The sequence below is a fragment of the Mus caroli genome, unplaced genomic scaffold (assembly GCF_978045245.1).
Source record: "Mus caroli unplaced genomic scaffold, Mus_caroli_1 scaffold_4, whole genome shotgun sequence".
NCBI lineage: Eukaryota > Metazoa > Chordata > Mammalia > Rodentia > Muridae > Mus > Mus caroli.
Genome location: NW_028227259.1, coordinates 89805151 through 89877239, shown reverse-complemented (window position 1 = coordinate 89877239; position 72089 = coordinate 89805151). Strand labels below are relative to the sequence as shown.

Here is a 72089-nt window from a genome sequence, read left to right as displayed (position 1 = left end):
AGAAGAGTTTTTGCTATTCTAGGTTTTTTGTTATTCCAGATGAATGTGTAGATTGCACTTTCTAATTCGTTGAAGAATTGAGTTGGAATTTTGATGGGGATTGCACTGAATCTGTAGATTGCTTTTGGCAAGATAGCCATTTTTACAATGTTGATCCTGCCAATCCATGAGCATGGGAGATCTTTCAATCTTCTGAGATCTTCTATAATTTCTTTCTTCAGAGACTTGAAGTTTTTACCATACAGATCTTTCACTTCCTAAGTTAGAGTCACGCCAAGATATTTTATATTATTTGTGACTATTGAGAGGGGTATTGTTTCCCTAATTTCTTTCTCAGCCTGTTTATTCTTTGTGTAGATAAAGGCCATTGACTTGTTTCAGTTAATTTTATATACAGCTACTTCATTGAAGCTGTTTATCAGGTTTAGGAGTTCTCTGGTGGAATTTTTAGGGTCACATATATACTATCCTATCATCTGCAAAAGTGATATTTTGACTTCATCTTTTCCAATTTGTATCTCTTTGATCTCCTTTTGTTGTTGAATTGCTCTGGCTAGGACTTCAAGTACAATGTTGAATAGGTATGGAGAGAGTGGACAGCTTGTTTAGTCCCTGATTTTAGTGGGATTGCTTCAAGCTTCTCACCATTTACTTTGATGTTGGCTACTGGTTTGCTGTAGATTGCTTTTATCATGTTTAGGTATGGGCCTTGAATTCCTGATCTTTCCAAGACTTTTATCATGAATGGGTGTTGGATCTTGTCAAATGCTTTTTCAGCATCTAACAAGATGACCATGTGGTTTTTGTCTTTGAGTTTGTTTATATACTGGATTACGTTGATGGATTTCCATATATTGAACCATCCCTGCATCCCTGGGATGAAACCTACTTGGTCAGGATGGATGATTGTTTTGATGTGTTCTTGGATTCGGTTAGCAAGAACTTTATTGAGGATTTTTGCATCAATATTCATAAGGGATATTGGTTGGAAGTTTTCTATCTTTGTTGGGTCTTTTTGTGGTTTAGGTATCAGAGTAATTGTGGCTTCATAGAATGAGTTGGGTAGAGTACCTTCTGTTTCTATTTTGTGGAATAGTTTGTGAAGAACTGGGATTAGCTCTTCTTTGAAGGTCTGATAGAACTCTGCACTAAACCCATCTTGTCCTGGGCTTTTTCTGGTTGGGAAAGTATTAATGACTGCTTCTATTTCTTTGGGGGATATAGGGCTGTTTAGATCATTAACCTGATCTTGATTCAACTTTGGTACCTGGTATCTGTCTAGAAACTTCTCCATTTCATCCAGGTTCTCCAGTTTTGTTGAGTATAGCCTTTTGTAGAAGGATCTGATGGTGTTTTGGATTTCTTCAGGATCTGTTGTTATGTCTCCTTTTTCATTTTTGATTTTGTTAATTAGAATGCTTTCCCTGTGCCCTCTAGTGATTATGGCTAAGGGTTTATCTATCTTGTTGATTTTCTCAAAGAACCAGTTCCTTGATTGGTTGATTCTTTGAATAGTTCTTCTTGTTTCCACTTGGTTGATTTCACCCCTGAATTTGATTATTTCCTGCCATCTACTCCTCTTGGGTGAATTTGCTTCCTTTTGTTCTAGAGCTTTTAGGTGTGTTGTCAAGCTGCTAATGTGTGCTCTCTCTAGTTTCTTTTTGGAGGCACTCAGCGCTATGAGTTTTCCTCTTAAAAATGCTTTCATTGCGTCCCATAAGTTTGGGTATGTTGTGGCTTTATTTTCATTGAACTCTAAAAAGTCCTTAATTTCTTTCTTTATTCCTTCCTTGACCAAGGTATCATTGAGGAGCTTGTTGTTCAGTTTCCACGTGAATGTTGGCTTTCTATTATTTATTTTATTATTGAAGATCAGCCTTAGTCCATGGTGATCTAATAGGATGCATGGGACAATTTCAATATTTTTGTATTTGTTGAGGCCTGTTTTGTGACCAATTATGTAGTCAATTTTGGAGAAGGTACCATGAGGTGCTGAGAAGAAGGTATATCCTTTTGTTTTAAGATAGAATGTTCTGTAGATATCTGCCAGATCCATTTGATTCATAACTTCTGTTAGTTTCACTGTGTCCCTGTTTAGTTTCTGTTTCCATGATCTGTCCATTGGTGAAAGTGGTGTGTTGAAGTCTCCCACTATTATTGTATGAGGTGCAATGTGTGCTTTGAGCTTTACTAAAGTTTCTTTAATGAATGTGGCTGCCTTTGTATTTGGAGCATAGATATTCAGAATTGATAGTTCCTCTTGGAGGATTTTACCTTTGATGAGTATGAAGTGCCCTTCCCTATCTTATCTGATGACTTTGGGTTGGAAGTCAATCTTATCAGATATTAGAATGGCTACTCCAGCTTGTTTCTTCATACCATTTGCTTGGAAAATTGTTTTCCAGCCTTTCATTCTGAGGTAGTGTCTATCTTTTTCTCTGAGATGAGTTTCCTGTAAGCAGCAAAATGTTGGGTCTTTTTTGTGTAGCCAGTTTGTTAGTCTATGTCTTTTTATTGGGGAGTTGAGTCCATTGATATTAAGAGATATTAAGGAAAAGTAATTGTTGTTTCCTGTTATTTTTGTTGTTTAAGGTTGGCATTCTGTTCTGTGGCTGTCTTCTTTTAGGTTTGTTGAGGGATTACCTTCTTGTTTTTTCTAGGGCGTGGTTCCCGTCCTTGTATTGGTTTTTTTCTGTTATTATCCTTTGAAGGTCTGGATTCGTGGAAAGATAATGTGTGAATTTGGTTTTGTCGTGGAATACTTTGGTTTCTCCATCTATGTTAATTGAGAGTTTGGTTGGGTATAGTAGCCTGGGCTGGAATTTGTGTTCTTTTAGTGTCTGTATAACATCTGTCCAGGATCTTCTGGCTTTCATAGTCTCTGGTGAAAAATCTGGTGTAATTCTGATAGGCTTGCCTTTATATGTTACTTGGCCTTTTTCTCTTACTGCTTTTAGTATTCTATCTTTATTTAGTGCATATGTTGTTCTGATTATTATGTGTCGGGAGGTATTTCTTTTCTGGTCCCGTCTATTTGGAGTTCTGTAGGCTTCTTGTATGTTCATGGGCATCTCTTTCTTTAGATTTGGGAAGTTTTCTTCTATAATTTTGTTGAACATGTTTGCTGGCCCTTTGAGTTGAAAATCTTCATTCTCATCCACTCCTATTATCCGGAGGTTTGGTCTTCTCATTGTGTCCTGGATTTCCTGGATGTTTTGAGTTAGGATCTTTTTGCATTTTCCATTTTCTTTGATTGTTGTGCGATGTTCTCTATGGAATCTTCTGCACCTGAGATTCTCTCTTCCATCTCTTGTATTCTGTTGCTGATGCTTGCATCTATGGTTCCAGATTTCTTTCTTAGGGTTTCTATCTCCAGTGTTGCCTCATTTTGGGTTTTCTTTATTGTGTCTACTTCCCTTTTTAGGTCTAGTATGGTTTTGTTCATTTCCATCACCCGTTTGGATGTGTTTTCCTGTTTTTCTTTAAGGACTTCTACCTGTTTGGTTGTCTTTTCCTGTTTTTCTTTAAGGAATTCTACCTGTTTGATTGTGTTATCCTGTTTTTCTTTAAGGACTTGTAACTCTTTAGCAATGTTCTCCTGTAATTCTTTAAGTGAGTTATAAAAGTCCTTCTTGATGTCCTTTACTATCATCATGAGATATGCTTTTCAATCCAGGTTTAGTTTTTCGGGTGTGTTGAGGTGCTCTGGACTGGGTGAAGTGGGAGTGCTGGGTTCTGATGATGGTGAGTGGTCTTGATTTCTGTTAGTAAGATTCTTACGTTTACCTTTCACCATCTGGTAATCTCTGGAGTTAGTTGTTATAGTTGTCTCTGTTTAGAGATTGTTCTTCTGGTGATTCTGATTACTGTCTATCAGTAGATCTGGGAGACATGCTCTCTCCTCTGAGTTTCAGTGGTTAGAGCACTCTCTGCTGGCAAGCTGTCCTCTTACAGGGAAGGTGCACAGATATCTGGTGTTTGGACCTCCTCCTGGCCGAAGAAGAAGGCCCAAAACAGGACCTTTCCCAGATGCTGTGTTGCTTTGGCAGGTCCCAGAAGCTGTCAGCTTCTGTGGTGCACACTCTCACCTGTGCAGACTAAGTTCCTAAATTCAGTGGAGTCCCGGAACCAAGATGGCGCTCCCTGCTCCTGAGGCAGAGGGCTCCTGTGCTGGGCGAACTCCTGTCCTCCCTGGCTGGGAGGGTGGCCGGATGTCTGTGGCAAGAAAAGTGTGTTGCCTCAGCGGCTCTGCGGCTCCTGCCTGTCCCAGAAGCTGTCTGCTTCTTTGGTGCACACTCTCACCTGTGCAGACTAAGTTCCTAAGTTCGGCGGAGTCCTGGAACCAAGATGGTGCTCCCTGCTCCTGAGGCAGAGGGCTCCTGTGCTGGGCAGACTCCTGTCCTCCCTGGCTGGGCCATAATTTTTCTTATTTTGGTCCATAACCTCATTTGCCCCAGGATGTTGGCTAGGTTGCAGTTATCAGGCATGCTTCTTCTGCTGCCTAAGAAGCCTTAATTCTAATTTGGGACATGTTGGTCTGCTTAGTTCACCTTTACATAGATACAATGACACCTTGGTTTGTTATGGATCATAGGTGTTACAGGACAGCTCTTGGATCTGTAGTCCAAGGAACATTATGGAAAGGGGATGAAAAGTTTCTAAGACATAGAATACCAGACTGTCTGATACTCACCTAGACTTGTCTACAAAAAAAGAGCAGAAAAATAACAATTCAATTTCACAGGGTCCTATTCCTAGACAAAGAATAACAGACAGTTGCCTGTAGTTCCAGCATAATACCTAACTACATTCAACATGTTTACCTTTATAAATCACAAAAAAGTCTTAGCAACATGACTGCCTAAGCATGAGCAGCCAAAGACAATACACTTAATAACATGGACGGAAAATTATGCAATGTAATTTATAACTTATACAGTTTTGTCTTTAACTTTTATGATTTATTCTAAGGACAAACTCATATTTTGTCATACTAACTATAGAATCTCATATTTACATCCATACCTATCTCATGGATATTTTTATCATTGTCTTAAAGAAGAATTGATTCCAAATAACAGCAGGGCACATCTAACAAATTAAGATTGCCTGAGGACATACACTTAGCTACTAAATATTTTCCTTTTGCAAACACCAAGCAAACATTCTCTCTGCTTGGACATTTATACTTCCCCACTCCTATTTCCTCTCCCACCTTGTGGTTTCCCAAAACCAGAGTTAAAACAAAGTTTGCAATTTAGCAAGTATCTGTGCACATTACCAAAATAGGCTTGGCATGAGTGAATGCTCACTGAAAACAATGAAAGGCAGAAAATCAAGCAAGTACAGAGACAGAAATCTTCGCACTAACTCTATAATTGAAGTTCTCTATGAAAAATAATTTCACTAAAGCATTTAATCCCCATCAAGCTCATAAAAGAGACCATTTTTTTTTCTTGTACTTTTAAGACAAGGCCTTTTGTTTTGGATATCCTCTCTCCCTACATTTATAACATTTTCTCTGATTTATCTCTCTGGATACTCTCACCTGTCTTGTTCTGTTTAAATTTTCTTTTTGAGGGTTAGACCTTGAATTCCTGTCCTTTCACCCCCCAGAAATCTGATATGTGTTTGCCAATATTATTTTGGTCCTTTGCTTTTGATTTCTTATAGTGACTTATTGTGAAACTCTCAATAAATCTTTTAATGTTCTGTCTTTCCATTCTTTTGGAGTTTTTTGTTTTAGTCTTATGGAGAATTTTATCATTAACATGTTCTGTAAGGAGTTTTTATGCCCTATCTTTATTTACTGTTTCTTCTTTATCTTTTCTTTTTTAATTACATATTTTATTTATTTACATTTCAAATGCTATCCCGAAAGTTCCTTATACCCTCCCCCAGCCCTGCTCCCCTACCCACTCACTCCCAGTACTTGGCCCTGGAGTTCCCCTGTACTGGGGCATCAAAAGTTTTCAGGACATTGGGGCCTCTCTTCATAATGATGACCGACTAGACCATCTTCTGCCATGTATGCAGCTAGATACACAAGCTCTGGGGTTACTGGTTGGTTCATATTGTTGTTCCACCTATAGGGTTGCAGACCCCTTCAGCTCCTTGGGTACTTTCTCTACCTCCTCGATTGGGGGCCCTGTGTTCCATACAATATATGACTGTGAGCATCCACTTCTATATTTGTCTGGCACTGGCATAGCCTCATAGGAGACAGCTATATCAGGGTACTTTCAGCAAAATCTTGCTGGTATATGCAACAGTGTCTGCATTTGGTGGCTGATTATGGGATGGATCCCAGTGTGGGGCAGTCTCTGGATGGTCCATCCTTTTGTCTTAGCTACAAAATTTGTCTCTGTTATTTCTTTCATGGGCATTTTGTGCCCTATTCCTAGGAGGAATGTAGTATCCACACATTGGTCTTTCTTCTTGATTTTCTTGAGTTTTACAAATTGTATCATGGGTATTCTAAGTTTTGTTTATGAGTGAATGCATATCAAGTGAGTTCTTTTGTCATTTGATTACCTCACTCAGGATGATATCCTCTAGATACATGCATTTGCCCAAGAATTTCATAAATATATTGTTTTTAATAGCTGAGTAGTACTCAATTGTGTAAATATACCACAATTTCTGAATCCAATCCTCTGTTGAGGGACATCTGGGTTCTTTCCAGCTTCTGGCTATTATAAATAAGGCTGCTATGAACATAGTGGACCATGTGTCCTTATTACCAGTTGGAACATCTGGGTATATGCCCAGGAGAGGTAACGCTGGATCTTCAGGTAGTACTATGTCCAATTTTCTAAGGAACCGCCAGGCTGACTTCCAGAGTGGTTGTACAAGCTTGCAAGCTGACCAGCAATGAAAGAATGTTCCTCTCTCTCCACATCCTTCCTAGCATCTGCTGTCACCTGAAATTTTGATCTTAGTCATTCTGACTGGTGTGAGGTAGATTCTCAAGTTTGTTTTGATTTGCATTTCCCTGATGATTACAGATGTTGAACAGTTTTTCAGGTGCTTCTCAGACCTTTAGTATTCCTCAGTTGAGAATTCTTTGTTTAGCTCTGTGCCCCATATTTTAATGGTGTTACTTGAATTTCTGGAGTCCAGCTTCTTGTGCTCTTTGTCTATATTGTATATTAGTCCCCTATCAGATTCAGGATTGGTAAAAATCCTTTTCCAATCTTCTGGTGGCTTTTTTGTCTTACTGACATTGTTTTTTGCCTTACAGAAACTTTGCAATTTTATGAGGTCCCATTTGTCAATTCTTTTTTGTTTGTTTGTTTTTTGTTTTTGTTTTTTGAGACAAGGTTTCTCTGAATAGCCCTGGCTGACTTGGAACTCACTCTGTAGACCAGGCTGGCCTCGAACACAGAAATCTGTCTGCCTCTGCTTCCCAAGTGCTGGGATTAAAGGTGTGCGCCACCACAGCCTGGTGGCACCATTTGTCAATTCTTGATGTTACAGCACAAGCCATTGCTGTTCTGTTTAGGAATTTTTCCCCTGTGCCCATATCTGCCAGGCTTTCCCCTACTTTCTCCTCTATAAATTTTAGTGTCTTTGGTTTTATGTGGATGGCTTTGATCCACTTAGTCTTGAGTTTTGTACAAGGAGATAAGAATGGATCAATTCGATCTTCCTTCTGAGCCCAGTGGAGGCAGCTAAGGGCTCCAGAGTACTCTCCACTCCACAGGACCTCATGATCACCTCGGGATCATGGGTGAGTGGAACACAACATCAGCTCCAAAGAATTGCAGAGGGTCTTGTTCCTGCAGGAAAAGGGACAAAGGAACCCAGCCCGACAAGAAGCTGGGATCTCTTCTGGTCTGGGCCACCCTTCTATCTTTCTTCTGAGCCCAGCAGAAGCCATTAAGGGCTCCAGAGTGCTCTCCACTCGGAAGGACCTAGGGATCACCTTGGGATCACCTCAGGATCATGGGTGAGTGGAAAGCAACATCAGCTCCAAAGAATTGCAGAGGGTCTTGTGCCTGCAGGAATGGGGACAAAGGAACCCTGCCTGAACAGAGGCTGGGATGCATTCAGGTCAGTGCCAGCCATCTTCTGCTTGAACCCGGCTGTCTTAGTTAGGGTTTTACTGCTGTGAACAGATACCAGGAACAAGGCAACTCTTATAAAAACAAACAAACAAACAAACAAACAAACAAAAAACAACATTTAATTGGGGCTAGCTTACAGGTTCAGAGGTTTAGTCCATTATCATCAAGGTGGGAGCATGGCAGCATCCAGACTGTCATGGCGCAGTCAGAGCTGAGGAGAGTTCTATGTCTTCATCCAAAGGCTGCTAGTGGAAGACTGACTCCCAGGCAACTAGGGTGAGGATATTAAGCCCACACCGACAGTGACACACCACTCCAACCAGGTCACACCTCCAAATGGTGCCACTGCCTGGTCCAAGAAAATACAAACCATGACACAAGCCAAGGGCATCTAGGACACAAGAGGACTCTGCACGCCACAGGACCCCTAGCACACCCAGGACCTCCTAATTACCTGAGAGCACATGGGCGAAAGAGAAACAAAGCTTCTTGGTAAGGGTCATGTTGGGACTTCATCCTTAGCCAGGAGGCTGAGCTGAGACCCAGATCCCTGGGCACATTCCTTAAGAGAGGGGAGTCGGCCTACAGGGAGAGTTCTGACCCCAGAACTCAGGAGGTGGATCAGAGCTACAGACCAATGGACACCTGCCCTGAAAGAGGAGAGCTTGCCTACAGAGAGTGCTCTGACCACTGGAAATCAGGTGAGAGTTGGACTCTCAGGAGTGCTGATAGAGGGTAACACAATTACAGGAGGATCAAGCTCCAACCAGAGACAGCTTCAACATTAACACCAGAGATTTCCAGATGGTGAAAGGAAAAGGTAAGAATCTTACTAACAGAAAGCAAGAACACTAGGCATCGTCAGAACACAGTACGCCCACCACAACTAGTCCTGGATAACCCAACACACCCAAAAAGCAGGACACAGATTTAAAATCATATCTCATGATGGTGGTAGAAGATTTTAAGAAGGGCATCAATAACTCACTTAAATAAATACAGGAGAACACTACTAAACAGGTAGTTTAGAAGTGTTTAAGAAGCCCTTAAAGAGGAAACACTATAATCCCTCAAGGAATTACAGGAGAACACTGCTAAACAGGTAGAAGTCCTTAAAGAACTACAGGCAAACACTGTTAAACAGGTAGAAGAAACACAAAAGTCCCTTAAAGAATTACAGGAGAACAAAACCAAACAGGCAATGCAGTTGAACAAAACCATCCAAAATCTAAAAATGGAAGTAGAAACAATAAAGAAAACCCAAAGGGAGACAACTCTGGAGATAGAAACCCTAGGAAATAAATCATGCACCATAGACGTGAGCATCAGCAACAGAATACAAGAGATGGAAGAGAGAATCTCAGGTGCAGAAGATCCCATAAGGAACAGTGACACAACAATCAAAGAAAAAGAAATTGCAAAAAGATCCTAACTCAAAACATCCAGAAATTCCAGGGCACAATGAGAAGTCCAAACCTACAAATAATAGGAGTAAATGAGAATGAAGATTTTCAATTAAAAGGCCAGCAAATATCTTCAACAAAATAATAGACGAAAACCTCCCATACATAAGGAAAGAGATGCCCATGAACATACAAGAAGCCTATAGAACTACAAATAGAAAGGACCAGAAAATAAATTCCTCCAGACACATGATAATTAGAACAACAAATGCCCTAAATAAAGACAGAATATTGAAAGCAGTAAGGCAAAAAGGTCAAGTAACATTTAAAGGCACGCCTATTAGAATTACACCATACTTCTCACAAGAGACTATGAAAGCCACAATATCCTGGACAGATGATATACCGACACTAAGAGAACACAAATGCCAGCCCAGGCTACTATACCCAACAAAACTCTCATTTACCATAGATGGACAAACCAAAGTATTCCATGACAAAAATCAAACTCATAGAATATCTGTCCCGGAATGCAGCCCTTCAAAGGATAATAAAGGGAAAACACCAACACAAGGACAGAAATTACACCCTAGAAAAAGCAAGAAAGCAATCCTTTAACAAAACAAAAAGAAGACAGGCACAAGAACAGAATCTCAACTTTAACAATAAGAATGACAGGAAGCAACAATTACTTTTCTTTGATTTCTCTTAGCATGAATGGACTCAATTCCCCAATAAAAAGATATAGACTAACAAACTGGGTACACAAAAAGGACCCAACATTTTGCTGCTTACTGGAAAACCACCTCATGGATGCAGACAGACACTATCTCATAGTTAAACGCTGGAAACTATTTTCCAAGTAAATGGTCTGAAGAAAGAAGCTGGAGTATACATTCTAATATCAAAAAAAAAAAAATGACTTTCAACACAGAGTTACCAAAAAAGACAAGGAAGTGGCACTTCATACTCATCAAAGGTAAAGTCTACCAAGATGAACTCTCAATTCTAAATATCTATGCTCCAAATGCAAGGGCAGAAACATGCATTAAAAAAACTCTAGTAAAGCAAAAAGCACACATTACACCTCACACAATAAATGTGGGAGACTTCAACACACCACTCTCATCAGTGGAAAGATCCTGGAAACAAACTAAACACAGACACATGGACACTAACAAAAGTTAAGAAACAAATAGACCTAACAGATATCTACAGAAATTTTATCTTAAAACAAAAGGATATACCTTCTTCTCAGCACCTCATGGTACTTCTTCCACAATTGACCGTATAATTGGTTACAAAACAGGCTTCAACAGATATAAAAATATTTAAATCATCCCAAGCATCCTATCAGATTAAGGCTGATCTTGAATAGTTTCATAAATAGTAGAAATAGAATATTCACGTGGAAACTGAACAACACTTTACTCAATTATACCTTGGTCAAGGAAGAAAGAAAGAAAGAAATTAAAGACTTTTTACAGTTTAATGAAAATGAAGCCACAGCATACCCAAACTTATGGGACACAATGAAAGCAGTCCTAAGAGGAAAACTCAAACCCCTGAGTGAATCCAAAAAGAAACTAGAGAGAACATATACTAGCAGGCTGACAGTACACCTAGAAGCTCAAGGATGAAAGGAAGCAAATTCACCCAAGAGGAGTAGATGGAAGGAAATAATCAAACTTAGGGCTGAAATCAACCAAGTGGAAACAAAAAGAACTATTCAAAGAATCAACCAAACCAGGAGCTGGTTCTTTGAGAAAATCAACAAGATAGATAAACCCTTAGCCAAACTAACTAGAGGGCACAGAGACAGTATACTAATTAACAAAATCAAAAATGAAAAAGGAAACATAACAACAGATCTTGAGGAAATCCAAAACATCGTCAGATCATACTACAAAAGGCTTTACGAAACAAAACTGGAAAACCTGGATGAAATGAACAGCTTCCTAGACAGATACCAGGTACCAAAGTTAAATCAGGATCAGATTAATGATCTTAACAGTCCCCGTTCCCCTAAAGAAATAGAAGTCATTAATAGTCTCTGAACTAAAAAAAAAAGCCCATGACCAGAAGGGTTTAGTGCAGAGTTTTATCAGATCTTCAAAGAAGACCTAATTCCAACTCTAATAATTATTCCAAAAAGTATAAATAGAATGTACTGTACCCAATTCATTTTATGAAGCCACACTTACTCTGATACCTAAACGACACAAAGATCCAACAAAGAAAGAGAACTTCAGACCAATTTCCCTTATGAATATTGATGCAAAAATACTCAATAAAATTCTCATATACTGAATCCAAGAACACATCAAAATGATCATCCATCATGACCAAGTAGGCTGCATCCCAGGGATGCAGAGATGGTTTAATATACTGAAATATATCTACGTAATCCACTATATAAACAAACTCAAAGACAAAAATCACATGATCATCTTGTTAGAAGCTGAGAAAGCATTTGACAAAATCCAACACCCCTTCATGATAAAAGTCATGGAAAGATCAGTAATTCAAGGCCCATACCTAAACATAATAAAAGCAATATACAGCAAACCAGTAGCCAACATCAAAGTAATTGGTGAGAAGCTGGAAGCAATCCCACTAAAATCAGGAACTAGACAAGGCTGCCAACGTTTTCCCTACCTATTCAATATAGTACTTGAAGTCCTAGCCAGAGTAATACGAAAACAAAAGGAGATCAAGGGGATACAAATGGAAAAGGAAGAAGTCAAATTATCACTGTTTGCAGATGATATGATAGTATATATAAGTGACCCTAAAAATTCCACCAGAGAACTCCTAAACCTGATAAACAGCTTCAGCACAGTAGCTGTATATAAAATTATCTCAAACAATATCAGTGTCATTTCTCTACACAAAGGATAAACAGTATGAGAAAGAAATTAGGGAAACAACACCCTTTACAATACTCACAAATAATATAAAATACCTCGGTGTGACTCTAACTAAGGAAGTGAAAGATCTGTATGAAAAGAACTTCAAGTCTCTGAAGAAAGAAATTGAAGCTCTCAGAAGATGGAAAGATCTCCCATGCTCATTGATTGGCAGGATTAATATATTCAAAATAGATATTGCCAAAAGCAATCTACAGATTCAATGCAATCCCCATCAAATTCCAACTCAATGCTTCACAGAGTTAGAAAGGGCAATTTGCAAATTCATCTGGAATAACAAAAAAAAAAAAACCTAGGATAGCAAAAACTACTCTCAACAATAAAAGAACCTTTAGGGGAATCACCATACCTGACCTCAAGCTGTCCTATAGAGCAATTGTGATAAAAGCTGCATGGTACTGGTAAAGAGACTGACAGGCAGGTCAATGGAATACAATTGAATACCCCAAAATTAAACCACACAACTATGGTCACTTGATCTTTGACAAGGGAGCTAAAACCATCCAGTGCAAAAAAAAAGACAGGATTATTTTAATTAGGTATTTTCCTCATTTACATTTCCAATGCTATCCCAAAAGTCCCCCATACCCTCCCCCCACTCCTCTACCCACCCACAAAAGACAGCATTTTTAACAAATGGTTCTGGCACAACTGGTGGTTATCATGTAAAAGAATGAGAACTGATTCATTCTTATCACCTTCTATACAACTCAAGTCTAAGTGGATCAAAGAACTCCACATAAAACCAGAGACACTGAAATTTATAGAGGAGTAAGTGGGTCAAACCCTCGAAGATATGGGCACAAGGGAAAAATTCCTAAACCGAACAGCAATGGCCTATGCTGGAAGGTGAAGAATTGACAAATGGGACCTCATAAAATTGCAAAGCTTCTTTAGGGCAAAAGATACTGTCAATAGACAAAAAGGCCAACAACAGCTTGGGAAATAATTTTCACCAATCTTAAATCTGATAGGGAACTAATATCCAATATATACTAAGAGCTCAAGAAGCTGGACTCCAGAAATTCAAATAACCCTATTAAAATTGGGAGAAAGAGGAACACTCCTCCATTGTTGGTGGGATTGCAAGCTTGTACAACCACTCTGGAAATCAGTCTGGCGGTTCCTCAGAAAATTGGACATACTACTATTGGAGGATCAAGCAATACCTCTCCTGGGCATATATCTAGAATATGTTCCAACCAGTAAGAAGGACACATGCTCCACTATGTTCATAGCAGCCTTGTTTATAATAGCCAGAAGCTGGAAAGAACCCAGATGTCCCTCAACAGAGGAATGGATACAGAAAATGTGGTACATTTACACAATGGAGTACTACTCAGCTATTAAAAAGAATGAATTTATGAAATTCCTAGGCAAATGGATGGATCTGGAGGGCATCATCCTGAGTGAGGTAACCCATCACAAAGGAACTCACACAATATGTACTCACTGATAAGTGGATATTAGCCCAGAAACTTAGAATACCCAAGATACAAGATGCAATTTGCTAAATGCATGAAACTCAAGAAGAACAAAGGCTAAAGTGTGGACACTTTGCCCCTTCTTAGAACTGGGAACAAAACACCCATGGAAGGAGTTACAGAGACAAAGTTTGGAGCTGAGATGAATGGATGGACCATCTAGAGACTGCCATATCCGGGGATCCATCCCATAATCAGCTTCCAAATGCTGACACAATTGCATACACTAGCAAGATTTTTGCTAAAAGGACCCAGATATAGCTGTTTCTTGTGAGACTATGCCGGTGCCTAGCAAACACAGAAGTGGATGCTCATAGTCAGCTATTGGATGGATCACAGGTCCCCCAATGGAGGAGCTAGAGAGAGTACCCAAGGAGCTAATGGGATCTGCAATCCTATAGTTGGAACAACAATATGAACTAACCAGTACTCCCCCCCCCCCCCACCTTGTGTCTCTAGCTGCATATGAATCAGAAGATGGTCTAGTTGGCCATCACTGGAATCTGCCTCAGTACAGGGAACGCCAGGGCCAAAAAGTGGGGGTGGGTGGGTGGGGGAGTATGTGAGGGAGAGTGTGGGGGACTTTTGGGATAGCATTGGAAATGTAAATGAAATAATTACGCAATAAAAAATAAAATAAACAAAAAAATGGGGTATAGAGCTAAACAAAGAATTCTCAACTGTGAATTCAGAAGGGCTGGGAAGCACTTGAAAAAATGTTCAACATCCTTAATCATCAGGTGTAACCTCCCCTCCCCAGCTGAAACCTGTTTGCTCAGGTTTCAGTGTTAGAGAACATCTGGGTGGAGCTTGCTGCCCTATTGACCTGCCACTCCCACTGCCTGTCTCCTAGCTGTTCCTGAGCCATCACGTGTTCACCTGCAACCTTACTCCAAGATGATCTGGTGGGAATCAGGCCCTTTCCCCTCCTTCATAATTCAGTGCACAAATTAGTAAAATTGAACTTTGTTCAGGATTTTGTCCTACCTTCATCTTTTTCTCGTTTGCCTAGCTCCCTCTTCTCTTCCAGGTTTCCAACATGCCTTTCCAGACTAGACCCAGACATGTGAGCCACTGGCAGGACACAACATCTGGCTCCCATGGGGGACTGAGAAGTGGCAGAGGACATTTGGAAGAAACACTGCTTGTTTAGAGCTCCATAGAAGAAGAAAATAATTAAAGGAAATTCATACAGGAGAAGGTCGATATGGGCTGTACTGGCTGGTTTTGTGTGTCAACTTGACACAGCTGGAGTTATCACAGAGAAAGGAGCTTCAGTTGAGGAAATGCCTCCATGAGATCCAACTGTAAGGCATTTTCTCATTTAGTGATCAAGGGGGAAAGGCCCCTTGTGGATGGGACCATCTCTGGGCTGGTAGTCTTGGTTCTATAAGAGAGCAGGCTGAGAAAGCCAGGGGAAGCAAGCCAGTAAAGAACATCCCTCCATGGCCTTTGCATCAGCTCCTGCTTTCTGACCTGCTTGAGTTCCAGTCCTGACTTCCTTTGGTGATGAACAGCAGTATGGAACTGTAAGCCGAATAATCCTTTCCTCCCCAACTTGCTTCTTGGTCATGATGTTTGTGCAGGAATAGAAACCCTGACTAAGACATGGGCTAAGCTGAATCAGCGTTTAACCTGAGCGCTAATTCACTTAGGTTCAACAGTGAGGCTTAACAGGAGCTAGGAAAGTAACAGGTGGCTAGCTGTAACTCCCAGAAGCTACATTTTTAGGTGTGAGAAAAGAAAGGGTTTATTAAAAGGAAATTAATAATCAGGCGGACTGCATCATGCAGGAGGAAAATGTCCCAAAAAGCAGAGAGAAATTTCAGGAGTGCCTTGTTTTATTCTCTCTGGGCTTTACAGCAGAAGTACTCTTCCCCTTTTGTGTCTTGTCTAATGCCTGTTACACCAATCTTTTCTCGTGTTCAATTCATGTATGTTTGTGTCCAGTCTGCATGAATGAATGTTCTATGTTTTATGTTTGATAATAAAGATGGCTAAAATACTTTATCTGCAAAGCCAAGAGCTGCCATGTGCTTCAACCAGGAAACAGACACATGGCAGGAGGGCCCCTACTAGAAAAACTGTTCGTTATAAGAAAAAAGGAGAGTCTACAGTCTCTTAGTTTTGGGGTAAAAAAGCTGATAAAGGGTTTTTTCCTGGAGGGTTCTCTACAATCGTGATTAATGTGTTTGGCAAATTATAAAGTGCTTTTTATTCTATGATTGTAGCTAGAAAAATTAATATTCTCTGATTGGTCTAAATGTAACTCCTTCATTTGGTTCTTTTTCATTGGTAATGTGCTCTGTGTTTTCACAATCAGCTCATAAGTTGTTGGTTAAGATTAATAATTGTTACATTGGTACCAGATGGTTAGTCTTAAAATTGAGAGCTCAAGTTTAGAGTCCTTCCTACATGTGACATAAGGCAGGCCAAGAGGCTGGGTCTCTAAAGATATTTCTAGCTAAGATAATAATTAATGTGGTTCCTATCCTAGAAAGTAAAATTAAAGATAAGATTTAAAGCAATGTCTCTTTATTAAAACATTAAAGCTTGCATGTATTCATAGGTATTACTTGGCAGCCAAAATTCGTAATATGATAGTAATGCTTCTAATATTAACTGTATAAGTAATAAATTGTTTTAAAATTGGGTTTTACTTTCCCAAAGTTAATGTTGCAAAAAGAAACTTAATAATTCTTTACAGATCTAGCCAGATGCTGTTTTAATGAAGTTCAAATTCATAGTTTATAAAGAGTCAATCAGACCGTAAAATTTATCAAGGCATTACAATGTGGTTTGCCTACCTTTTATATAGTTATTTTAAATCCGAAGGTTTGTTTCTTTTTCTCTCTCCTTTGCATCTTAATGATTGTAAAGATTTTAGTTCTAGTGAGTTTGTAATAACTAAAATATTTTGCCTCTAATATGGCTAAATATTGATCTACATTGTGTAAGAAATTATCATTTCTGCTTCTATACAAGAAGCCAAGAGTTTTAATCTTTCAATGTATATTTTTCCTAAGTGAAAAATGTCTTGTTAGCTAATGCTTCTCAAGGGAAGTTTACTTTAAATCCTTACTCTCACCCAAAAGATTCAGAGACAATATGCTTTTATTACTTAGGGGTTTAGCTTATTACATAGGTTTTACAAAAAATAAGAAAGCTTTTATAATTGTTATTAATTATATTCATTGGTAATTAAATATTAGCTGTGCCCAAGACAATTCCTTGGCCAGAAAAAACATTGTAAAGTCATTTTTCTCATCCTCCCAGCCGATCGTTGGCCCACGTGGGCCCAACTAGCTACTGGCCTCTGCAGTGTGGGGCCTTGAAACACACAGTTTCCCAGAGCTATAGTTCTGCGAGAGGCTCACAGCGAACTCAAGAGAGGGCCGCATTCACATTTGCCCCAAGCCTCCAAGTGTCCCGGCCAGAGTAGCCATATTTTCAGAGTAGTCATATTTTTCCCTGCTAAGGCCCGGGGTACTCTGCCACCCTTGTTTGAGTTTTGTAGCCTGAAAAAAAAAAGTCGAGGTGGCGGCAGTGGTGAAAAAAGCGGCTGTGGCAACAGGGCCAGTTCTGCCCCAGTTTAATAACAACCTCTATATGAGACATAGGTACATGTAAATTAGGTCACATGCTTATACTCTTAAGTTTCCCCCTGTTTCAGCACAAATAATCTAGTTGTATGCTGTAGATGGTGTTTTATAATACTGAACAATCAAACCTTAATTTGTATATTAATAGTCAATGCTATATCTCAGAGCTCACAATTGCTTAAGATTGTTCATCCCTCAGATGCTATTAATTCTCAAATTTTCAATTGCTTATGCGTATAAAACTCATAAAAAATGCTGTCCTTTTAAGAAGGCTGTTTTTAGACATTTATTTAATTGTTCTACATTGCCTGGACATTTTAAAACAATGCCAGGCTAAATTTATATCTCAGACAGTCTATAGGTCATACATATAAGGTAGTTTAGATATGTAACCTCATTCTTTGTATATTCATAACAGTTATGGTTTAAGATATTTCAGTATTCTTAAAAATTGTTCATGTAAAGCTGGGTGTGGTGGCACACACCTTTAATCCCAGCACTTGGGAGGCAGAGGCAGGCGGATTTCTGAGTTCGAGGCCAGCCTGGTCTACAAAGTGAGTTCCAGGACAGCCAGAGCTATACAGAAAAACCCTGTCTCGAAAAAAAAAAAAAAAAAAAACTTGTTCATGTATAATTCTTTCCTTTTAGTGTCCTCAGTTATTACTTGTTTCCACATAATAGTGTTAATCTTTGAGGACTTTTACTTAATAATTTACTACAAATGAATGCTTATGTCTAGTTAATAAATAAATAAATTATGCACATGTGACTCAATAACTTTTCAAGCTTTCTAGTTACAACCACTCCTTAAGATAAATGATTAAAAGTGCAATTAGTCACTGCCCCTTTACAGCCAAGTATTTAAAATGTTTTGTCAACAAGTTATTAATTCAAAGGATTAGATATTGTGAAACTTTAAAACTTTAACTTCTTAAAAGACAAAGAAGGGAGAAATTGTATCTCCATACATACTATTTAGTGCATTTCCATGCACACTATTTAATTCATACCTTTATATTCAATTTTTAAATTTTAAATGTCAAAGAATTTAATAAATACTTTATTGTATCTTAAAAGGATCTACTTATTGGCTTATAGATTGTTCCTAAACAGCTACCTTATTAGGGAAGGAAAAAACAAGTTCTCTCCACAGAACACTGCAGAAGCATGATGGTTAATTCGTGTGACAAGCTGGCAGGTAAGTTGATTCAGTGCCCTGATTGAAATGACTAAGAAACTAAATTAGATTCATGTTTTAGATCCAGCCTTGCTTACCATTTTTTTCCAGTTTAGACTAGCTTCAAGCCTTTTAACTTTATGGCAATAGTACATCAGACACTGTGTATTCAGACTTAGTAAGATTAGTCATTTAATAGAGTCATAATGATTTTTCTCTTTTCTTCAGTGTGACCAGTCATTCTAACACAATCTTAGACTGGTCTAATATTTAGTCCAATATTAGAGATTCCTATTGTAGATAACTATATTCTTAATTACCAAGCAAAGATAATTCAGAGCACATCCCCCACTTCCACAGAATCTCTGGCCCTTTTACTAATTCTAAAACCAGCCTAGAGGCTGAGCTTGAGCCTTGCTAATTTGCAACTGAATAATGTACCTGGTCTTCCCCAAAGAAGATTTGCATTGCTATTTTCTCATTGTCTCTTTGTTTTTTTTCAAGCCAGTCAATCAACACCTTCAGCTAGACTGCAGTGGGCATGCATCCCTGCCCCCTAGAGCATGCTAGAGGAAGCTGTTATTTTCATTCTAAAGACATATTGTGGCTTTAGATCTGATTTAAGATTTAGGTTTACTACAAGGGCTAGAAAGGCAGATATTTCAAATATTAGAAGAGATTGGTTTTTATTTCTGATAAACGGGCTTAGTCCCTTAGCTGGTCTCTGGTTTTCCACCCTTGCTGTTATTGCAAGGAACCCTTAGTTCCTCAAGCTGTGGGAATAATAGAGATGAGGAGGATGACCTCCAGTTCCTAATATAGTCTAAGAGCCACAAATTGTGGTGTTACTAGTGATATAATTCTTGTCGAGGCCTTGCTAAATCTGAGGTTGACAATTCTCCTTTAGGAGATGCACAGTACTCAGAATTGTGCATACTGATTCGTGATCCTAATAATACAGTACGGATACCACTTGGGTGCAGAAATTTACTGCAGGGGAAGGTCCAGATTGACCATTTCTGGGTTCTCTGTGAGATACACCCGGTTTGGATGGAGGTTGGTATCTAGTTCCATTTACAACCAAAAATATCTTTCCAAGGCTCTGCCTCCTCTCCCCAAAAGATACCAAGAGCCACAAGTGTGGGTTGTGACAGCACCCACGGGTGGAATCGGGTCAATTTTCCCCCAAGCCAAGGTTAAAACCCACTCATCTACGGATGAGAAAATCATTTGATCACCTTAGTTAAGCGTGGCCTTATTAAACTTAATTAATAGGCAGGGAGAGAGGTTGGAGACCGTACCATTAAAGGGCAAGCCCCTCACAGCCTCCCACCCTAAAAAGCCAATTGGCCTTGTACTACAGAGCTGGTTGTCACCCCCCCCTCCCTGTTCCCTGCCTGTCATCCAAGAATGGGGAGGAACATCCAAGTACTCTTCTTCAGTGTTATTCATAGTAAAGTGCCTTTCAAATTTGTACAGTCAGCCTTGCCAAGGTTCCAATGCCCTGTAAATGACTTCTTAAAATTCAACTAGGAAGTTACCTATTCAGTACTATTTAGCATTTAAAAGTCAGGACTTACAGCTCAGGCCTAATCTACTAGTTGTTTACTAGAACAGAAAGGACAGTCTTATCCAGATACGGCTTGCCATAAGAAAAGTTAAAAAATCCCACTGAGACAGGTTTCTTCATTAAGCCCTAAAATTCAGGCAGAACTATAGAGCATAAATAAATTTCATGCCTCAGCCCAGCCTTTTCTTTTTTATAGTAACAACAGGGAGGAGATGTAACCTCCCCTCCCCAGCCTGAAACCTGTTTGCTCAGGTTTCATTTTTAGAAAGCATGGGGTGGAACTTGTCACCCTGTCACCTGCCACTCCCACTGCCTGCCTCCTAGCTGTTCCAGAGCCATCCCATGTTCACCTGCAAACTTACTCCAAGATGATTTGGTGGGAATCAGGCCACTTCCCCTCCTTCATAACTCCGTGCATAAATTAGTAAAATTGAGCTTTGAACAGGATTTTGTCTTAGCTTTGTCTTTTTCTCGTCTGCCTAGCTCCTTCTTCTCTTCCAGGTTTCCAAGATGCCTTTCCAGAATAGAACCCAGACATGTGAGCCGCTCACCACTGGCCGGACACAACAATCAGGGAAATGCAAATCAAAACAATCCTGAGATTCTACCTCACACCGGTCAGAATGGCTAGAATCAAAGATTCAGGTGACTGCTGATGCCTGCAAGAATGTGGAGAAAGAGGAGCACTCCTCAATTGCTAGTGGGATTACAAGCTGTTACAACCACTCTGGAAATCAGTCTTGTGGTTCCTCAGAAAACTGGACATAGTGCTACCTCTAGATCCAGCAATACTTGTCCTGGGCATATACCCAGAAGATGTTCCAATTTCTAATAAGGACACATGCTTTACAATATTCATAGCATCCCTATTTATAATAGCCAGAAGCTGGAAAGAACCCACATGTCCCTCATCAGAGAATGGATACAGAAAATGTGGTACATTTACACAGTGGAGTACTACTCAGCTATTAAAAACAATGTATTTATGAAATTCTTGGGCAAATGGATGTTTCTGGTGGATATCATCCTGAGTGAGTTTACCCAATCACAAAAGAAGTCTCTTGATATGCACTCACTGATAAGTGGATGTTAGCACAGAAACCTAGAATACCCAAGATACAACTTCCAAAACACAAGAAAATCAAGAAGGAAGACCAACGTGTGGATACTTCATTCCTCCTTAGAATAGGGAATAAAATATCCATGGAAGAAATTGCAGAGACAAAGTTTGGAGCTAAGGTGAAAAGATGGACCATCCAGAGACTGCCCCACATGGGGATCCATCCCATAATTAGCCACCAAACGCAGACACTATTGCATATGCCAGCAAGATTTTGCTGAAGGGACCCTGATATAGCTTTCTCCTGTGAGGTTCTGCCAGTGCCTGGCAAATACTGAAGTGGATGCTCACAGTCATCTATAGGATGGAACACAGGACCCACACCATAGGTGCTAGAGAAGGTACCCAAGATCTGAAGGGTTCTGCAATCCTATAGGTGGTACAACAATATGGACTAATCACTACCCCATGTGCTGTGTCTCTAGCTGCATACATAGCAGAAGATGACCTAGTTGGCCATCATTGGAAAGAGAGGCCCCTTGGTCTAGCAAAATGTGGGTGAAGGACAGAGGGGGAAAAAAGAATGGATCAATTTGCATTCTTCTACATGATAACTGTCTTTTGTGCCAGCATCATTTGTTGAAAATGCTGTCTGTTTTCCACTGGATGGTTTTAGCTCCCTTGTCAAGATCAAGTGACCATAGGTGTTTGGATTCATTTCTGGGTCTTCAATTCTATTTCATTGATCTAACTGTCTGTTCCTGTACCATTACCATGCAGTTTTTATCACAATTGCTCAGTAGTACTGCTTGAAGTCAGGCATGGTGATTTCACCAGAGGTTCTTTTATTGTTGAGAATAGATTTGTTATCCTAGGTTTTTTATTATTCCAGATGAATTTGCAAATTTCCCTTTATATCTCAGTGATTCTTTCTCTTTTCTTAAGGTTTGTCTTCCCATTACTAGAGTGTGTTCATTAGATGACAGAAATATATTCTTATTGTTGTCAGATAATTTATACTTCCCTTTATTCATAGAGAAATCCAGTGAAATAAAAGGAAATTCTTATAACTATCAATCCTATAGTGACCGATATGCTGAATATATATATATGTATGTATATATATGTATGTATATGTATGTATAATATATATATGTATATATATATATATATAGTCACCTAGAGCCTCATCTTATGCTATATGAAGTTATATTTTGTATATGCCATATGAAATCTTGAGTATCATATGCCATATTAAGTCTTTACAATCATATTTTATATGAAGGTGTCCTCTTAATCAGCCCCCTTTGGTTACTCAGGGAAGATTTTTGCACTCTACTCAAATCACTTGCTCCTTCTTAAGCCAAGTTGCTCAAGGGAGAATTGCACAGACTGTGCATCCCCACTCACTTTGAGTTCATTACAAGTCTCAATCACAGTCATACAAGCTTTGTGATGTCCAAATTATCAAATCAATACTATGACTTCAATGTTACCATTTTCAACACAAATTTGGAACTAGAATGGTTTCATAGTTTCAGAGCTTCATCAGTTCATGCAGGGAAAAGTGTGGCAGAGGAGAGAGCTCTGGATATGGGGGCCAGAGTAGGTGGATCTTACTACTGTATCCCATACTAATATTTGTGAGATAAGTAGGTGAGTGTGTCAACAAGGCACTGACAGTGCAGAATGTGGCATAGTGATGTCAAGTGCGAAAATTAAGTTCCCTTTAAAATCCACAGAAAAAGGAACATATATTAAAAGCAACAAGGGGAGAAGTGCAGGTAATATATAAATTCAGATCTTTCGGAATTATACCCAACTTCGGGACAGACATTCTAAAAGGTCCTGAAAAGATAGCTTGTAACCTCTAAAAAACCACAGATGCCAAGTTAGATTAGTATACAGAGCAAAATTCTCTATTACCATAGATGTAAGGAAAAAAGATACTTCAAGTAAAATCCAAATTTAAGCATCTATCCACAAATCAAGCCATACAGAAAATACTAGAAGTATAACTCCAGCCCAAGGAGTTTAATTACACCCAAGATATGGAAATAATTCCTTACCAGTAAAAACAAAGGAAACACACACGCATGCACATGCACACACAGACACCACCACCATCAAAATAACAGGAATTAACAATCACTGATCATAAATATCTCTCAACATGAATGGACTTATTTGTCCAATAAAAAGACACAGACTAATAGAATGGATACTGCATTCAAGAAACATACTTCAGCAATAAAGACAGACCTTACTTCAGAGTAAAGTGCTAGAAAAGTATTAAAAACAAACAGACCCAAGAAGCACTTCTAATACCTAATAAAATATATTTTCAACCATAATTAATCAAAAGAGACAGAGAAGGGCACTGTTTATTCATCAAAGAAAAAAATCTACCAAGAGTATATCTCAATACTGAAAACAAGGGCACCCAAATTTGTAAAATAAACATTGCTAAAGCTTAAATCATGCATTGAACCACACACATTAATAATGGGAGACTTCAACACCCCAGTCTCATCAATTAACAGGACACTCAGGAAAAAACTAAACAGAAGAAAAATGAAGCTAACAGACATTTTGAAGCAAAAGGGCCTAACAGACATCTATAGAATATTTCACCCAAACACAAAAGGATATATACTCATGGATCCTTCTCCAAAATTGACCATATAGTTAGTCACAAAGCAAGCCACAACAGATATAAGAAAATTGAAATAACACCTTGTATCTTATCAGCCCACCATGGATTAAAGTTGGGATTTAACAACATCAGGAATAATGAAAACTTGCATGCACTTGGAAATTGAACAATTCCCTAGTCAATGATATATGGGTCATGGAAGAAATAAATAAACCAAAGATTTTTAGAATTCAATGAAAATGAAGGCACAACAAACCCCAAGTCATGGGACATGGTGAAAGCAGCATTAAGAGAAAAGTTCACAGCATTAAGTGCCTCCATAAAGAAATTAAGAAGTTCTCATTCCAGCATTTTTTTTAGGTTCTCAATTATTTATTACATTAAAAATTACTATGTTCTCATGGGGCCCAATTACATAATTTTTTTGTATTTTTTTATTAGGTATTTATTTCATTTACATTTCCAATGCTATCCCAAAAGTGCTCCAGCCCGCTTCCCCACCCACCCTCTCCCACTTCTTGGCCCTAGCCTTCCCCTGTACTGAGGCATATAAAGTTTGTAGTACGAATGGGCCTCTCTTTCCACTGATGGCTGTCTAGGCCATCTTCTGGTACATATGCAGCTAGAGACAGGAGCTCTGGGGGGGGTACAGGTTAGTTCATATTGTTGTTCCACCTCTAGGTTTGCAGATCCCTTTAGCTCCTTGGTTACTTTCTCTAGCTCCTCCACTGAGGGTCCTGTGATCCATCCAATAGCTGACTGTGAGCATCCACTTCTGTGTTTCCTAGGCCCTGGCATAGTCTCAGAAGAGACAGCTATATCTAGGTCCTTTCAGCAAAATCTTGCTAGTGTATGCAATGGTGTCAGTCTTTGGAAGCTGATTATGGGATGGATCTCTGGATAAGGCAGTCTCTAGATGGTCCATCCTCACTAGAGGGCACAGGGAAAGCATCCTAATTAACAAAATCAGAAATGAAAAAGGAGACATAACAACAGATCCTGAAGACATCCAAAACACCATCAGATCCTTCTACCAAAGGCTATACTCAACAAAACTGGAGAACCTGGATGAAATGGAGAAGTTCCTAGACAGATACCAGGTACCAAAGTTGAATCAAGGTCAGGTTAATGATCTAAACAGCCCTATATCCCCCAAAGAAATAGAAGCAGTCATTAATAGTCTCCCAACTAAAAAGAGCCCAGGACCAGATGGGTTTAGTGCAGAGTTCTATCAGACCTTCAAAGAAGATCTAATCCCAGTTCTTCACAAACTATTCCACAAAATAGAAACAGAAGGTACTCTACCCAACTCATTCTATGAAGCCACAATTACTCTGATACCTAAACCACAAAAAGACCCAACAAAGATAGAAAACTTCACACCAATATCCCTTATGAATATTGATGCAAAAATCCTCAATAAAGTTCTTGCTAACCGAATCCAAGAACACATCAAAACAATCATCCATCCTGACCAAGTAGGTTTCATCCCAGGGATGCAGGGATGGTTCAATATACGGAAATCCATCAACGTAATCCAGTATATAAACAAACTCAAAGACAAAAACCACATGATCATCTCGTTAGATGCGGAAAAAGCATTTGACAAGATCCAACACCCATTCATGATAAAAGTCTTGGAAAGATCAGGAATTCAAGGCCCATACCTAAACATGATAAAAGCAATCTACAGCAAACCAGTAGCCAACATCAAAGTAAATGGTCAGAAGCTTGAAGCAATCCCTCTAAAATCAGGGACTAGACAAGGCTGTCCACTTTCTCCATACCTATTCAACATTGTACTTGAAGTCCTAGCCAGAGCAATTCGACAACAAAAGGAGATCAAAGGGATACAAATTGGAAAAGATGAAGTCAAAATATCACTTTTTGCAGATGATATGATAGTATATATAAGTGACCCTAAAAATTCCACCAGAGAACTCCTAAGCCTGATAAACAGCTTCGGTGAAGTAGCTGGATATAAAATTAACTCAAACAAATCAATGGCCTTTCTCTACACAAAGAATAAACAGGCTGAGAAAGAAATTAGGGAAACAACACGCTTCTCAATAGTCACAAATAATATAAAATATCTTGGCGTGACTCTAACTAAGGAAGTGAAAGATCTGTATAATAAAAACTTCAAGTCTCTGAAGAAAGAAATTATAGAAGATCTCAGAAGATGGAAAGATCTCCCATGCTCATGGATTGGCAGGATCAACATTTTAAAAATGGCTATCTTGCCAAAAGCAATCTACAGATTCAATGCAATCCCCATCAAAATTCCAACTCAATTCTTCAATGAATTAGAAAGTGCAATCTGCAAATTCATCTGGAATAACAAAAAACCTAGGATAGCAAAAACTCTTCTCAAGGATAAAAGAACCTCTGGTGGAATCACCATGCCGGACCTAAAGCTTTACTACAGAACAATTGTGAAAAAAAACTGCATGGTACTGGTATAGTGACAGACAAATAGACCAATGGAATAGAATTGAAGACCCAGAAATGAACCCACACACCTACGGTCACTTGATCTTCGACAAAGGAGCTAAAAACATCCATTGGAAGAAAGACAGCATTTTCAACAAATGGTGCTGGCACAACTGGTTGTTAACATGTAGAAGAATGCGAATCGATCCATTCCTATCTCCTTGTACTAAGGTCAAGTCTAAGTGGATCAAGGAACTTCACATAAAACCAGAGACACTGAAACTTATAGAGGAGAAAGTGGGGAAAAGCCTTGAAGATATGGGCACAGGGGAAAAATTCATCTCAGTTCCAAACTTTGTCTCTGTAACTCCTTCCCTGGGTGTTTTGTTCCCAATTCTAAGAAGGTGCAAAGTGTCCACACTTTGGTCTTCGTTCTTCTTAAGTTCCATGTGTTTAGCAAATTGTATCTTATGTCTTGGGTATTCTAAGTTTCTGGGCTAATATCCACTTATCAGTGAGTATATATTGTGTGAATTCTTTTGTGATTGGGTTACCTCACTCAGGATGATGCACGACAGGTCCATCCATTTGCCTAGAAATTTCATAAATTCATTCTTTTTAATAGCTGAGTAGTACTCCATTGTGTAAATGTACAATATTTTCTGTAGCCATTCCTCCTTTGAGGGGCATATGGCTTCTTTCCAGCCTCTGGCTATTATAAATAAGGCTGCTGTGAACATAGTGGAGCATGTGTCATTTTTATCAGTTGGAACATCTTCTGGATATATGTCCAGGAGAGGTATTGCTGGAACCTCAGGTAGTACTATGTCCAATTTTCTGTGAAACTGCCAGACTGATTTCCAGAGTGGTTGTACAAGCTTGCAATCCCACCAACAATGGAGGAATGTTCCTCTTTCTCCACATCCTCACCAGCATCTGCTGTCACCTGAATTTTTTATCTTAGCCATTCTGACTGGTGTGAGGTGGAATCTCAGGGTTGTTTTTATTTGCATTTCCCTGATGATTAAGGATGTTGAACATTTTTTTCAGGTGTTTCTCAGCCATTTGGTATTCCTCAGGTGAGAATTCTTTGTTTAGCTCTGAGCCCCATTTTTTAATGGGGTTATTTGATTTTCTGGATTCCACCTTCTTAAGTTCTTTATATATATTGGATATTAGTCCCCTATCTGATTTAAATTGAGTCTACTTAGTCTTGCAAGGATGTGGCTAGGAATAATGTTAAGGTTTGTTCTGCTGCTTTGTATTGTAATACTAAATAGTAGACCCCAAGGTCTGCTTGCTCTCAGGTACAAGGAGTTCCTCACATACAGCAAGTGATGTTATGTAACTTTGCCCCACATAACAAGTTATTCATTATTCATCAAAAAGATACCTACTGCTATGCAGAGGAGGTAGGCATAAATTTGGTGCACAGACTTCGGTCTGAAGCAAAGTCCATGAGGAAAAGGCAGAAGTGGAGGAGGAGGAGGAGGAGGAGGAGGAGGAGGAGGAGGTAGTGGTGGTAGAGGGGGAGAGAGAAGAGGAGAGGAGAGGAGAGGAGAGGAGAGGAGAGGAGAGGAGAGCAGAGGAGAGCAGAGGAGAGCAGAGGAGAGCAGAGGAGAGCAGAGGAGAGCAGAGGAGAGCAGAGGAGAGCAGAGGAGAGCAGAGGAGAGGAGGGGAGAACAGAAGATGTTATGGGTTAGTTGAACCATGAGAAAATGATGATGAAGCCTGACCAGTTGGAAGAGATGCAGCCCAAATGGAAATTGCCAAGTTATAATTCAGGCTTATTCACAAAGTTGTAGATACAGTGGCAGAGGGGGTTGATACATGCCCAGCTCTAGTACTATTAAGGTTAGTTTTAATTATAAAGGCTTTGTGTCTTTTATTTGGGAATCGAATGGAATGATCAAGTATAGGTAGAAATTCCCCCATTAAATATTTACCACAATAGTATAAAGCCATCTCCTGAGTAATGGCTAGACTTCTCATTCTGAAGCTCCTGACGTCATCCATAGTAGCAATCACCTGTCACTAACTCCTCAAGTAGGAATGGGAATTCATGTGTCTCTATGGGCTATGGTCTTCAATCTTGGGAAAGTTTTGAGCATACAGTCATTACTACTGGGATTTGTATGTGCAACAGTTGTTCAGAAAATTTTAGCCACCACATCAATGTTGTGGAATCTCAACATATCCCTTTATGCTTTGGTACTATATGGAAGAGGCCAGTGAAACATCTGTTTTAATTTTCATCCTTTTCTGACTTTGCTGAAGAGAGAACTGAATGAGATAACTATGTCTCAAGAAATTCTTACAGACTTGTCAGGCTGTTTATGGTTTACTGCAAGTATACCACAAAATACTTGTCATACACTTATATTGCAGAATTGGATTTCATGACTATATGAATCAACACATATTCAAACATTTTTCATTCAATATGTGCTGTGGACTGGACTCAGTTGGTTTATCAACTCGCAGGGAACCAGGATTTCAGTAATCAGGTGGACAAGGAGTAGGTGGGATGACAAATAGACATGAACATAAGGGAGTCTTGATCTGAATGTAATGTTTTAAAGTGAGCATCAGATTTATATTACAGAAGAAAACTAAGAAGTTAGGTGACACATCAGCCAAGGTGCATTGAAGTTATCTGACACAAAACAGATAAAATGTAAAAATAAAAAATGTATACAAAAAGTCTGACAGGAACCAGGCAGTATTTACAATTAAGATAAGATCAGCCCCTTCTAAAATCTGCTATTGACAGGAGCCAGGTGAGGATTTCACACCTTAGTCACAATTTATTCTATTCCTCTGAGCCTTGTAAAAGCTTGTACCAGGGTGATTCTGCTCTTCCTGACATTTTCATGAATAAAGCAATAATGTAGTTCCTCCTAAAAGCACAACCCTCCTTCTTCCTAGGTTATTGTAAATTCTTGCATATGGGAGTAAGGGTCTGTATGGAATATCCTTTTGTCTGAAGAACTCACCAATGTTCGTTTGATATGCAATGTAGTCTACCATACCTGACTGTAGGGAGGATTCCTAGTTTACTATTTTCAACTAGCCCTGAGATTACTAACTCCTATCTGGAAAACTGTGAGATTCCTGTTTACTGTCAACACTGGAACATTTCATCTGAATGAGGAACAGTCTTATGAAATTCCAGCCCAGGGTTGACTCCAGGGCTCCTAGGACATTGGTGAAGGCCAGGAAGCAAAGTTCAGTCTAGCTTTGGTATTTGACACATTATTTCTCAGAGGTACCTATAATAAAACAATACTGAAAGAAAGCACACAGATCCATTCACCAGCTAATGCAGGGACAAATTGAAGCATTCGTGTTACAGGATGCCAAGGCTCTAGGACACTATGTTTCTATGAAATTTTCGCCTTGGGACTGCATCAAAGTTTTGGGGGCTGCCATGCAGTCTTCACTGGAGTGGGTGTGGCATTTCCCCCTATGTATAATTTTTTAGATGAAGTTTTAGAATGTCCCACCTCAATCTCAGAAGAACTCTAAAGATAAGTGGAAACACAATGATTACTAATAAAATAATGTCAATTATAATAGCAAGCAAGATTATATACTGAACCCAATCTAAGGGATTTAATGCACTTAGATTATTTTTTAAATCGCTGGCTAATTTTTCAGTGTTCTAATTACCAAAGGGCTTCTGTTAATATCTGAAATTTCTATCTTTAATTTCTCTATAATATGTGAAATATCTGTATTTTTCCACACTCCCTACAAATGAGCCTTAATCTTTCCCCTATTAATGGTTGCATTATAAGTTAATGGCGTGACAGATATATATTGAAATGAAGCACGACCTTTAGTAGCTAACCTAACCTAATATTTGCTATATCTTGTCCCCATCTATTGTTAACATATCATCATAGAGAACTGTAGCTAACTTTCAAACATGTCTACAAAACTGTGTAGAAGCAGCCTTTTAAATGAAGTCTGTTATTTCTAATATTGGATTGATTATTGGAACAGTCCATGATTGAGTCAGAATAATTGGTCACATTAAAGGAAGGAGAAGAATCATCATGACATTCAACTATGTAAATTAATAAGCTTTCAAGGTCATATAGAGGAGAATTCAAAGACCAGCCATATTATGATGTCACTAATTTTGTGAGGCAGCTTAGAATATTCTATTATCTATGTACCATTAATAATTGAATATGAAATCATTATTTCTTGGCTATTTGAAAACATGCCACCATAAGAGACATGAATCACTCTCATGGAAACAGGAAATAATTGAAATCATTCTTCAATTCTTTTCCCATCACTATAGTACTGGTCATTTAATTATCAGTTCTGGGAAATGCAAGTTATAGTTTAACCCCTGGGCTGAACCTTCTTGGATAAAATGTCAAGCAGTGACAGAAGCAAATGGACTGTGAAGAGAAAGATTTTGATTTTCAGGATGCCTGTAAAGTGGATTTCTGCTCTGCTGCTGCTACAGATAAGTTGCTGCTTCAGATCTGTGAAATGTGGGAAAGTGTTGGTGTGGCCGATGGACTTCAGTCATTGGATGAACATAAAAATAATACTGGATGAACTGGTACAGAGGGGCCATGAAGTCACTGTTCTGAGACCTTCAGCTTACTATGTTCTTGATCCCAAAACATCACCTGGTCTTAAGTTTGAAACTTTTCCTACATCTGTCAGTAAAGATGATCTGGAAAAATTTTTCATAAAGATTTTGAATTTGTGGACTTATGAGTTGCCAAGAGATACATGTTTGTCATATTCTCCTTTTCTGGAAAATATGTTTGATGAATTATCTGGTTATTATCTAAGTATTTGTAAAGATGTTGTTTCAAACAGAGAGCTCATGACAAAGCTACAGGAATCCAAGTTTGATGTCCTTTTGTCAGATCCGACTGCTTATGGTGGAGAGCTGATCGCTGAATTGCTCCACATACCTTTTCTGTATAGTATTCGCTTCACTGGAGGCTACAAAATTGAAAAATCCAGTGGAGGATTTCTACTCCCTCCCTTTTATGTGCCTGTAATTCTGTCAGGATTAGGTGGCCAAATGACATTCATAGAGAGGGTAAAAAATATGATATGCATGCTTTATTTTGACTTTTGGTTCCACGTGCCTAATGATAAGAAATGGGATTCACTTTACAGTGAATATTTGGGTAAGTTACATTTTTTTTCTCAGTTGCTTGAATACCTAAGTTTCACAAGTGTGTAAATCTTTATGTCCATGAAATAGAAAGTGCAAGAGTCTTTTATAAGTGATCAAATGTATAATGATATAAACTATCAAATTCACAAGCTCTTGTAAAAGGTCATATATTTGATCAAATAGGAGAAGGTATCAGTATCAGTATCAGTCCTGATAGAAGACATTTTGGTTAGCTATGCAATTACATAGAGATGAAAGTAGACAGTCCCTTAGTGATTCTTTACCCATTTACTGAAACGTTTTCCTCTATTTTAATAAGTCACTAAGCAGTTACCAATTGATCTTGATTAATGGAGATTCAACATTGGCATATATTGTTATAATTATGTAACATTGAAGAAGCTATTTTCTCTTGCCTAGGCCAGTGTATTTATTTAAAATGAAAATGTGGGGTCAGAAAACATGGCCAAAGATTTAAGATTGTTTCTGTACAATTTTAGTGCCAGAGCTTTCTTCCTGGGACCACTCATGTACAGTGGCTGAAAACTGCCTGTAACTTCAGCTTCAAGGGGACTGCTGCCCTTTATCATATGCACAGGCACTGGCATAAACTTAACATATACTCATGAAGACACAAATACCTATAAATGAAAAGATAAAACATAAAATATTTTCTTTGTATGTCACTATAAAATCCCCCCATCTTGAAAACTATTACATTATTTCTGAAGCTTAAAAGTGGAACAGAGCCAGAAGCCATGGCCCACACCTTTAATCCCAGCACTTGGGAGGCAGAGGCAGGCAAATATCTGATTTAGAGGCCAGCCTGGTCTACAGAGTGAGTTCCAGGATAGCCAGGGCAACACAGAGAAACCCTGTCAAGAAAAACCCCACCAAAAAAAAAAAAAAATGGAACCAATATTTCTACCAGTCCCACGTTTCCTTATTGGGTCCTTTCCTAAATTCAATTGCAAATGCCTAAATTTTACAGGGGCACGGACAGACATGCTATATTTTCTGAATTCACTTATTTTTTTCTCTTAAAAGTATACCACAGATAAGACTAGCCACAAATTCCTCTTCTCATAAAAGACTAGCCACAAATTCCTCTTCTCATAATTCTGAATGTGTTGAGATTGCTTTATAGTGTAAGTATTATTAAATATCTCAATATGAAAAAATACTAGAAGCATTAACAACTTTTTTTTTTTTTTTTTTTTTTTTTTGCTTTTCGAGACAGGGTTTCTCTGTATAGTCCTGGCTGTCCTAAAACTCACTTTGTAGACCAAGTTGGTCTGAAACTCAGAAATATGCCTGCCTCTGCCTCACGAGTGCTGGGATTAAAGGCGTGCTCCACCACTCCTGGCTATATTCAGTCATTCATAAAACTTAGAGCTCCATGAAAGGAATAAAAACTAGCTAAAAACTATCATGACCCTGAGAATTCTGAGGAGGATACACAGCATTTGACAGTTTTGGTCATGGAATGTGTGTTTATATTTACATAGTTTGGTTTTGTTTTATTTGAAGATTTGGAGAGGAAAAATTGCGAGCTTCTTTATATATACTTAGTGAGTTGTTTCTGTCATTAATTATGGTTTTATATTACTGAGGAAACATGAAATGAGTCTTACGTAATGCTTTAAAAGTAAACACAAAGCCAGGCAGTGGTGGCACATGCCTTAATCCCAGCACTTGAGAGGCAGGGAAAGGCAGATTTCTGAGTTCAAGGCCAGCCTGGTCTACAGAGTGAGTTCCAGGACAGCCAGGGTTACACAGAGGAACCCTGTTTCAAGTAACCAAAACCAAAACCAAAACCAAAAAAAAAAAAAAAAAAAAAAAAAAACCCTTTAAAAGTAAACTCAAATTAACAGGTAACTATATGACCAACAAATCAATTATCAATATGTTATATTACATATAAACATATTACATTTTAAATGCACATGTTCTATATCAAATACAAATTCTTCCAACGTCTTTAAGGAAATATATTTTATACTCAGCAGACAGTCCTGTCAACTTTTCTCTGTCTCATTTTCTTATCTTCTCCAACTAGGAAGGCCCACCTCCTTAGCTGAGACAATGGGCAAAGCAGAATTGTGGCTCATTAGATCCAACTGGGATTTGGAGTTTCCTCACCCAACCTTACCAAATGTTGACTATGTTGGAGGACTCCACTGCAAACCTGCTAAACCCTTGCCTAAGGTAAATATATATTTTTTATCTCTTTTTCATTTCATATCATTTCTGGTGAAATGATTGTACATCTTTCCTCACATGTTTCTCCCAATGATAGAGATATGTGGGAAGTGAAATTAAGATTCCTGGTAAGTAGAAGCTCTACAAACTGAGGAAAGTATATGGCAGACATGAAAAAATTCATATCAGTGAGTTTAGTCATGTAGTGACGGTACTAGAATGATTCACCATTGGGTAACGTTTTTACCAAGCAACCATGAGGATGTGAGTTTGAATGCCAGTGCCCACATAAAAAGTTCAGTGTTTGCAATGGTGTCATCATTTGGAGGCTAATTATGGGATAGATCCCTGGATATGGCAGTCTCTAGATGGTCCATTCTTATGTCTCAGCTCCAAACTTTGTCTCTGTAACTCCTTCCATGGGTGATTGTTTCCAATTCTAAGAAGGGGCAAAGTGTCCACACTTTGGTCTTCATTCTTCTTGAGTTTCATGTGTTTTGCAAATTGTATCTTATATCTCGTATACTAAGTTTCTGGGCTAATATCCACTTATCAGTGAGTATATATCATTTGAATAATTTTGTGATTGTGTTACCTCACTCAGGATGATGCCCTTCAGGTCCATCCATTTGCCTAGGAATATCATAAATTCATTCTTTTTAAGAGCTGAGTAGGACCCTGATATAGCTGTCTCTTGTGAGACTAGGCCAGGGCCTAGCAAACACAGAAGTGGATGCTCACAGTCAGCTATTGGATGGATCACAGGGCTCCCAATGGAGGAGCTAGAGAAAGTACCCAAGGAGCTAAAGGGATCTGCAACCCTATTGTTGGAACAACATGATGAACTAACCAGTACCCCGGAGCTCTTGTCTCTAGCTGCATATGTATCAAAAGATGGCCTAGTAGGCCATCACTGGAAAGAAAGGCCCATTGGACATGCAAACTTTATTTGCCCCAGTACAGGGGAATGCCAGGGCCAAATAGTGGGAATGGGTGGGTAGGGAAGTGGGGGGGGGGGGAGAATATGGGGAACTTTTGGGATAGCATTGGAAATGTAATTGAGGAAAATACTTAATAAAAAAAACATTAAAAAAATTAAAAAAAAAAAGCTTAGTGTTCTAGCATAGCATGTAGGAGCTGAACACAAGTTAATACTGAGTATAGTAACTTGATAAAATGGTGAGATTCATGTTCAATGAGAGACAGTCTCAAACATAATATCTTAAAGTTAATGGAGTAGAACATCTGATTTTATCATGGCCTTTATTGGCTAAAACAAAGGCAGGGAATTTGGAGACATTAAGAAAATACTCTCATTTATACACAATATCAGAAAATCGTCACACAGTATATATTTTTCTCGTGGTTATGATTATTTTATTAAGAACCAAACATTTTATTTATCATAGGAGGAAGAATGCATTAACTTATCACATATGTACATACCACAACATTGATAATATTTCAGTAAACACTAGCTAATAATACTAAACTAACCATAGTAGTAGCAAATTAAACAGCAAGCAAACTTTATAAATTCTGCAGGATGAAAGATAAAATGGAGCTACAATTTTACAAATATTTCACTCACAATACTTGCATTTCTTAGCTTTCATTTTGCCAGAGGAAAATGTTGAGCAGGTTTGTTGCACATATGTGAGTGTACTTCATACTGCTGCCTGTGGTAGGCTGTGCCAGCTCTGTCTTCTGTTTCTTTTAATACCACTATTCTAAAAACTCATAATACTTCAATTTTTTTCCCCTAGGTTTTTGTTTTGTTTTGTTTTGTAAAATTTTCATGAGAGACTTCTCTACAATTGCTATTGTGTGATAAAACAAGTTCTTTATTCACAGGATATGGAAGAATATGTCCAGAGCTCTGGAGACCATGGTGTAGTGGTCTTTTCTCTTGGGTCAATGTTTAGTAACATGACAGAAGAAAAAGCCAACACAATTGCATGGGCCCTTGCCCAGATTCCACAAAAGGTGAGGTAAAGTGCCCATGGTAGGAGAATGTATACTGCTTCCATAAAAGTCCTTGGAAGGTCTGATTCTAGAATTGACTATGTGAAACCTAAAGGTTTGGGTAAGCTCTAATTTAGCTTAGCCAAATTATAAACAGAAACACAAAAGAGATTCTACAATATTAAAGAAGGTATTTTTGACTGCAAGTACCTTGGATATCAATGTTGTGATCTCTGTGGGTACATTCTGAAGTCCTCGCATTATGATGACATTACTGTCAAGGGTGTGTAGACACAGCAAATTCTTCTTGATTTCACACGAAAAGATAATAGTTGTATGGATTTTAGATTCATGTGAATCTAAAACATGTATAAAACTTGTGCAATCAAAAAGCAGACCAAATCTAAGCCAAGCATTCCCTACTGGAAGACCACACATGCAAGAATATTTGGAGAGGATAACTGGCTTCTTATGTTTTGTTTTTTTGTTTTATTTTTGGTTTTGATGATTAAAAACACACAGTTAACACTGCCCAGGTCAAATTAATACATGGAACGTTCTTAATACCATGGCAATTTATAGGAGTATGTAACACAAACTCTAGTGGAGCTAATTTCCTGAGCCTGTGACTTGATACGATCTCACACTGCAGCTCAGGCTAGTGGCTTCAACAGCCAGAAATCATCCTGCCTCAGAAATCTGAGGTAAGAAGGTAGATTATTTTTAAGCCAGAAGTAGGATGTATAGGGAAGGGGGTGATTCATGGAAGATTGGGGTTTGGTGGAATTAATAAGAAAAAAGAATATTATATGAAATTCTTAAAGAAATGATAAAAGATGTCAATCTAACTGTGTGGTCATAGTGATCATTTGGAGATGAGGAAAAAGTCCAGTGTACAGAAGATGCTGACATGTTTTGAATCAGTGGTCCACAGCAATTGCTCTACAAAGGACAAGTGTCTACTTGGGTGAAGTTGGTACAGCAGATGTAATATCTGTGTTTAAATCCCACCTTGTCACCACTCCAGATGACGTGGGAAATTAAAGACATATGCAATAGCCAACTTTATACAGAGAATCAAATCCTTACAGTCTGAGGGTTAAGAAAGGTCATAATAATACATAACACAGGAGTTCTGGTTGCATCCAGTCATAAAGATGTGCTATGTATGACATAAACCTGCATTTCCAATGAGAAACACAAAGGAGAGTTTAAACATTCCTGGATAACAATAGTAAGTAAAAGTGATTAACCTGAGGTAGACCTGCTCCTATCTGCTAGATCTGAGAAGGGGGCCAAATCACATTCCAAAAGTAATCTCTTTGAAGAAACTGAGGTCAAATACCCTTGTCCAGTTTTCTTAGAGTATTTTCACAAGCACTCAAAAATCGTCTCTATTGTGGACCCCTTTCTCATATCTCCTCCTTTTTAATTTTTTTTTGAACACAGAGTATCCAGAGTCATTTTGATTTAATATATGTTCAAATTTACTTGTCTTTGGATGCTTGAGTATACAAAGGATCACAGGTGAAAACAGATGCAGTCACCAGAAAGAGATTCTCAGGTGACAAATGGCATCAATTAACTTCTTCCTTGGTGCATAGGGTCTTTAATTGGCCCAAAGTAGACTGACTTGAATTCTGATGCTATAGTCAAAAATCCCCTTGCTATCTTCATGATGTCTGCCACAATCTTCTTACTCTCCACATCTCTCATTCACCCCTCAGGGCTAGAGGAACCTGAGAGGAAACCAGTGTTTTATTGAAAACATCTGCATATTCTGTGCAAAATTTCGTGAGCCAGCCGGGTTATCAAGGTTTAAATTGTTGAAATCACATAGGCCTGTCTAAAGGCAATTCAGAATGTTCTGTATAGAAATAGTTTTGAGTTCCTGAACATGTATCACCTTCAGGTAAATTTAAAAATAAGAGTAAATGAGGAAAGTACAAGGATATTCCACTAGTTTTGAGATTTTTAATTTATTTTTATTTTTAACATTCCATGTGTTCTTTCAATTATGCACTGACCATGATGATTATAAAGAAGCTTCCAATATGATTTTTATTCTATCCTTTGCAGAAGGTTTTATTGTTTTCTCCTATATTTTATTGAAGTAGGCACGCCCATACTATCAAAAGTTTGGATAAGAAGACTACATTGCAGAAACATTCCCTGAGTATAGAAGTAGAACCCCCTAAAATTAGAATATATATCAATGCACACATGCAGGTTCGGTATCCAAGACAGAAGAGCATAGTAAATTACATCTACTGTCCATAATTATCTAATGATTTTTACCTCATGTGTTAACTGTAGCTATATAAATATGATATTTACAGGAGAACAAGTAGAACATTCTTGTACAATCTGTCTCACTTATCTAAGTGGGATGTGGTATTGTACATGAACCCCAACAGCATTATTGTATAGGTGGTGATGTTCATATTGCAGAAAAGCAAAAATATGACTGCTCAATGCATCATCTTGTTTATTTTGTTCTGCAATAGAAACATGGAGGTTAGAGTGTACACAGTGTGAGTAATAAACACAGGATGAATGGTGGTTTGAATCAGTTGTTATAGATCCTGGAGTAATGGGAGCATGGTAGGATGAGAAGAGGAAATTTAAAGTTTCCTATTCTACTATAGCAATCTGTGTTTGAATCTTGAAAACTCCATAGAGTTCTGTAACTCTCTTTAAAACTGATGTCATTTAGGTGTAAGATAATATATCAAGGAATATATCCATGTAATTGTTGACATTAAATCTTCCCCTGATTTATTAATTGAGCAAGAAGAGAAAGAAAAGTAGTTAGTATTTTATGGCCCTTGTGGTATAAATGGATCCATTCCAGAGGTCTATTTTTTTGGGCTTTAGTATGTATAGGAGACAACTTAGTGGAGAAAGTAAGTGTAAAGGCAGCAAAGGATCCACAATATAAACAAATGCCTCTTTTAGTTTGGATTCAAATAGCTGTAATACTTTTGACCCTCAATATAAAATCAAGGGATATCCAACTCCAATTCTCCTTTCAGAGTTTATATAGTAGGTTAGTCCAAAATTAGGCATTTTCAAAATAGTGTGTAGGCAATTAATATTCCCTAATATTTTTGAAATTTGTTGAGTGTTTTTATTTACTTTTATTAGCTATTTTATTTATATATATTTCATATGTTATTTCTCTTCTCTGTTTTCTCCTCTGAAAAGCACTATCCCATCCCTCCTTCCCTTTGGTGTTTTTTAAATTACTCATTCCATTCATTTACATCTCAAATGATATCCCAATTCCCAGTTAACCATCCACAAGCCCCCACCCCCATCCCACATACTCCCTCTCAGTACCTACCCCTCCAGCATCCCCCTATTCTGGGACACCAAACCTCCAAAGGATCAAGGGCCAGCCCTCCCATGGATAAACAGTCGTTTATCTATGAAAGAAATCGGATTATTACAGTAGTCACTGATGCAAGTTATATAAGAGAAATTGTGGTTCTGATCACCATACCTACTAATTGGTATTTAAAAGCCATAGGTAAATTTATACATTATCATTATTGCCTATATAGTCACATCATGTAGAAAATGTGCTTCATGAGGGAGGATTCAGTAGTACAAATAAGACTGTAAGTTTAAGCACACTAATAAAGGAAAACAATACATAATTAATGGATTTAAATATAAGAGGAACTTTTATCAGATTAATTGATTCTGGAACTGATGTTTCTTTTATAATTATTAAATAGTGATCACCTTAACGGCATATTGTAAAAGTAAATGAACACTGATAGAGTTGTGAACTATGAGCTCTATCAAGATTAGACAGAACTGCAATTTAGAAATTCAGAAAACATAATGTTATTATTAATCTTTTGTGAGGATACTTTCTACAACAATTATTATATCTGAAAATTCACAAAGATCAGATGCTGAGTAATATCAGGGGCAACTAGTAACTAGAACACCTGTTAGTACCCATAAAAAGGACAATTTAAAAACAATCAACACTAAGAGTGGAACAGATTGAAGGAAAGGCTATCCAGGACTGCCCCATGAGGGGGGATCCATCCAATATGTAGGCACCAGATTCAGATACTATTGCTGATGCCAAGAAATGCTTCCTGACAGGAGCCTGATATGGCTCTCTCCTAAGAGGCTCTGTTAGAGCCTAACCAATACAGATGTGGATACTGGCAGCCAACCCTCAGACTGAGCACAGGGACCTGAAGGGAGAAGATAGGGGAAGGACTGAAGAAGCTGAAGAGGTTTGAAATTCCATAGGAAGAACCATAATATCAACCAACCAGGCCACCCAGAGCTTCCAGGGACTAAACCACCAACCAAAGAGTACACATGGAGGGACCTGTTGCTACAGCTGCATTCTGAGCATTGAACTATGATAAGGACAATTTGCTTCTTAAAGTGACCACTTGACCAACATCATTTCTTTTTTTGTAGAACAAACTTCCTAAAACAGGTACTTTTGCTCTAGATTTGTATGTCCCTACGTTTCTACATAACTTCAGAAAGACCATAACAGTTTTTATCTCTCTTTGAGGTTTAATTCTCAGCAGTCTTCATTGTCATTATCAAAAGTGACAATTTTTAAGAAGTCTTGAATTTGCTCCTTCTTTACTTGTTTTTCAATAGTATCTCTGAGTCTCCCTCTGAAATCAGCATAAGGCTCAGAGGAATCATATATTTTACATATTACTAGATCCTAAGTCTGATTCCATATCAGTATTCATGCAGGAAGCCTTAACAACATTTCTAATGTGGAAGAACTGAAGGATGTATATCATGCAACTGATAATCTGCTGATACAAATCCCTGTCGGCATTTCTTTTTTTTTTTTAAATTAGGTATTTTCTTCATTTACATTTCAAATTCTATCCCAAAAGTTCCCCTTACCCTCCTCCCCCCACTCCCCTACCTACCCACTCCCAGTTTTTGGCCCTGGTGTTCCCCTGTACTGAGGCATATAAAGTTTGCAAGACCAAGGGGCCTCTCTTTCCAATGATGGCAGACTAGGCCATCTTCTGATACTTCTGCAGCAAGAGACACAAGCTCACCTGGAGATCCATCCCATAATCAGCCTCAAAACGCTGACACCATTGCATACACTAGCAAGATTTTGCTGAAAGAATCCTAATATAGCTGTCTCTTGTGAGGCTATGCCGGGACCTAGCAAATATGGGAGTGGATGCTCACAGTCAGCTATTGAATGGAACACAGGGCCCACAATGGAGGAGCTAGAGAAAGTACCCAAGGAGCTAAAGTGGTTTGCAACCCTATAGTTGGAACAACAATATGAACTAACCAGTACCAGCGGAGCTTGTGTCTCTAGAGACCCAACTTTTTATGGGCTTTATTTTCAAGCCACATTTGCCAATAAGGAAATTGGAAAGGGCTAAGAACAATTTTAGCAATTACATCAAACCATATGGCAAACATAGTGCATTATTGCTCCAACCAAAAAGATATTCATAACTATATAAAGTAGTAGGTCTATAGGAAGCACAGGTCTTCTTAAAATCTTTCATGATGTACATGTTTAATTCCTAATATACATCTTGTTTTTCTTGAAACTTTACAAGAAACACAGAGCACAACTAATAAGTCCAGTAAGGAATTGATGAATGAATTTCTTTTCCTTACATTAGCCTAGCTTGCCTTGGTTGTAATATTAGCTTTTTTGTAGGCTCTCTTAAATCTTCATTAAACAGGGGAAGAACTCAAGATTAGATCACCTACATAGTTGTCAGTGGTGCTGATTTTGCTTTCCATTTTGCCTTCACTGGGAATTCTTCTTTTCATCTTTTTTTTTTAACCAATTTTAAGGCATCATCATTCTGTTGATGTTCATACAAGGCCTTGGGAATTACTTCCTGGTGATTATTAACCTCCTCATCTTTGTAAAGTTTTTTGTTAACAGTATAACTCAATGCCCACATGACCACTGATTGAAAGGGAATATTTTTCCATGTTTATGTGCTTTTTCCATATTCATTTAGATGCAGTCCCTTACTTCTTCATCTAAAGTATCATCTTCTGTTAACTAGGCATTATAACTGCAAGCAACCTAATAGTTGTGACTTTAATATATGTGCTCCTCTTTTTTTTTTTTTTGTTTTGTTTTGTTTTGTTTTTTCAATACAGGGTTTCTCTATATAGCCCTGGCTGGATGCACAAGCTTGCATAAGGTATAGCTTTTTCTGTATTCTACCTGCTTTTTCTCATTCAACTCTCTCCGTGAGGGTCTCCATTGTTCTATTGCAAAGTCAACTTTAAGTCCCCCTTCATTGCCAATTGTCACAACTCCAGAGACAGAGAGACTTGAGAGAATGCAGCTGATAAGTGAGGCAGACTAAAATCTCATGAAATAGCCAACTTTATTCACAGCATCAAACAAGGCTTATTCTGAGGCTTAAGAAATGTCACATGAGTAAAGGTCAAAGGATTTCAAGCTGTATACAATCACAAGGACAAGTCAAAGTAATAACATATAGAATCAACTCCTATCTGGCATAAATGGGAAAATGACATAGACACATACCAAGAGAAGTCTTGTGTTTTGAAGAAACAAGAATAACAACACTCTTGACCTGTTTTCTTGGAGTATTCTCAGTGGACTAAGATTTTACTCACATGACTCTATTCCTGAACTGTTGCAACACTACAATATGCAAAGGTTCTTCCAGATGGGTCAGATGATTTCATATTTCTATTGGTCAATACATTGATCATTATTTCCAAGAACTCCTGGGCAGAGATAATTCTGGATGGCAAACAATGAAGAATACACAATCAAAGACAAGGAAAATTGAAATTTACTGTAAATAACATAGCACAAATGAATAAACAAAAACTCTAAACTATTTAAAATGTATTTTATTATAATATTAAAACTGGTATATTAGAGTTTTCAAAATAATTTATATAATATAAGTGATTAGTAATTTGCCAATATTCCTTGCAGTTGAATTATGCTGCCATGGCAATGTATTAATATTTCCATGTATCACTTACTATCTCATTTACCTACATATCTCTTTGTGGAAAGTGATGATTGTGTTCAACATGATTGAGGGCAAAAATACAAGCAGAAACTGCTGGTACAGTCTTTGCTCAGTCTTTTAAGAGATCTCATTGCTCACCTCTTGTGACTTCCTCATCTATCCTATGTTCAGATCTGTTTCCTCTCCACTAAAAAAAGATACATTATAAAATAAGGTCTCTTTTGAAAATTATAATTACATCATTTCTTGCTTTCCAGTCCTCCCTCCAAACACTCGCATAAGCATGCCTCCTTGGTCTCTTTCAAATTCACAACATATTCTTTTAATTAATTGTTGTTATATATATATATATATATATATATATATATATATGTGTGTGTGTGTGTGTGTGTGTGTGTGTGTGTGTGTCTACATGTATGTTACATATATATATATGTCTCTACATTTATAATCCTATATATATTCTGTTCAGCCTTTGTAATGTACAATTTGGCTCTACCAATAAAGATTGTCTAATATTTAACAGGTTCTTTGGAAATTTGATGGCAAAACCCCAGCAACTTTAGGACCCAACACGAGAGTGTACAAGTGGCTCCCCCAGAATGACCTCCTTGGTAAGACTCTGGAAAACAAATCGAAATTCATGACTGTGTCTCTGACTCCTATACTTATCACTTTTGACTTCAAAACCTATTTGTTACACTTACTTCATGGATTATTTATTTAGGATAACAAGTTATGAAATGGATTTGGTCTTTACTTACCACTTTTTTTTTCACATCTACTATGGATTTCATCTGTTTGACTGGAAATGAGTATTTCATATTTCAAGTCTCTAGTCATATGCAAATCTGCAAAATAGTTCCCTGAAAATTTAGATTCTTCTAGCTCTGAGACAGAGAAATATTTCAGTGAGGTTATTATGAGTATAACAATCTTCATGAAGAAAATCTCTTCAGTTCATCATAATATACATATCTCTTTTCATGTCTAAGACTGCTAAATAATGTTATCCTGAATTCATCTTATTCTAGGTCATCCAAAAACCAAAGCCTTTATAACTCACGGTGGGACCAACAGTATCTATGAGGCAATCTATCATGGAATCCCTATGATTGGCATTCCTTTGTTTGGAGAACAGCATGATAACATTGCCTATATGGTGGCCAAAGGAGCAGCTGTTACATTGAATATCAGAACAATGTCAAGGTCAGATGTGCTCACTGCACTGGAGGAAGTCATAGTAAATCCTTTGTGAGTATCACCTTTTAAAATGTGGTTCATTCATCCATTCATTCATTATTCATTTATTCACACATTCGTATATTTAGTGTCTTCTTACTGAAAGCCAAACAAATAAGAATTATCCTGAAGGCAATGGTAAGTATAGGAACAGAAATATATTAGGGTATGATTCAGTCCATATATTATTCTCTCTCTTACTTTTTGTTTTCTAATTCCTTCTTATGCTTTATATTTCTTTACTATGGTCCTAAATATGTAACTCTTCTGCTTCATCCTCCACACTGCTTGGCCAAGAATGATCTTGATAGTCCTGTCCAAACACTTCAAAAGAAGGCTTTCATATCTGGTGTGGGACTTTTTAGTAGAAAGTCCTTGGCTATTGGAAAGATGAATGTCAGTTCAGATGAGAAAAGTTCATTAAAGCTATATATGTATGTTTTTGCATAGAATTGGAAGAAAGATATAAATAGTTAATAGTATAATTATTTTTTCAGAATTCTTGTTATTTTCTCCTTTTCCCTCCTCTTCTTCTTCCCCTTGCCTTTCTGTTCTTCCAATTTCCCTTATTACATCACTTAAATTCTGCCATCTACCTTCACATTCTTCATGCCTTTTTTGTATTAACCTCTCCTCCATCTCAAAGGAGCATCTACACTTCCTATCCCTTTATCAGATAAGTTGAATCCTAAACTGCAATTGACTGTAATAGCCTACTAAGAAATGAGGATGTTTTAATAAGAAAAAATATACAATTTTGCTATTGTGATTTGTAAAGAGTAGGAGGATAAGTTAACACCACTGTAAATCCTACCTGTTGTGCTACATTAATCTGACATTTTGAGCTGGAGACTTAGGTCTCTAAGTCACTCTTTTCATAAATATGTTCATCTATAATATTTTCAGCAATAGAATCAAATGCACCTGCATACTTCTCTGTTAAATTTGGACCGCTTTTCTAAGTTTGGATGTGAAAAAAAATGAAGATCAGCAATAATATGTAAAAGTCAAGTCATAGGGCAGCTCAATGGATAAGAACAGGAGTTTTAATGCATTCATTCCATTAATTGATGTCCACTTTCTCTCTTATAGCTATAAAAAGAATGCTATGTGGTTGTCAACCATTCACCATGACCAGCCTATGAAGCCCCTGGACAGGGCAGTCTTCTGGGTTGAGTTTGTCATGCGACACAAAAGTGCTAAGCACCTGAGACCACTTGGACATAACCTGACCTGGTACCAGTCCCACTCTCTGGATGTGATTGGCTTCCTACTTGCTTGTGTTGCAGGCACTGTGGTTCTTACTGTAAAGTGCCTCTTGTTCATTTACCGATTCTTTGAAACGAAAGAAAAGAATATGAAGAATGAGTAGAGTTAATTGTCAATGCACTACATGAATGAACTTTCAGCCTCATTCTAAATTATGAACCACCTTTTAAACACTGATTTGACTCTTTTTTAATCAAGGCACATCTTCTTTATAAATTCTACCTTGTAAGAAGACATATAAATCTGTGAATACTGATACATTTTCAAAAATCACATCTTTTTTTAAATTTCAAACTAATGTAAAAAATTGTATTGTAGAAAAATGGAAAAAAATAAAGATGTACTTGATAAAGTCTTAAAACTCATAGAATATTTCAATGTCGTTTCTGAGATCCCAGTGTTCAGAGTTTCCAGCAGACTGTCAAGAGATGCTTGACAAAGACAGGTCTCTGGAGACAGGTGTGGTGGCTACTGCCTAAAAATATAAGCATACAAATAGTATCTGGAGAGGAAAACATATGATGATTTTGTTTGCCCAGGAAACATTTTAAGTCTACAATGATGTCACTCGGGGACCGCTTATTCCAGTTAGGTTGCTACAACTTCCTGTGTTTTAAAGGTTTTTGACATGAGCTACATTTACACAATTGAGAAACTGAGGTTAGTTTCTCAAGTCTTCATAGGACCAAGGGCATCTCTTCCTACTGATGACCTACAAGGCCATTCTCTGCTACATATAGACCAAGGGCCTTCAAAGGACCAAGAGTCTCTCCTCTGATTGATGACCTAAAAGGCTATTCTCTGCTACATATGCAGCTGGAGCCATGGGTTACTCCATGTGAAATCTTTGATTGGTGGTTTAGTCCCTGTGAGCACTAAGGTTACTGGTTAGTTCATACTGTTGTTCCTCATATGCGGCTACAAATCCCTTCAGCTCCTTGGGTCCTTTCTCTAGTTCCTCCACTGGGGACCCTGTGCTCAGTCCAATGGTAGACTGAGAGCATCTACATCTGTAGTTGTGAAGCACTGGTAAAGCACCTCAGGAGAGAGTAATATCAAACTCCTGTGAGCAAGTATTTGTTGGCATCCATAATAGTGTCTGGGTTTCCTGACTGTATATAGGATTGATCCCCAGGTGGGGCAGTCTCTGGATGGCCTTTTCTTCTGGCTCTACTTCACATTTTACCTCAGTAACTCCTTGCATAGGTATCTTGTTTCTTATTCTAAGAAGGAACAAAGATTCCACACTGTGGTCTTCCTTCTTCTTGAGTTTCATATATTTTGCAAATTGTACCATGGGTACTTGGAGTTTGTAGGCTCATATTCACTTATCAGTGAGTGCATACCATGTGTGTTCTTTTGTGATTGGGTTACCTCACCTAGAATGATATTTTCTAGTTCTACCCATTTGCCCACGAATTTCATAACTTCACTGTTTTTAAAAGCTGGGTAATACTCCATTGTGTAAATGTAGCACAATTTCTGTATCCATTCCTCTGTTTAGGGACATCTGGTATCTTTCCTGCTTCTGGCTATTATAAGTGAGGATGCTACAAACATAGTGGAGCATGTGTCCTTAATACATGTTGGAGCATCTTCTGAGTATATGCACAAGAGGGGTACTATTGGGTCCTCAGATAGTACTATATCCAATTTTCTGAGTAACCACCAAACTGATTTCCAGAGTGGTTGTACTAGCTTGCAATTCCACCAGCAATGGAGGAGCATTCCTCTTTCTCCACATCCTCACCAGCATCTGATGGCATCTGAGTTTTTCAACTTAGCCATGTGACTGGTATGAGGTAGAATCTCAGAGTTATTTTGATTTGCATTTCCCTGATGACTAAGGATGTTGGACCTTTCTTTAGGTGCTTTTCAGCCATTCAGTATTCCTCAGTTGAGAATTCTTTGTTTAACTCTGTACCCCATTTTTATTTATTTTTTTTTATTTATTTATTTTTTTTTTGGTTTTTTTTTTGAGACAGGGTTTCTCTGTGTAGCCCTGGCTGTCCTGGCACTCACTTTGTAGACCAGGCTGGCCTCGAACTCAGAAATCCGCCTGCCTCTGCCTCCCAAGTGCTGGGATTAAAGGCATGCGCCACCACGCCCTGCCTGTACCCCATTTTTAATAGGGTCATTTGGATCTCTGGAGTCTAACTTCTTGAGTTTTTTGTATATATTGTATATTAGCCTTCTGTCAGATGTAGGGTTGGTAAAGTTCTTTTCTCAATCTGTTGGTTGGCATTTTGTCCTATTGACAGTGTCCTTTGCCTCACAGAAGCTTTGTAATTTTATGAGATCCCATTTGTTAATTATTAATCTTAGAGTATAAGCTAATTTTTTCTGTTCAGGAAATTCTTTCTGCTGTGCCTGTGTCTTCAAGGTTTTCCCCCACTTTCTCTTCTATTAGTTTCTGTGTAACTGGTTTACATGGAGGTCATTGATTAACTTAGACTTGAACTTTGTACAAGAAGATAAGAATGGATCAATTTGCATTCTTTCACATGCTAACAACCAGTTGAACCAGCACCATTTGTTGAAAATGCTGTCTTTTTTCCACTGGATGGTTTTAGCTCCTTTGGCAAAGATCAAGCGACCATAGATCTGTGTGTTCATTTCTAGTCCTTCAATTCTATTGCATTGATCTACCTGCCTGTCACTGTACAAATACTGTGCAGTTTTAATTGCAACTGCTCTGTAGTACAGTTTGAGATCAGGAATGGTGATTCCACCAGAAGTTCTCTTATTGTTGAGAATAGTTTTCTATATACTAGGTTTTTGGTTATACCAGATGAATTTGCAAATTGCTCTTTCTAACTCTATGAAGAATTGACTTGGAAATTTGATCGGGGTTGCAATTAGTCGGTAGATTGATTTCAGCAAGATAGTCATTTTTCCTATATTAATCTTGCCAATCCATGAGCATGGGAGATTTTTCCATGTTCTGATATCTTCTTTGGTTTCTTTCTTCAGAGACATGAAGTTCTTGTCATATAGATCTTTCACTTGTTAAGTTAGAGTCACAACAATATATTTTTTTAAATATTATTTGTGACTATATTGAAGGGTGTTGTTTCCCTAATTTCTCAGCCTATTTATCCTTTGACTAGGGAAAGGACACTGATTTGTTTGAGTTAATTTTATATCCCGCTACTGTGCTGAAGCTATTTATCAGGTTTATGAGTTCTCTGGTGGAATTTTTGGCGTCACTGAAGTATACTATCATATCATCTGTAAATAGTGATATTTTGACTTCTTCCTTTCCAATTTAAATCACCTTGATCTCCTTTTATTGTCTAATTGCTCTGCCTAGGATTTCTAGTACTATATTGATCAGGTAGGAAAAGAGTGTGCACTCTTGTATATTCACTGATTTAGTAGGATTGCTTCAAGTTTCTCTCCATTTAGTTTGATTTTGGTTAATCATTTGTGTACATTGATTTTGATATGTTTAGATAAAGGTGTTGAATTCCTGATCTTTCCAAGATTTTTTTCATGAAGGGATGTTGAATTTTGTCAAATGCTTTCTCAGCATCTAAGTAAATACCAGTATGTTTTTTTTTTCTGAATTTGTTTATATAGTGGATTGCATTCATGCATTTCTATATGGAACCATCCTTGCATCCCTGGAATGAAACCTACTTGGTCAGGATGGATGATTGTTTTGATGTGTTCTTGGATTCGGTTAGTGAGAATTTTATTGAGTATTTTTGCATCGATATTCATTAGGGAAATTGGTCTGAAGTTCTCTTTCTTTGTTGGGTTTTTGTGTGGTTTAGGTATCAGAATAATTGTGGCTTCATATAATGAGTTGGGTGGAGGTTCTTTTGTTTCTATTTTGTGGAATAGTTTGAGGAGAACTGGAATTAGGTCTTCTTTGAAGGTCTGGTGGAACTCTGTATTAAACCCATTTGGTCCTGTGTTTGTTTGTTTAGGAAACTATTAATGATGGTTTGTATTTCTTTAGGGGATATGGGACTGTTTAAAGTTTTTATCTGATCCAGGTTAAACTTTGTACCTGGTATCTGTCTAGAATATTATCCACTTCATCCACATTTTCCAGTTTTGTTGAGTATAGGCTTTTGTAATAGGATCTTATGATTTTTTTTTTGATTTCTTCTTTTCCATTGTTTTATCTTCCTTTTCATTTCTGATTTTGTTAATTAGGATACTGTCTCTGTTCCCTCTCATTAGTCTGGCTAAGAGTTTATCTATCTTGTCGATTTTCATTAAGAGCCAGCTCCTTGTTTTGTTGACTCTTTGAATTGCTCTTTCTGTTTCTACTTAGTTGATTTCAGCCCTGAGTTTGATTATTTCCAGCCATCTACTCTTGTTGGGTGTATTTGCTTTTTTTTTCAAGAGCTTTCAGGTATCCTGCAAAACTGCTAGTGTATGCTCTGTTCAGTTTTTTTTTTTTTTTCTTTTTGGTTTAATTTGGTTTTTGTTTGCTTGTTTTGTTCTGTTCTATTCTGTTCTGTTCTGTTTTGTTTTGTTTTGTTTTTTAGTCACCCAGAGCTATGAGTTTTCCTCTTAGCATTGCTTTCATTATGTCCCATAAGTTTTGGAATATTGTATCTTTATTTTTATTAAATTCTAAACTTTTAAAATTCTTTCTTTATTTCTTCCTTTACAAAGTTATCATTGAGAAGAGCATTGTTCAGGTTCCATTTGAAGGTTTCCTTTTCATTGTTATACTTGTTATTGAAGACTGGCCTTAATCTGTAGTGATCTGATCGGAGACATAGGATTATTTCAATCTTCTTATATCTGTTGAGGTCTGCTTTGAGATGGATTATATGGTCAGTTTTGGAGAAGGTACCATGAGGTACTTAGAAAAAGGTAGATTCTTTTGAATTAGGATGAAATTTTCCATAGATATCTTTTAAAACCATTTGACCCAATACTTCGGTTAGTTTCACTGTGTCTCAGTTTAGTTTATGTTTCCCTGATTTGTCCATTGCTGACAGTGGGGGGTTGAAGTCCCAACAATTATTGTGTTAGGTATGTGTACTTTTAGCTTTTGTAAAGTTTCATTTATGAATGTGGGTGCCCTTGCATTTGGAGCATATATGTTCAGAACTTAGTGTTCTTCTTGGTAGATTTTACCTTTGGTGAATATAATTCCTTATCCTTTTTGATGACTTTTGGTTGAAAATTGATTTTGTCCCATATTACAATGGCTACTCCTGCTTGTTTCTTGGGACTATTTGCTTGGAAAATTGTTTTCTAGCCCTTTACTCAGTGGTAGTGTTTGTCTTTGACACTGAGGTGAATTTCCTATACGCAGCAAAATGATGGGTCCTGTTTATATAACCAGTTTGTTAGCCTATGTCATTTTATTGGAGAATTGAGTGATTGATGTTAAAAGATATTAAGGGGTTGTTCCTGAGCTGCTGTTGCCAGACCTCCCTTGTCAAGCTGCAGGCCTGTGGAAATCCAATCAAGCTATACATTCGTGGAGTGCAGTTGGCCATTTTGTGCAAAATAACCGGTAGCACAACCTACTAAAGCTTTCATCTCTGCCAAGTCTTGCCAGAGAAGTTGACTCCAGGAAGACTTTCTGCTAGTTCCTGAAGTTGTACTTTCATGCAGTTTAGGGAACCATCACCCAGCATATGCAAGTGGGTGTGTACCCTCCCTTGCAAAAGCCAACTGGCTGATCTGCTTCTTTAGATTTTCCCCACTGCCAAGGGTTACTTTTTTCTATGAATGTTCAAGTTTTATTAACTGGCAGAGTGCATTGCAGAGCTGTGGATTTGGATACCTGAAATTCAGGACCTAGTACTCCTACTGGTGACTTAGAGGGTTTTAAGCTATCCAAAGCATTAGCAGCTTCAGGGTGATCCTGAGGATTAAAGAGGTCTGCAGGTTGCTATGTTTTGCTGCTTGTCTTTGGAATATTGCTTCATGAAGTCCCAGAGATTGGCCAAGATGAGGCTCATTCTGAGGCTAAAAATGTGCCAGGCAAAGCCCTGTACAGACTACTCCAGCCTCCATCTCCCAGAGAAGTACATTCTGTTCTTGTACAATAACAGGCATATTGCTTCTGTGTGCAGGGAAGATTCCCACTGTCCATATAAGAAATGTTTAGAAAATCTAAACTACTGCTGGGGTTATAACAAATCCTACATATAAGAGTTCAGATTCAGTATCCCCATTTGCAGTTATGTCAACTTGCGATGGACAGATACACTAGAGTCAGCCCAGGACATGTTCTGAAAACAAACTGACTTTGGATATGCCCAAGAGCAGCTGGAGGAGGTAAGAACATTCTACCAGCCAGATAAAGCAAGCAACTCAAGTCTGGTTTGCTTTTATCATCTTCAATATTTTAGAGCTATTGGTCTATACCTTGACTTAAAAAACATCAAGAGAAACTATGACAGATTCAAAGAAGATTTTCTTCAGGGTGATGAAACTGGAGAATACTGTAAATTTGACAGTCATGCACTGGTGTCTGAAGGTCAGCATAAGAGCCCTCTGCAGTCTTACTTTGCTGAGCTACAAAACTACACTCAGCTCAATTTCAGGCCTATTGAAGATGCTAAATGTGACATTGCTTTTGAAAAATCAACACATTTTATGAAATTAGATGCAGACATTAGCATGTACCACTACTTGTATGATTTCCTGAATCTCTATATCACTCATCACATTAACATTTCTTTCAGTTCAGAGGTTTAATTTGTGATGTGGCAGATCAGCTCTTATGCATTCAGTGACCTCTTCTCCAGTACCTGGAAAGCATTTACTTAATATGATAACATACATTTGAAAACCTATGATTCCAAAAAGAGGTCTTTTAAAGAAGCCCTGTTTTTGTTGCTGCCCTGCATGTAGAATGGGCTGTTCTTTAACACACCTCTAATCTCTAGCTGTCAGAATACTGGATTATTTAGAGCCTTCACCCAGCATGTGCTGCATAGGCTGAATACTGGATTATTTAGAGCCTTTGCCCAGCATGTGCTGCATAGGCTGAACCTTACTCAAGAGGAACCCAAGGCTGATAATGTTCGAGGTACCATTCTTGCACCCAGCACAAAACACCAGAAAAATCCTGAACCAAAATGAACTGGTAAACGCATTGAAAACAGTATCCACATTTGAAGTCCATGTGGTTGATTACAAGTACAGAGAACTCGGTATTTTAGATCAGCTCAGGATCATGTACAACATGGAAATATTTATTGGCATGCTCGGAGATCTGGCTGTACCCACATACTTTTCCTTCTGGACTGGGCTGTACTGTTACAACTGTACACTGTGACAATGGGTGCTGTTACTTAGACCTGGCCAGGCTCAGAGGCATTCAGTATATCATCTGGAGGAAGCCCGGCAAAGTGTTTCTTCAAGATAAGGGGCACCATCCAACTTTGGGAAAATTCTCCAAGCTTACCAACTACCCTTTTGATGTAGAATTCTTGCACCTTGTCCTTCAGGTTACAGAACATGTACTGCAACACCCACAGTGGCCATTTAAAACACACACACACACACACCTTGGGTGCAAATAGGCAGACACCCCCAGGGTCCCCAGAGGACTCTCCACATGAACTTAGGATCACTGGTGAGTGGAACACAATACTGGTTACAAACTAATCACGTGGGACCTGAGCTAGCAGCAGGGAAGCAGAAAACCTGCTTGACCAGGGGCACAAGTCCCTTCCGCTAGGTCCAGCTCTGGGTCACCTTGGGCATGAATTGGTAGATACCCCCATGGTCGCCAGAGGATGTTCCATGTGATCTTAGAATCAGTGGAACACAACATCTGTTCTAAAGCAATTGTGATGAGCCTGTGACAGCAGGAGCAAAAACACAGGATCCCTGCCTCACCAGAGGCTCAGATTCATTCTGATCAGTACTGGTTTACCTTGGTTTCAAACAGACCAGACAGCTCCATGGTCCTTAGAGGAGACACCACTTCCAGGCAAGGTAACACTTCCAGTATCTTAGGAAAACAGGATCCTAGTATAACAGGAGCTTGGTCACTCCAGGACTTCAGGGTTCCAGAGGAAGCTTAACTGCCAAGAACTCTGACAGACCCAGAATCTCAAGTTCACAGGAGCTCAAAATCAAAGGATCACAGAGAAAGCTGGACTCTGAGAAATCCTGAATCAACTAGGATTATAGGAAGGATAGGCTCCAATTAGATATATTGAGGGCAGCAAGCACTTGAGATAATCATATGGTAGGAGACAACCATAAGAACATAAGCAATAGAAACCAAGATTACTTAGCATCATCAGAACAAACTGTCCCACCATAGCAAGTCCTGGATACATCAGAAAAGCAAGACATGGATCTGAAGTCACTTCTCATGATGATGATGGAGGACTTTAAGAAAAAAATACAGGAAAACACAGGTAAAGAGCTAGAAGCCCTTAAAGAGGAAACAAAAAAAAAATCGCGTAGAGAGTTACAGGAAAACACTAACAAACAGGTGAAAGAATTGAAGAAAACTGTCCAGGATGTAAAAATGGAAGTAGAAACAATAAAGAAATCACAAAGGGAGACAACTCTGGAATTAGAAATCCTATGAAAGATATCAGGAACAATAGATGTGAACATTTGCAACATAATCCAAGAGATGGAATAGAGAATCTCAGGTGCAGAAGATTCTATAGAAAACATGGACACATCAATCAAAGATAATGCAAAATGAAAAAAGAACCTAACTCAAAACATCCAGGTAATCCAGGACACAATGAGAAGACCAAACCTAAGAATAATGAGTATAGATGAGAATGAAGATTTTCAGTTTAAAAGGCCAGTCAATATCTTCAACAACATTATATTAGAAAACTTCCCTAACATAAAGAAAGAGATGACAATGAACAAACAAGAAGCCTACAGAACTCCAAATAGACTGGACCAGAGAAGAAATTCCTCCCAACACATAATAATCAGAACAACAAATGCACTAAATAAAGATAGAATATTAAAACCAGTAAGGGGAAAAGGTCAAGTAACATATAAAGGCAGACCTATCAGAATTACACCAGACTTTTCACCAGAGAGTATTAAGCCAGAAGATCCTGGACAGATATTATACAGACACTAAGAGAACACAAATGCCAGCACAGGCTACTATTCTCAGCTAAACTCTCAATTATCATAGATGGAGAAACCAAAGTATTCCATGACAAAATGAAATTCACACAATATCTTTCCATGAATCCAGCCCTTCAAAGAATAACAGGAAAACACCAACACAAGGACAAAAATTAAGCCCTAGAAAAAGGAAGAGAATAATCCTTCAACAAACCTAAAAGAAGACAGCCACAAGAAAGGAATTCCAACTCTAACAACAAAAATAACAGGGCGCAACAGTTACTTTTTCTTAATATCTTTTAATATCAATGGACTCAATTCCCCAATAAAAAGACATAAACTAACAGACTGGCTACACAACCAGGACCCAATATTTTGCGGCTTACAGGAAACCAACCTCAGGGAAAAAGACACCCACTATCTCAGAGTAAAGGGCTGGAAAACAATTTTCCAAGCAAATGGTCTGAAGAAACAAGCTGGAGTAGCCATTTTTATATCAAATAAAATCGACTTCCAACCCAAAGTTTTCAGAAAAGACAAAGAGGCACACTTCATACACATCAAAGATAAAATCTTCCATGGTGAACTCTCAATTCTGAATATCTGTGCTCCAAATGCAAGGGCAGCCACATTCATTAAAGAAACTTTAGTAAAGCTCAAAGCACACATTGCACCTCACACAATAATAGCGGGAGACTTCAACACCCCACTCTCAAAATGGACAGATCCGGGAATCAGAAACTAAACAGAGACACATTGAAATTAACAGAAGTTTGAAACAAATGGATTTAACAGGTATCTACAGAACATTTTATCCTAAAACAAAAGGATATAACTGGTTCTCAACACCTCATGATACTTTCTTCAAAATTGACCATATAATAGGTCACAAAACAGGCTTCAACAGATACAAATATATTGAAATTATCCAATGCATCCTATCAGATTACCACTAAAATAGGTTGACCTTCAATAAGAACATAAATAATAGAAAGCCAACATTCACAAGAAAGCTGAACAACACTCTACTCAATGACACCTTGGTCAATGAAGAAATAAAGAAAGAAATTAAAGACTTTTTAGAGTTTAATGAAAATGAAGCCACAAAGTACCCAAATATATGGAACACAATAAAAGCAGTCTTAATAGGAAAACACATAGCTCTGAGTGCCTCCAAAAATAAACTAGAGAGAGCATACACTAGCAGCTTGACAGCACACCTAAAAGCTCTAGAACAAAAGGAAGTAAATTCAATAAATAGGAGTAGATAACAGAAAATAATCAAACACAGGGCTGAAATCTGCCAAGTGGAAACAAAAAGAACTATTTAAAGATTCAACCAAACCAGGAGCTGGTTCTTAGAGAAAATCAACAGGATAGATAAACGCTTAGCCAGACTAACAAGAGGGGCACAGAGACTGTATCCTAATTAACAAAATAAGAAATGAAAAGGGACCGGTAAGAAGGACACATGCTCCACTATGTTCATAGCAGCCTTATTTATAATAGCCAGGAGCTGGAAAGAACCCAGATGCCCCTCAACAGAGGAATGGATACAGAAATTATGGTACATTTACACAATGGAGTACTACTCAGCTATTAAAAAGAATGAATTTATGAAATTCCTAGCCAAATGGATGGACCTGGAGGGCATCATCTTGAGTGAGGTAACACAATCACAAAGGAACTCACACAATATGTATTCACTGATAAGTGGATATTAGCCCAAAACTTAGGATACCCAAGATATAAGATACAATTTGCTAAACGCATGAAACTCAAGAAGAATGAAGACCAAAGTGTGGACAATATGCCCCTTCTTAGAATTGGGAACAAAACACCCATGGAAGGAGTTACAGAGACAAAGTTTCGAGCTGTGATGAAAGGATGGACCATCTAGAGACTGCCATATCCAGGGATCCATCCCATAATCAGCTTCCAAACGCTGACACCATTGCATACACTAGCAAGATTTTGCTGAAAGGACCCAAATATAGCTGTCTCTTGTGAGACTATGCCGGGGCCTAGCAAACACAGAAGTGGATGCTCACAGTCAGCTATTGGATGTATCACAGGGCTCCCAATGGAGAAGCTAGAGAAAGTACCCAAGGAGCTAAAGGGATCTGCAACCCTATAGTTGGAACAACATGATGAACTAACCAGTAACCCGGAGCTCCTGTCTCTAGTTGCATATGTATCGAAAGATGGCCTAGTCGGCCATCACTGGAAAGAGAGGCCCATTGGACTTGCAAACTTTATATGCCCCAATATAGGGGAATTCCAGGGCCAAAAGAATGGGAATGGGTGGGTAGGGAAGTGGGGGGGGTATGGGGGACTTTTGGGATACCATTGGAAATGTAATTGAGGAAAATATGTAATAAAAAATATTAAAAATTAAAAAAAAAAGAAATGAAAAGGGAGACATAACAACAAAACACAAGGAAATCCAAAACATCATCTGATCCTACTACAAAGGGCTACACTCACCAAATTGGAAATCCAAGATGAAATGGACAAATTCCTAGATAGATACCCGGTACCAAAATTAATTCAGGATCAGATTAATGATATAAACAGTCCCATATACTCTAAAAAAAATATAGAAGTAGTCCTTAATAGTCTCACAACCAAAAAACAAAACAAAACTAAAACAAAATAAAACAAAAACCAGGACCAGATGTTGCAGAGTTCTATCAGACCTTCAAAGAACACCTAATTCCAGTTATCCTTAAACTATTCCACAAAATAGAAACAGAAGGTACTCTACCCAATTCATTCTATGAAGCCACAATTACTCTGATACCTAAACCACATAATGGCCCAACAAAGAAAGAAAACTTCAGACCAATTTCCCTTATAAATATCGATGCAAAAATACTGAATAAAATTCTCACAAAACGAATCCAAGAACACATCAAAAAGATCATCCATCATGATCAAGTTGGCTTAATTCCAGGGATGCAGTGATGGTTTAATATATGGAAATACATGAACTTAATCTACTATATAAACAAACTCAAAGACAAAAACATATGATCATCTCATTAGATGCTGAGAAAGCATTTGACAAAATCCAACACCCATTCATGATAAAAGTCTTCGATGTATCAGGAATTCAAAGCCTATACCTAAACATAATAAAAGCAATATACTGCAAACCAGTAGCCAACATCAAACTAAATGGAGAGAAACTTGAAGCAATTCCACCAAAATCAGGGACTAGGCAGGGCTGCCCTCTTTCCACATACCTATTCAATGTAGTACTTGATGTCCTGGCTAGAGCAATTACACAACAAAAGGCTATCAAGGGGATACATATTGGAAAGGAAGAAATCAAAATATCACTATTTGTAGACAATATGATAATATATATAAGTGACTCTAAAAATTCCACCAGGGAACTCCTAAACCTGATAAACAGCTTCAGCAAAGTAGCTGGATACAAAATTAACTCAAACAAATCAGTGGCCTTTCTTTACACATAGGATAAATAGGCTGAGAAAAAATTAGGGAACCGTTTACAGTAATCACAAATAATATAAAATACCTTGGTTTGACATTAATTAAGGAAATGAAAGATCTGTATAATAATAACTTCAAGTCTCTGAAGGAAGAAATCGAAGAAGATCTCAGAAGATTGAAAGATCTCCCATACTCATGGATTGGCAGGAATAACACAGTCAAAATGGTTATCTTGCCGAAAGCAATCTACAGATTCAATGCAATCCCCACCAAAATTCCAACTGAATTCTTTACTGAGTTAGAAAGGGTATCTTGCAAATTCAACTGGAATAACAAAAAACCTAGGATAGCAAAAACTATTCTCAACAATAAAAGAACCTCTGGTAGAATCACCATGCCTGATCTAAAGCTATACTACAGAGCAATTCTGATAAAAACTGCATGGTACTGGTAGAGTGGCAGACAGGTAGATCAATGGAATAGAATTCAAGACCCAGAAATGAACCCACACACCTATAGTAACTTGATCTTTGACAAAGGAGCTAAAACCATCCAGTGAAATAAAGACAGCATCTCCAACAAATGCTGCTGGGTCAATTGGTAGTTAGTATGTGGAAGAATGCGAACTGATCCATCCTTTTCTCTTTGTAAAAAGCTCAAGTCTAAGTGGATCAAGGAACTCCACATAAATCAGAGACTTTGAAACATATAGACAAGAAAGTGGGGAAAAGCCTCAAAGATATGGGTACAGGGGGGGAAACTACTAAACAAAACTGCAATGGCTTGTGCTGTAAGATCAAGAATCAAGAAATGGGACCTCACAAAATTGCAAAGCTTATGTAAGGCAAAAGAGAATGTCAATGAGACAAAAAGGCCACCAACATATTGGGAAAGGATCTTTACCAACCCTAAATTAGATAGGGGGCTAATATCCAATATATATATAAGGAACTCAAGATGCTGGACTCCAGAAAATCAAGAAATCCTATTTAAAAAATGGGTTACAAAGCTAAACAAAGAATTCTCATCTGAAGAATACCTAATGGCTGAGAAGCACCTGAAAAAATGTTCAACTTTCTTAATCATCAGGGAAATGCAAATCAAAACAACCCTGAGATTACACCTCACACTAGTCAGAATGGCTAAGATCAAAAATTCAGGTGACAGCAAACACTGTCGTGGATATGGAGAAAGAGAAACACTCCTCCATTGGTGGGATTGCAAACTGGTACAACCACTCTGGAAATAAATCTGGTGGTTCCTCAGAAAATTGGACATAGTACTACCTGAGGACCCAGCAATACTTCTCCTGGGCATGTACCCAGAAAATGGTCCAACTGGTAATAAGGACACATGTTGCACTATGTTCATAGCAGCCTTATTTATAATAAGCAGAAGCTGGAAAGAATGCAGATGTCCTTCACCAGAGGAATGGATACAAAAAAATGTTGTACATTTACACAGTGTAATACTACTCAGCAATTATAAAGAATGCTTTTATGAAATTGTTAGGCAAATTGATGTATCTGGAGGATATCATCTTGTGTGAGTTATTTCAATCACAAAAGAACATACATGATATGCACTCACTGATAAGTGGATATTAGCCCAGAAACTTAGACTACCCAAGATACAATTTGCAATACACATGAAACTCAAGAAGAAAGAAGACCAAAATATGGATTCTTCATTCCTTCTTAGAATTCAGAACAAAATACTCATGGGAGGAGTTACAGAGACAAAGTTCAGAGCTGAGACATAAGAAAGGACCATCCAGAGACTGACCCACCCAGGGATCCACCCCATATACAACCACCAAACCCAGACACTATTGCATATGCCAGCAAGATTTTGCTGACAGGACTCTGATATAGCTCTCTCTTGTGAGGCTATGCCATGCCTGGCAAATACAGAAGTGGATGCTCACAGTCCTAAAGAAGGATCTAGAGAAAGTTACCAAGGAGCTAAAAGGGTCAGTAACCCTATAGGATGATCAACAATATGAACTAATCAGTAGCCCACAGAAATGTGTCTCTAGTTGCATATGTAACAGAGGATGGCCTAGTCAGCCAGGAAGAGAGGCCCTTGGTCTTGTGAAGATCATATACCCCAGTACAGGGTAATTCCAGGGCCAGCAAGCAGAATTGCATGGGTTGGGGAGCAGGGCGGGGGGAGGGTATAGGGGACTCTTGGGATAAAATTTGAACTGTAAATAAAGAAAATATCTAATAAAAATATAAAGAAAAAAATAAACAGAATCACAACGAACTATCGAAGTGTTGAGGTTGTTTACATGAGTGTTGAAACACTTTCACATCCATAGACTCAAAATCAGAGGAGAAGAACAAACTGCCATATACTACTGTAAGCTGAAACATGACTTTTTACTCCTGAACATAGCTCAGGCTGGTCTTGAAGTAATGATCCTCTTGCCTGAGTCAACTGAGTGCCTAGCTCACAGGTGTGCCCCACCATGCCTGTCTACAGAATTACTTTCTGTACATGAAAGCACACCTTCAGGAGACTAAGTCTTCCATGTGTTTACTGTGTCTTTGCTATTTATTGAAAATATTTTTGCACTGAAAAATGATAATTTATAGTTCTAAGGTGGGCAGATGCCCATTGGTTTGGCAGGACTTTCCTGTGTGGATACCAAAGTTGTCAACTTCAGTGGCTTCAGAATAGATATCTGTGTTTGTTAACTGGAATGTGATTGCAACTCTAGAGTGTCACAGCTTGTGGTTCATCTACTTATAAACTTTATCAGAGTTTATCAGTAGCTCATACTACTGATAAACTCAGAATTGCTGTTATTTACCATTGTAGGTTCATAAATACGGTTGTAGGGCCTGGGGTCATGACTTAATGTAGAATGCTGGTCTTGCATGCATGGGCCTCTAGATTTTATACCTAGCAACACACACATACACACACACACACACACACACACACATACACACACACATACACACACACATACACACACACATACACACACACATACACACACATACACACACATACACACACATCACACATACACACACACATACACACACACATACACACACACATACACACACATACACACACATACACACACATCACACATACACACACACGTACACATACACACACACATACACACATACACACATACACACATACACACATACACATACACACACATACACATACACACACACATACACACACACACATACACACATACACACACATCACACATACACACACATACACACACACATATACACACATACACACACACACATACACACACATACACATACACACACATACACACACACACATACACACACACACACACACATACACAAACACATACACACACATATACACACACTCATACACACACACACACATACACACACACATATACACATACACACACACATACACACACACACACCTAAGTCTGTAATTCTTAGGAACAAGCTATAGGAGTATATTATAGACCAGTGATTAGTCAATTCCAGATTCCCTGCATCAAAAGCCTGAAAAAGATTATGCTGTTGTATTTATTAATTTTGTTTCTATATCTCATTTCAATCATGTTTTCCCTGAATGTAATGGCAGTGTGGATAAGAGCCCATCAGAACATTCTGCAGTACCATTTCCACCGACCATTCAGTCATGGAGAACATTCATGCTGACTTGGAATGAAGTCTTATGTTTCATCAGGTCAGTGATTGTGAGCACACACAGCTGTGTATATCTACCTCTGGCAGGATGGAAGTAACCCTAGTCATCCAATAACCAAAGCCTTTGTAACTCATGGTGACAGGAATGGCCTCTATGAAGCAATCCATCAGGGAATCCCTGTGAATGGCATTCCCTTGTTTAGAGAACAACAGGATAATATTGCACACATGGTGGCCAAAGGAGCAGCTGTTACAGGGAATATCAGAACTATGTCAAGGTCAGGTGTGCTCAATGCACTGGAAGAAATCATAGACAATCCTTCATGAGTATAACCTTTTAAAATGTATATCAATTGTTTATACATTCATTCACTTATGTTTTTATTTGGTTAATTATTCAGTCATTGGCCTTCTTACTGAAGGACAAATGAGCAAAAACTATTCTCAACAATAAAAGAACCTCTGGGGGGAAATCACCATTCCTGACCTCAGTTATACTACAGAGCAATTGTGATAAAAACTGTATGGTACTGGTACATTGACAGACAGGAACATCAATGGAATAGAACTGAAGACCCAGAAATGAACCCACACACTTATAGTCACTTGATCTTTGACAGGAGAGCTAAAACCATCCAATGGAAAAAAAAAACCAGCATCAACAAATGGTGCTGGCACAACTGGTGGTTATCATGTAGAAGAATGCAAATTGATCCATTCTTATCTCCTTGAACAAAGCTCAAGTCTAAGTGGATCAAGGAACACCACATAAAAACAGAGACACTGAAATTTATAGAGGAGAAAGTAGGGAAAAGCCTCAGGATATGGGCACAGGGAAAAACTACTGAAAAGAACAGCAATGGATTACACTGTAAGAACAAGAATCAACAAACTGGACCTCATAAAATTGCAAAGCTTCTGTAAGGCTGAAGACACTGTTGATAAGACAAAAAGGCCACCAACAGATTGGGAAAGGATCATTACCAATCCCAAATCAGATAGGGGAATAACATCCAATATATATAAAGAACTCAAGAAGATGGACCTCAGAAAATCAAATAACCCCATTAAAAATGGGGCACAGAGCTAAACGAAGAATTCTCAACCGAGGAATATGGAATGGCTGAGAAGCAACTGAAAAAATGTTCAACATCCTAATCATCAGGGAAATGCAACTCAAAACAACCCTGAGATTCCACCTCACACCAGTCAGAATGGCTAAGATAAAAAACTCAGGTGACAGCAGATACCAGCGAGGATGTGGAGAAAGAGGAACACTCCTCCATTGTTAGTGGGATTGCAAGCTTGTACAACCACTCTGGAAATAAGTCTGGTGGTTCCTCAGAATACTGGACACAGTACTACCGGAGGATCCAGCAGTACCACTCCTGGGCATATATCCAAAAGATGTTCCAACTGGTAATAGGAACACATGCTCCACTATGTTCAGCCTTATTTATAATATCCAGAAGCTGGAAAGAACCCAGATGCCCCTCAACAGAGTAATGGATACAGAAAATGTGGTACATTTACACAATGGAGTACTACTGAGCTATTAAAAGCAATGAATTTATGAAATTTCTAGGCAAATGGATGGATCTGGAGGGTTTCATCCTGAGTAAGGTAACCAAATCACAAAAGAACTCACATGACATGGATTCACAGATAAGTGGATATTAGTCCAGAAACTTAGAATACCCAAGATACGATTTGCAAAACACGTGAAACTCAAGAAGAACGAAAACCAAAGTGTGGACACTTTGCTCATTCTTAGAATTGGGAACAAAACACCCATGGAAGGAGTTACAGAGACAACATTTGTAGCTGAGATGAAAGTATAGGCCATTCAGAGACTACCTCACCCGGGGATCCATCCCATAATCAGCAACCAAATGCAGACACTATTGCATAAGCAAGCAAGATTTTGCTGAAAGGACCCAGATATAGCTGTCTCTTGTGAGGGTATGTCAGTGCCTGGCAAATTCAGAAGTGGATGCTCACAGTCATCTATTGGATGGAAGACAGGGCCTCCAATGGAGGAGCTAGAGAATGTACCAAAGGAGCTGAAGAGGTCTGCAACCCTGTAGGTGGAACAACAATATGAACTAACCAGTACCCCCAGAGCTCATGTCTCTACCTGCATATGTAGCAAAAGATGGCCTAGTGGGCCATCATTGGAAAGAGAGGCCCGTTGGTCTTGCAAACTTTATATGCCGCAGTACAGGGGAACACTAGGGCCAAGACTTGGGAGTGGGTGGGTAGGGGAGCACAGTTGCGAGAGGGTATAGGGGAGTTTCAGGATAGCATTTGAAATGTAAATGAAGGAAATACCTAATCAAAAATTGGGAAAAAAAGACAAAATCAGAAAAAAATAACAAAAATTATTGATCATACTTTATAATAAGAATATATGTAATGCAATCAAAATCAAATAATTTCAATTTTGTAATAAAGAACTGCTAGCCTTGCTATTAATTACATTAATAAGTACTAACTTTCACATAAAATAGATAAAAGCAACAAAAAGTAGCAATTAGAGCTTATTAATAAGATCCAGGAAACTTTTTTAATCATAATGTGTAATGATTCATATGGGATTCCATAAAAATTTCATTTCAAAACCAGCCTCTTACTGTCAATACACAGATACACACCATGGTTGCACCTTGAGAGATATTTCCTCCTACTTATATATTCTGATGCTAGTACCTAGTTTGAATAAAAAGTTAGTTTGTAATTGCATAGTGGTTTGTTTACCACTCTACAATGTCAGAAGGATCTGTGAGATTCAGGCTGATAAAGGAGACAAAGTAAAGTCTCATGCAATAGCCTACTTTATTTAAAGCATCAGGCAATTTATACTCTGAGGATTAAGAAGAGTTACATGAGTAAAGTGTCCAATATTGGAAGCAAAATGCACTTGGTAGACAAGTCACTCACAGTAAAACGTATTTTTCATAGAAGCATGTGAAAAATAACAATAATCAGTTGTAATAAATGATCTGAAGTAAATGTGTGCATATTTGCTACATCTAAAAGGGCTACAAAAGCATAATCCATAAACAATTCTGTTTTTCAAGAAACTGAGGTCATGAGACTGTTACAATGTCTTTGTGGAGTTTTCTCACAAACCCTTAGAAATATCCACACAAAAGTTCAATCTTGAACTGTATCCTCACACTGGATAACTGAAGTTTCATATACTCAAATAATATGTCATTTTGTTACTTTTTATTTAAGAATTAACTGTCTACAAACTATAATTTCAGAATGTTTGTCTTTCTACTTTTCTGTTTAAATATTTCCATTTGTTTACTCAAGAAGTTCAAGCATGTCTACTAACATATTCCTGGGCATAAATGTTAAGCATAATTTATTTTCCTTCTACTTTTTGTAAAACCATCTTTATTATCTACATAAACCTTTAGAAATGTGTCTATTTCATTAATTCCATGATACTTTTGGATGACCATTTTATCTTTTACAGTTGTAAAAAGAATGCTATGTGGTTGTCAGCCTATGAATCCCCTGAACAGGACTATCTTCTGGATTGAGTTTGTCATGCACCACAAAGGAGACAAGCACCTGAGACTACTTATACAAAACCACACCTGGTACCAGTACCACTCTCTGGATGTGCCTGGATTCCTACTAGTCTGTGTGGTGGCCACTGCAGTCCTTCCTGTAAAGTGTGGCTTGTTTGCTTATCAATTCTTTGTATAGAAGGCAAAGAAAATGAAAAATGAGTAGAGCTCATTGATAATGCAATACATGAATGAAATTTCAGCATCATTTTAATTTATCAACTACCTTTTAAGCACTCACTGATTACTTTATCAAGGAAAATATTCTTTGTAATTTTGTACCATGAATATATATATATGTATACATAGATATATGTATATATATTCAGTTTTACAGAATATGTATTTGTTAAATATATGTATTCTATCTATACATATATGTATATGTATATAGATAGAATATGTATATATGTATATATGTATATAGATAGAATACATATATTTAAACACACATACATACACACACATATGTATAAATATATATATATACATATACATATGGTTACTGAAAGTTAATCAGAATTACATTATTTATTTTAATTCTTAAACAATTCATTATAAAATTATTTGCATGCATAGCAAATATGGAAAATGAATACATACTTGATAAAGTCATAAAAATCAAAATATTGCTGCACCTCTATCCAGAGCAGATCGGCACACCTGCTCCTTTTCCACACTCCACAGCCTGCCTGTTTCTCAGGTCTGCCTTAACCAAGAATGCAGCTAAGACAACCTCTACAATACCCATCCTAGCTGGAACACCCACAGAGCCCAATTGATGAGGGAGATACATTCTCCTTCCCACCCTAGCCCCCTCTTCCCTCCCAATCTGTATTTCCACCCATGGCAGTTAAGATTTCCCCCTCCCTTTCCACACCCCACAGCCTGCTTGTCTCCCAAGATGCCTTCCTTATCCAGGGACACAAGAGGTTTGCCCTAACCAGGAACACATGAGTTCTGCCCTGACCAGGGACACAGGAGAATTGCCCAAACCAGTGATACAGGAGGCTTACTCTAACTAGGGACAGAGGAGGCTCCCCATAACCAGAGAAAGAACTGCCTGCCTCTCATAATGCCTGCTCCAATACAGGTCACTGAGCTCTCCCTGCCTCCAAGGAGGCAGACTTTAGTCAGAGACACCCAGGACAATTAACATCACAGGTAACCAGATGACAAGAGCAAGCTCAAGAATATAAGCAACAGAAAGCAATGTAATTTGATATCATCATACTCAACTTCTACCACCACAGCAAGCCCTGCATTCACTAACACACCTAAAAAGCAAGATTCTGACCTAAAATCTCATCTTATGAAAATGATAAAAGCCTATAAAGATAATACATATATAACTCCCTGAAAGAAATACAGGAAAACCCAAGCAAACAGGTAGAAGCCCTTAATAAGAAAACAAATATATCCTTTAAAGAAATATAGAAAAATACCTTCAAGCAGGTGAAGGAATTGAACAAATTGGTCCAAATTGTCTAAAAATGTAAATAGAAATAAAGAAATGACAAATATAGATAAGTGTTGAGATAGAAAATCTAGGAAAGACATTGGGACCTACAGATGCAAGTATCACTGACAAAATACAAGAAATAGAAGAACAATCTCAGGAATGAAAGATAACATAGATCTGTCAAGTGGGGCAGTCTCTGGATGACCTTTCCTTTTGTCTCTGCTCCACACTTTATCTCTGTATCTCCTCCCATAGGTATTTTGTTACCCCTTCTAAGAAGGACCTATGAATCCACACTTTTGTCTTCCATCTTCTTGAGCTTCTTATAAAATGTGAATTGTATATTGGGTATTCATAGCTTCTGTGCTAACAGCTATTTATCAGTGAGTTCATACCATATGTGTCTTTTTTTTTTTTTTTTTTGGACTGGGTTACCACAGTTAGGATGATATTTTCTAGTTCCATCCATTTGCCTACAAATTTCATTTGAAAAGAATTTAATAAATTTATTGTTTTTAATAGCTGAATAGTACTCCATTATGTAAATGCCCCACATTTTATGTATTCATTCCTCTGTTTAGGGACATCTGGGTTTTTCCAGCTTCTGGCTATTATAAACAAGACTGCTATCAACATAGTGGAGCATGTGTCCTTATTACATGTTAGAGAATCTTCTGGGTATATGTCCTGGAGTGGTATAACTGGATTCTCAAGCAGCACTATGTTCAGTTTTCTGAGGAACCCCCAAACTGATTTCCATAATGGTTGTAACAGCTTGCAATCCCATCAGCAATGGAGGAATGCTCCTCTTTCTCCACATCCTTTCCAGCATCTGCTGAGTTTTTGTTCTTAACTATTCTGATTGGTATGAGGTGGAATCTCAGGGTTGTTTTGATTTGCATTTCCATCCCACATAGAGTCACCAAACCCAGACACTATTGTGAATGCCAACAAGAGCTTGTCAACATGACCCTGTGATACAGCTGTCTCCTGAGAGGTTCTGCTAACCTGACAAATACAGAGATGGAAGCTCTTAGCCACCCATTGGTCTGAGCACAGGATCCCCAGTGGAGGAGCCAGAGAAAGCACCCAAAGAGCAAAAGGAGTTTGAAACCCCATAGGAAGAACTACAATATGAACCAACCAGTAACCCCCAGAGTTCCCAGAGACTAAACCACCAACCAAAGATTACACATGGAAGGACCCATGGCTCCAGTCACATATGTAGCAGAGGATGGCCTCATCATTCATCAATGGAAGGAGAGGATATTGTTCTTGTGAGGCTCAATGCCCAGTGAAGGGGAATGCCAGGACCAGGAAGCGGGAGTGAGTTAGTTGGTGAGCAGGAGGTAGGGGGAAGGTGATAGGGGGTTTGGGACAGGGAAATCAGGAAAGGGGATACATGTAAATAAAGAAAATATCTAATAAAAAAGATAACAGAGAAGATCTTGACATATCAATCAATTAAAATGCAAAGTGTAAAAACTTCTAACCCAAAACATCTAGGATATTCAATACACAGTGAAAAAACAAAACCTAAAAATAATAGAAATAGAAGAGGAATAGACTACCAGCTAAAATAATCAGAAATCTTCTTCAACAAAATCATGGAAGAAAACTTCTCTAACTTAAAAAAGACATGGTCAAGAACTTACAAGAAGCCTACAGAACACTAAATATATTGGACCTAAAAAGAAAGTCCTCCATCACGTCATTATAAAAACACAAAATGCACAGTACAAAGAAAGAGTATTAAAACCAGACAGGGAAAAAGGCCAAGTAACATACAAAGGCAGATCTATCTGGATTATACTAGATATCTCTTTTTATTATTGGTTATTTTATTTTATTACATTTCTAATGTTATCCCTCTTCCTGGTTTCCTCACTGCAAACCTTCTATTTCATCCCCCACCCCCTGCTTCTATGAAGATGTTCCCTCACCATCCACCCATGTCCACATCAGAGCTCTAGCATCCCCCTACACTGGGGTAAACCAAAAAATTGATCATCTCAAAAAACCAAAAAAACCCAAAAGAAGAGAATCACACATAATATAACCTCCAACAACAAAAATAACAGGAATTAATGACCATCATTTCCTAATATCCCTCCACATCAATGGATGCCATTACCCAATCAAAAGCCACAGACTAGCAAACTGGATACATAAACACGATCCAACATTTTGTTGCATATAAGAAACACATTTCAGTGACATAAACTGTTGCGGCCTGCCCGCAGTCCACAACATGAACGGTTCAACTGAGAATGGCAGTTCACTGAAAAGAGAGGAATCTAGACGGGGCGGAAGAAACAATGGAGCCAAGACAAGATTCTGATCAAAGCTCAATTTTACTAATTCCAGACACTCAGTTATAAAGGAAGGGGGAGGGAACCCAACTTCCCGCCAAGTAACTCAGGGTCCAGTAGCAGGACGAACACGTGTGTGCCTCCAGGCAGCAAAGGCAGGTTCCAGCAGTGGGCGTGGCAGGACTAATGAGCCGGTAGCTCCACCCTTGAGCAGGCAGGTTCCAGGCTGGGGGAAGGGAGGCCACATTTCCCCCCATTAGATAACAAAACAAAAATAAAAAAGGGGGTGGCCTGTGGCAGAAAAATTATCTATGTTCAATAGTTTTGCCTGAGTTTTTTAAGGCTAAAGAAAAAACTTGTTTCCGTGGGATTCCCTAACTTTTCTAATGGTAAACTGTATCTGGCTAAGACTGTCTTTAAAGCACTGACTGAATAGCAGCGTTGGGCTGTAGGCTCTGACTTTATAATGCTAATTAGTGCTGAATAGGTAGCTACCTGTTTGCATTTTAAGTAGGGCGTTGGAACCCTGGCTGAGTTTAACTAAACGATTTTAGAATAACACTGAGCTGATAATCTTCTGCAATTTTGGGTGACAGGCAGGGGAACAGGGAGAAGGGGGTAAGACTGGCTGGCTCCTAGTACAAGGCCAGTTGGCTTTTTTATTTTTATTTTTTGGGTGGGAGGCAGTGAAGGGCTTGCTCTTACGACAGCAAGGTCTCCAATCTCTCTCCCCCCTATTAATTAAGTTTAAATAGGCAATGCTTAACAGAGGTGATCAAATGATTCTTTTCATCCATAGATGAGTGGGCCTTTAACCTTGACTTGGGTGGACATTGACCTGATTCCTCCCGTGAGCATTATAACAACTCACATCTGTGGCTCTTGGTATCTTTTGGGGAGGGGAGGCAGAGCCTTAAGTATTTTTGGTTTTTAGCTGGAGTCAGATACCAACCTCTTTCAAATCAGGTGTGTCGCACAGGGAACTCAGAAACGGTCAAGCTGGACCTTCCCTCCGCAGTAATCTCCTGCGCCAAGCGGTACCCATACTGTATTCATATGATTATGAATCAGTATCGCAATTCTGAGTTATGCGCGGTCTCTATATGAGACTTGTCAACCTCAGATTTAGCAAGGCCTAGACAAGAATTATGTCAGTATTAACACCATTAATTTTGGTTAAAATAGGAGCTGAAAATCTTTCCTCTTCATACCTGCTATTCCCAATAGCCTGAGGAACTAAGGACACCTTGCAGTAACAGCAAGGGTGAAAAGCCAGAGGCCAGCTAAGGGACTAAGCCCATCTCTATCAAAATAAGAACTAATCTTTGTAAATATATATGAAATTTCTACTTCCCTAGCTCTCCTGGTAAATCTAGATCTTATCTTAGACTGAAAAGCCACATGCTGGGATGTCCTTGGAAGGGAGATTAGCAGTACCACCTGTTTGCTCATAGGGGAGGAGAACCGGAGAATGTAGATTGACCTGCTTGAGAGAAGGAAGAATTCTAAACAATGAGAGTGTAGCAATGTAAATTTTCTGTTCTGAGAAGTCAAGGTACTTTATTTAGATGCAAATTGTTAAGCTAAAGTTAATCTCCGGCCTCTTGTAGGGGAATTGGCTCAGAGGAAAACAGTTTTTCTGAGAGCTTCCACTCCCAGCACAAGAGGAATTTTAGTCTTTAGAATGATACTTACGAGAAGAGACAGAATCTGTGTTTACCTGACGAATTAATCTCTCTGGTAGCCACCGTGCTTCATCTTCATCTCGTGAAAAAACACAAACCGAGCCTCTTCCCCAGATTAGAACTGGATCTGGACCCTTCCATTTATTAGTCAGGGCGTCCTTCCATTTTACCAATGCATAAGAATTAGAAGTAACTGGGTGCCAGTGGCGTTCCGCTGCAGACTGACCTTTAATGTCAGTTTGCAAAAAGTTTAGGACAAATAAGGTGAAGGCAAGATGAGCCTTTGGTGACCTTGGGGGATATGCTCTGAATTAACTTTGCTAGGTAATTTAGAATATAGGAATCTCTAATAATTGAACTGAATATTAGACCAGTCTAAGATTGAGTTAGAATGGCTGGTCACACTGAAGAAGAGTGAAAAATCATTATGACTCTATTAAATGACTAATTTTACTAAGTCTGAATATACAGTCTCTGATGTACTATTGCCATAAAGTTAAAAGGCTAGAAGCTAGTCTAAACTGGAAAAATGACAAGCAAGGATTTAAGGTAAACTTCCCTTGAAAAGCATTAGTTAATAAAATACTTTCCACTTAGGAAACAATATATACTGAAAGATTAAAACTTTTGGCTTCTTGTAAAGAAGCAGAAACAATAAACATTTTTCTTACATAATGTAAAGCTATATTAGCCATACGTAGAGGCAAAATTTTCTAGTGATTACCAGTTTACTAGAAGCAAAAATCTTTGAATTTAAGCATTATTTTAAACATCTGAATAGATCTGTAACACTGTTAAAAAGAAATTTTCTTGAACACAGGGAAAAACTTTTTTAGGCATTGTTTGCAAAACAAAAGAAAGGGCCACAAGCCGCTCTGGGACTGCCCAGAGCCCTGTATTGACTCAAAGGTAAAATACTTTTTAATCTGAGCATTAATCTTAAATTTGCAATCAAACTGCAAGCTGCAGTCAATGGAACAATGGCAGTTTTAACCATAATTTTTAAGTTTTTGTGCAAGGTTAGGATAATATCTACAACTTTGGGAAAGTAAAACCTATGTTTAAAACAATTTATCACTGTTAAAATCAATATTAGAAGCATTACTATCATATTACGAAGTTTGGATATCAATACCTATGAATACCTATTAAAGCAAGCTTTAACGCTTTAATAAAGAGGCATTGCTTTATATCTTATCTTAAATTTTACTATTTAGGATAGGAACCATATTAATCAATTTTTGAGTTAAGAAGATCTTTTTCTGAGGAGGCCTTCTCTGATAGGCACTCCTCCTGAGATACCACAAGTTCTGCCTGAGGGCGATTTAGCCCTGGAAAAGTTGCATCTTTTATAGCATCATTTACAAGCGCCCAGAGATCTAGGGTAAAATTATCTGTCTGAGCGATATTCAGGGCCTCACCAACTTTCTCCCAGGTTCCACAATCTATCATTTCTTCTTCTTTGAACCATGGACAACAGCTATCTATCTTATCTAAAAAATTTCTTACTAATTGTACTTCAAGCCTTACTCCTTTGGCCCGAAGCAACTCCTGAAAGCTAAAAACAACCGCCTGATCCATGACTTTAAACCCTTCCTTCTTCCACCTAAG

General features: G+C 38.2%; 1 protein-coding gene and 1 pseudogene across 1 annotated transcript; both read left to right on the top strand.

Moving 5' to 3' along the window:
• The first annotated feature begins 30789 nt into the window (after positions 1-30789).
• On the top strand, positions 30790-45600 carry LOC110288078 (UDP-glucuronosyltransferase 2B17-like). Its single transcript, XM_085836820.1, has 6 exons — positions 30790-31555; positions 33605-33753; positions 35602-35733; positions 43255-43342; positions 43763-43982; positions 45063-45600. Exons 1-6 carry the CDS (start codon positions 30832-30834, stop codon positions 45340-45342), a joined length of 1593 nt encoding a protein of 530 aa, XP_085692946.1. The 5' UTR covers positions 30790-30831; the 3' UTR covers positions 45343-45600.
• A 16-nt stretch (positions 45601-45616) lies between these two features.
• LOC110288079 (EGF domain-specific O-linked N-acetylglucosamine transferase pseudogene) lies at positions 45617-52753 on the top strand (annotated as a pseudogene).
• The last annotated feature ends 19336 nt before the right edge of the window (positions 52754-72089 follow it).

Bases quoted from the DNA above. Each gene is read 5' to 3' on its own strand.
- LOC110288078 (XM_085836820.1), top strand. From the start codon at position 30,832: ATGCCTGTAAAGTGGATTTCTGCTCTGCTGCTGCTACAGATAAGTTGC. The intron at 33,754-35,601 runs GTAAATATATAT...CTTTATTCACAG, and splicing joins CTGCTAAACCCTTGCCTAAG to GATATGGAAGAATATGTCCA. The intron at 43,343-43,762 runs GTAAGACTCTGG...ATCTTATTCTAG, and splicing joins CCCCCAGAATGACCTCCTTG to GTCATCCAAAAACCAAAGCC.